The following is a 57,138-nucleotide window of genomic DNA, read 5'->3' on the forward strand; positions in this document are numbered from 1 at the left end:
AATTTTATGTCCACAAGCCATTTTTCAGACCTTTTTGAGGTGGTAATGTGGAAGCAGGACAAAAGTAATTAAAAAGAAATAAATGAATACCTGAAAGTGGGCAGAAATTACTCTTGACATGTTTAAAAGCCCGTCTTCTTTATTATTTCATTATCTTCCATGGCTGAAGTTTTTCAGTGAAAGCAAATTGGGCCTAAACATTGTCCTGGTCCACATCTAGCTTTGAGTGTCAGACAGCGTTGTACATGACACTTAAGAAGTCAGTTTGCACACGTTCGTGTTCTTTGGCTTGTGGCTCCAGAAGCAAGTGAAGACTTCTGCATGCAAACCCACCCTCTTATACAAGCCACCCAACAATGTCAGTGGTCATGTCACTTGTAGGATTTGCAGCATTGAACATCCAGTCATTTCCAGTTTTGGGGATAAATAACTACATTTGGGGAAGAAATGAGGTTAATGGTAGGCTCATAAAAGGGCAAAATAGGCAGAATTACTCATCATTCACTCTCTCATCAATAGGATTAAATCCATGTACAGTGGCAGACAGTCTTGTCTAGGACTGAATGTGTAAAATAAGGTATAGTGCTAACTTTGTTCTCCACAGAGAAATGCAAGGAGATATTGTGGGTCCCTTTACATATCTGATGGAGGAGCTGCTGGAATGTTAAATACTGTAAACCCTAATCTTACATTCAGCCTAAACAAACCTGTTGAATCAGAGAAACACCAAAGATCTCCCATGACCTGCTTTTTAGCAAACTGAACCCTGGACAGGCACACAGAGCTTATTTTTTGGAAGGGCCATTATCTATAGTGCAAAGCATTATAATGGAGCTTTGCCTTGGCCTGGCAAGCCAGCTCTTTCTGCCAGCCACAGCCTATTATTTCCACTAAGGCAGTCTCACAAAAGGCTGTGCCCACTCGGCTACTTTTACACATCTATTCATAAAAGAGTCATTCGATACATGTGTTAGCAAGGATGGAAGCTGAACTGGCATAGGCCACATTGTTGCACAGAATGTATCGTCTCCCCTCTTTCTCACTCTCTCTCTCTTACACACAGACACACACACGTAACTGAAAGTATTTTGAGCAGTGCTTCTCATCAAGTACTTGTTGCCCACTTTGAGAGACAACTCTTTTGAGAGCTCAGAATTGGACTTGGAAAGGAAAGACGCTGTCTCAATCTTGAGACATCTTGTTCCAAATCAAGAAGTCAGCAAAAAAGCACAGAAGGCAACACCGCTGCACACACCTTGCAGAAGGCATTCTGGGGAACAAACACCACAAGAGCAGACAGTGTGGTAACCATACAGAGCCTCAGGAGTAAATATCAATTCCATGGGACGGAATACTACAACCAAGGCTGCCCTGAGTTGCACTAATTTAAAGGACAGTTTAGGCTTGTATTATCATTAGGTAGAATAAACAGCAGCATTGGGTGGCAGATGTTTGGGGAGCAGGAAGGGGCCAGCCTCCAGCTGATCCTCTTTATTTGACAACAAAGTGGTCTTTGTGCCTGCCATATGCCTCCTAAGCTAGCCCACTGGCCTCAGGCAGGGTTGAGGATGCTGTCCATCACTGGTGGTGAAATGTTGTCATTCCAATCAGCTTATATAGGGCGAAAGGGTACCATCTTGTTTTTTTCTGCTGGCAACCAATTGACTGGAATCCTACAAGCAGCTCCCATATAAATTGGCCAGTTTTTCCTCCATGCAGAACACCCTGTGATAAGAAGCTGTAGCTCAAATGGTAGAGCACATGCTTGCCTGCAGAAGTCCCATGTTCAATCCCTGGTATTTCCAGGCAGGTCTGGAAAAAGTCTTATCAAAACCTAGGATTATCATTTTCAGTGTGTCAACAGCACTGGTTAGAGATGGGCCAAGGATCCCATTCAGTAGAGGTAGTTTGCTATATCCTGACTATCCTAGAAATACAGATTTCCGTGAAGAGGTTTTATGGACAAACTGGCCGGAAGCTACCACTGTACAGAAACTTTGCTGGCATTTCCTACAATTGCTGCAGCAGCTTTTTTTTAAAACAGTGGCTGTGATCACAGAATTCCCAGCTGAGCTCATCTAGCACTCATTCACACCATGTGTTTCTCTATACAGATACATAACTAGGGGTTTTGGATGGAAAGTCAAAGAGAAAACCTGGGCATAGGGAAATTGTACGTGCAATGTACACAGACAGACAGACAGACAATGGGCTAGGAAGAGGTCCATTTCATCCCACATTGGTTTTAAAAGGTTCTATCTGAGACACATTTTCAAAGAAGCCTTGCATCAGACAACAGTGGATGCCGGTGAAGTGGATTCCTTCATTCCGGGATCATTTTCATGTTTTCTGTGCAAGTATTATCATTTTGAGTGCTGCAATAAAGCTTCAGTTGTTGTGTGATCTCAGGTAAACCTATCACTGGGCTTTCTTGACAAGATTTGTTCAGAAGGGTTTGCTTTACCTTCTTCTGGGGTTGAGAGAGTGACTTGCCCAAGGTCACCCAGGCAGCTTCCATGGCTGAGCAGGGATTTGGATGCTGGTCTCCGGCGTTGTAATCTAACATTCAAACCACTGCACCATACTGGCTCTGAATAAAGCATCAGACTGCTGTTTAGAAGATTCTTCACGTTCCTCGTTATGCATGGGAGAAAACCCTGATCGAACCATAAAATTAAAATAATTGGAATTATTATTATTATTATTAAACTTTATTTCTAAAGCGCTGTAATTATACACATGGAATGTGTATTCCATCCCATTCCAAAAGCAGCCTCCGCACTTTTACAATGGGTGTTCTGTTTTATAAGCTTTCAACTTTTCTGCACCTCCTTTGAACATTGGTTTCACAAGTTTGCTTTTACAAAGTATCCTGTTGTATTATAATGTGCTGCTGCCATCCACTGGCAGTAGTGCATTATAATTGTTATATTGTAAGCCTCAGGAAATATATTTACTTAACACGTACTTGAAATTGTATCCTTTGGGGCTTAAAATCATGACCCATTGTGCTGGCAAAAGAGTAAAATAAAAAATGTGAAATGCATAGTGTAACACTGTACTCATGCTAGTTTAATACTGCAGAATTTGTAATATCATGGCAGTGGTATGTTGTTGTGTGCCTTTAAGTCATTTCTGACTTATGGCAACCTTAAGGCGACCCTATCATAGACTTTTCTTGACAAGGTTCACCAGAGGGGGTTTGCCCTTGTCATCCTCTGAGGCTGAGAGAGTGTGACTTGTCCAAGGTCACCCAGCAGGTTTCATGGCTGAGTGGTGAATTTCTTGAAGCAAGTTATTAGAAATGTTGCTTTCACCATCAGTGACCTGGATTAGGTCCATCCTCTGTGGTTCACATGCTCCTTTAATGTTACCTTCTATTTAAGCTGTTTCTATTTGGTAAAAAGACTGAACCACAAACCTTACTGCTTTTATCTCAAGCCATATCCTTACACTGGGTCTTGCTCCTCCCATGCTCTTGTTAGGCAGATCTTAGTTTCAATCAATCCTTTCCTCCATCCTAAGTGCTGAGGCTACCCCACCCATGAAGGAATAGCAAGCTTCAATCAGGCTTCAACCAGAAGACTTACAAAAAGAACTTGGATCTGAATAAGGTGCACTATGGTTTGAAACATAAAATGGTGCTTTATACTGCAGGGGACAGATGAAATTGGACAAAGTAATCCAGAGGTTTCTGAAGGAAGTCTATTGTGCAGTCTTCCCTCAGTGTCCTGCAAACCCAAATGTCAAAGTAGGTCTGCTCCCAGCAATGGGCACAATGGAGGCGTACTTCCACTGAGTGCTATTATTGTTGCCTACAGTTCTGCTTATTAGCATAAGGTGGAGATCCTTTATTGAATCCCGAGTAATGCTGCTACCAAGGCTATGGTATAAAATTCCAGTTGGATCTGAAAGATCTGAAATATGAACGGGACTGAGACCCAGATTTAAAGATCTTTTCCTCTTTTGTAGGCATAGAAAATAAAGGTGTCCCCCCCCCCCCATATATTTGGTCTCAACTGACACTGTCTAAAACTTCACAGAATAACTTAGAGGCTGAACAGACTGCCCCCAAGGGGCAACCTGCAGCTGCCGCTTTCTACACGTTGTGGTCCTGATCTGGCCATAGCTGGTGGCATCATCTGGATGCAGCGCCAGAGGAGCACATGTGGTTGAGTGCACGTGATGGCAGAGTTAGGGCAGCGTTGGAGTGTGCATCGTGTGGATGCCATGCCCCTACTCTGCCCTGAGGCTGTTGTTTATTGGTCTGTTGAGGATGTCAGAACCCTTAAAAGAAACAGGTTGCAAGATTGGCCTTGGATTTAGAATCCTCATTCCAACTTTTTATCTGAAACTGGCATCTGGTTGCAACAGCAGCAGCTATGGCATGGGAAGCAAACTGAAATGAATCAAGACTGGCATCTGTCATGAAGGCCAAAGCTTTGGCCAATTTGTCTAATCCAGGTCTCTTTCCATGGAATCAGGGGTAATAAATCCTTCATCTAATAGCAGTTCTAGCCATTAAGGAGGTCACTGAAGCCACTCAAATCACAACTGCAGCTGCTTCATGGGATCTGGGCAAAAAGTCTTCCAATTTTTTATTCTCAGCATTTTGGGGGGTATAATCCTTATCCCTAGGGAAAGGAGTTCCCAAAAGTAACCTCACCACCAAAGCATCGATAAGAGGGATTTTAAACTGCTCTATAAGATCAGGTAATAGAGAATAAAAATATTTAGTATAATCTGATACAGATTTGGCAAAACCTGGGTGAGACCATTCTCCCTCCATTGCATCTGCAATAATCTCAGGAAACAGTGCAACAAAACCCTGTTATCTGACTTACTCTTTTGACACTCTCAAATTAAGGACCATTCTATTAATCTTACAAGGAGTCCACTCTTTTGTTAGTTCTTCTTGCCTAGAGAGGCTTGCTTGGGATTAACCACGCATGCATGCACATGAGAGATTTTGCATGTGGCATGTGCATGGAGGTTCATGGACAGTCCCAGACAAGGCACTGTTAATTCCCTGATGTTCCCTGCTTTGGCTCTGCTTTTCAACCCACTTTGGTTTCTGACAGTGCTGCAGTCCCTAAATAATCAGATAAGTGGGGGTTTCCTGTAGTCCTTTCTGGAGATAGCTTCTCCTCCTCCGGCAATAGCTCACACTTTTCTCTATCAGAGAAGATGGGGAAGATTGAAGCCACAGACCCCAAAGAGCAGAATACTACAAAAACATTTTTATCCTTCTTTCTAGACTGACTTGGGGGCGGGGGGAGGAAGAAGCCAGAGGCAACTCCCCTCCTCTAGGATCCCCTCGCCTTTCACACCCAAAGCAATGAAGATCTGGAAAGGAGTTAAGAGGAATGGTGTCGTGACTGTTTACATCCTCTAGAGGTCCCCTGTAGACCAGAATTTTGCACACTGAGCATGTGTCAGTGTTTTTCATGCCTAACACAGCATTCATGCTCAACTGGCCCTCCACAATCTTTGCCAGACACTTAAACCGGCACTGCCCCCCATCCTCCAACTTGAGCACCCACTGCCTGACAGGCAATAAGGGAGATCCAGTGGCATAAGTGTAACAGAAATGTCAGGAAACTTAAATTTCTAGGACTGACAGAGCAAGGATTGGCAAGAGGACCTAATAATTGAAAATCCATAAGTTTATTTCCAATTGTCGACAAAGGAAAACAATGAACTCAGTGGAATTCAAGTTCCAAAAGCTGAGAACCCCGAACAAGACAAAATGGCTCTTTTTATATTATTCAAGACAAAGAAGCTTCTTCAATACACCTGATTGGCTAATTACAATTTAAACATACAGAATTCTTACAATCAGAACAGAAATACATGCATACATTAAAACTGCATCATCACTCCTTACCCCCTCCTTTAGGAATTCAGTGGCTTTCCTCCTAACCTTGCTTCTGAATGTCAACTATGTGTCCTTATCTCAGTAGTTTATGTTATGTCTTTTTACTGGTGCCAGCTTCCATCCAGGTCAAGATGCACTCCTTATTCCTTTGCTCTAGTTTTCTAAACTGCAAGCCTTTATTTCAAAAACCATCTCTCTGGCTGACAAAGGTGACTCCATCTTTCTATAGCAGAACAAAACAAACCTGTCTAGCAGTTGCCAAAATATTAATATTCTTACCATCACCAGGCAATAACATCTTCCAGTCGGTCCAATTTCAGAAAGACAGTGTATAGCATTAGTTAAACACACATATTCTCATTGCTTTTAACCCTTTGACACTTTTGTTGGATCTGATTCTCTGGAGTTTACTCTTGACACCAAGCTAATCTTCTAATAGTGATGTATTGTGTATTTGTTTCATGATTCAATAGGAAAACTCCACTATAAAGAATATTGTATCTGCTGTCAGAATCACCTCTCATTGAGATACTATAATTTTTAGCCTGATGTTACAGACTCTTGCCAAGCAACTGTTACTATGCTTCTCTGGACTACTCTCATAACAGAATAGGAATGCCCAGGGTGCTGCATGTTTCAGATGTTCCTCCACTCCAGGGGCATCTTCCATCTCACGTTTCCTCAGGGAGATCACTATGGAATAGCTCTTGTTGTGTAATGCCATTTAATCAGAATAGATCTGGCCTTCACACTTTAAGACTATCTCCAGATGTATAAAAGTCTCCCTCCTTTCAAAGAGCGTCCTGAGAAAAAAACTTACCATGCTTGACTTGAATTTTATGCCAATTCCACAGTTAACAATAGGAATCCTGACGACAAACACAATTATGTCTTTGATCATGGAGCTTGATGAGCTTATTTCTTCTTTTCAATAGGGTTGCTTTATTAACTTTATTGTGAAAATCATATGTTATTGCTTATGTCAGGAACATATGTGCATGTATATGTAGGCTTATGTTTTGGGATGTGATTTGATTTGAGAATATGTATGATTGAACTTTATCACTTTTAACATTAATCACTTATAAAAACCTCAGACAACAAACAGAAACATAAATAAAGAACACAAACAAGGAATATAGACAAGAAAAAGAGGCAATGTCTCTGAAAAAAAAATATTTTGATGGAGCTTCAGCTCAAACTTGATTGAAGTCCAAGGTGGTGCCCATTTCAGCTTCCGGGGTGTGAAAATGGGACATGCACCTGTATGTGTATTCTTTTTATTATTTTTGTGTAATCACTTATAACAGACATATAGGAAATCATAAAAGAGAAAAGGGGTGATAGAGAGCATTTGAAATCTTTCTTTCAGAGGAGCTGGCGTAGAGCACCTGAAGCCCTGGAAAGGTGCAGCCTAGCTTTTCTTGATTGATGGCGAAGTAGAGCCCACTCAGCTTCCGGTTGTAAGTGGGGCTTAAACTTCGTTCCTCTTATCTGTGCCCCCCCTTTTCACAGGCAAAGGAAAAGCAAAAACTGAAAAATACTAATTGACAAGTTATTAGAATGTTATGAATACATTAAAGGTATACTTTAGCCACATTTCATTAACTTCCCTCTTATAGGCTTTGCTAAGATATTTCTCTTCTAGAATTTATGTCTCACTGCTAACTCTAACTAACAACAGATCCCCTGGATCATTCTTGGGTCTTTATGCTTTAGGTTTTTATCTATGCCTGCATCTTTGGACGTTTTGAATGCTTTTTTTAAATACATATGTAACCTTAATTTTACAGATTGCATTTACATGTACATACTGAATATGAAACTTTAACTCTGACCCAATGTACTCACAGCTTTATCTCATTTGAATCCACAACAGTTTGAAAACAGAACAGGGAACAGCAAAAAAACAAAACTATGATAGAGTGACTTCTTTGCTTTTTACTCAGGACTCAAAAAATCAGTTGATGCTCTTTTTTAGTCACTCCTCTCAGGCCAAAATGATATATTCTAGCTTGGAATTAGGATACAATTTCACACATGCTGGCTTGAATTTAACTTGATTAATTTTGATTACGTCTGGCAGTGGAAACCAGAATTTGAATTTGTAAAGTGTTTCCAAATTTTCTCTTGCTACAATATAATAGAATACCAATCTCTTTAATACTTTCATATCGTTCCTTATTCCATTCCAGAACCACATAATAATTCAACATAGGATCAACTGGCTCGCCATGTTATTTTTTTCAAAATAACAAAAATTATAAATTTCAATGAGTGTAAATCAAATTGACAATCACTAATTAACCAGAATATAACAATTATATTCTGGATCTCTGGGTTCCAAAATCATAAAAAGAAACTTCGGGTGCTTTCAAAAATACATTTAGATATTATAAAAATAAAAATAAAAATTCAAGCTAAAACAATATACAAAACCAAAAACATCATGGATGGGCCATTCTCAAAACTTTAAAAATATAAAAATAGTTCTCAGCATCTGTTATAACAAGAAATCATTTCAAAAACTTTAGGCCAGAAATTTAAAACAAAAAAATAAAAACAATTATTGCAGTCAATAAGCAAGAATCAAAACAAATCAAAATATTCAAGAGCAAAATTAAAAATTAAAACCAGGAACAAAAAATGATTTAAAACAAGCCAATTTAACATGACATTGGCAAGACTTTGCAGGCATCTTTGAGCTCAAAAGTACAAAAGCTATGGCCTCAAAAATTAGCAGTTGAAATAAGTACAAAACAAGCACACAATATTCAGAAAAAGCAAAAATTCAATAGGCCAAGGAATAGGCCAGGAAACTCATGGATCACAACTTAAAACTCAAAAAATAAAAAAATAAACCAATTCTAACCAAAACTTTGCATGACCTCAGGCATTCGAATGCTCATGATTGCAACTGCTGTTTCAGCATAGCACAGCTGTAGCCTTACAAAACCAAAACATCCTAACTTTTCCCCAGGCTTCAAAAGAATTCAGGCCTAACACACTAATCTTATCAACTTTAATTGGAAAAATAATTTAGCTGGATTGCCAATCAGAAGATTGTAGGTCAATAATTTAAAACCCAAAAAGCACAATGAAAAACAATTGCATTTAAAAAAACATATATAAATTCCCAAAGGCACAACTTAAACTTCATTTTAAAAACCCATGAGAGCATCTTGAGGCCAGAAAATAAAAACAAAATATTGAGCAAAAAGCTGCTTGCCTTTAAATTTAAAAATATCAAAAACAAACTTGCATTCTCTGGTCAGATAGAATCCAGTCTGGCTGGCTGCTATTGATGTAATATGAACTCTCTCTACAAACACACACACACTTCCCGCTCAAAGAAAAACAAACCATCTTAATGCAATCTCTTTTAACAAGCATCTTCATAGATCACCCTTAACAAGACATTTACTATTTTTTCATCTAAGTCTAAAGCACAACATCTATTCTATGAACTTAAGAAAAAAAAAATCCTTTGCCTTTAAAAATAAAACAAGCTTTGAACTTACAACACTGTGCTGCTCCATCTCCTTTAGCCACAGCCAGGAAAAACCTCTCACAAGCCTCGAAGATAATTCCCCAAACGTTTGGCCAAAACTCACCAAATACTTAACTTTCAAAATTACTATTAAAACCAATCACCAAAATCACACCAAAAGCTCTGAAAAGTACCCATGTTGGTGTGAAAGCCACCAGATTGGCAACACGAAACTCCATTCCAGGTTTTCTTTCCAACATAGCTTCTACTATTGCTTTAGCTTTAGCCAAAGGAAAAGTTTTAAAATGCAAACCGTGGGCTTTCCCTAACCCCCCTTTCTCTCTCTAACTCCAGCCAGAACTCAAACCACTTGTCCTTCTGCACCAAACTCATTTCTAAATCTTTCTCAGCCACTTAAACATACTCAAACCTTCTGCAACATTCTTGAGCCTTCAATTTCAATTCAAACCTTGTTTATACTTTCCTCTGTAAACATTTTCCAACCATTTTCCAACCCATTATCAACTCGCTCCATAAGCTTTCTCCTTTCACACACCATCATTTTCACATCCTCATACCTTCAAACACTTTCTTTTATCTTTCTCACAATTTTCTCCACTCTTAGATAACTTCCAACCACAGTCCAGTTCACAAAATCAGGCCACAGCTGAAGCTTACTGGCTAAGCTTAAAACTCACTATTTTATTATTACTATGCCATAACAACAACACCACTATAAAGCACTTCTTTCTGCCCATCTTCTTAAAACTTTCACTGACAAAAGAATTTGCAATGTCTCTGGGAAGGCACAGGCTTAATATTCAATTTAGATTTTCCTTTGGCTTTAAATGGGTATGCATTCAAATTTAGGGCAGAACTTTCCCAAAGGCACTGATCATTTAAAATCATAAAAACCTCAAGTTAAAACACCAATTTTCCAAAATTTATCTACAGTATACACAAAGGCAATTTCCAATTTTTATAATTTAAACAATTTCAATTTCCCCAAACAACAAGTTTCTACCTTGGGTTGCTCCTGGCCACTGTCTAACACACAAAGCTAATTCAAAATCCTCTTTTCTTGTCATGTGGGGGCCTTCTTCCTTGATTTGCACCTCTCTCTACAGAGTCTATCTCTATCTTTTCTATCTCTTCCACAATTTGGGCCAAATCAATCTGAATCTTAAACACAGCTTCTTTAATACTAGTTAATCTCTCATCCTTTTTAAACACCAATTCTCTGCAACTATTCAACCCAGGTGGGCTTTTTAAAACAGTCTTATACCAATAGAAAATATACAAATAATCATTGAGTAACCCTCTTTCTGGCTCCAATGTTTTAGAATACAACTGCAAGACAATGTCAATGTCTATACTACCCTCTCTCGGCCAATTTCGCAAAATCTGACTCCAAACATCTTTACACAAAAAGATTAATCGCTCCTTTTTCAAATGTTTCCCCATGCCTTTCCTAAAACATTCATCAAAATGACCAACCATGTAATCCAAAGGAGTTTTACCTCCCTCAGCCATCCTTAGACACAAAACAACAAAAGACCACAAGCACAATTTCAACAGGCGCAAACACTATAGTACACACTGGACAGATTGCAAAACCCACAAATCTCAGACACTACATACAGACAAATTCCACACGTTATATACCCACGTTTTACTCTTTACTGGAGCTCAACAGTCTTTACTGGAGCCTCCACCACAACCAGACAGAATGAAACAAAATATCACAACCATAATTTATACTCACAATAGACCAATGCTCTCCTCCAACTCTCCACCAGCACCTAACTTCTAGCTATTTAAAACAAAATACCACAGAAGGGAAAGGTTTGCCACCACACAAAAGGTAAAACAATTTATTGGCACTTGGAGATCAGTAGCCAATTCTCCACCAGCACAACTGAGCAAGTGCCTTATACTTCCACACTGATCCCACACTTTGGCAATAAATACTTACACCACAATCTACCTCCTTTCAGTTCCCAGTTCCTTGCTTATGTTCCCTAGGGGCCCGGTTCCTGAGTTTTGGCAAGAAGGCTTCTCTGGGCAGAACCTTTGCTACTGGCTCAGCTAACACAGGGAGGGGGTCCTTTCTCCCACTCGCATCCAAAGATTTGGACCGGTCAACGAGGCTCCCTTTTTAGTGCACTTTTCCCTATATTTTATACTTTACCTGTTCCTGAAGAGATGATTCTTTTTCTGTTTTTTCTTTTCCCTTTCCTTTTCCCCCCAGTGAATTTTCAAATTACTAAGTGGTCTCGCATAGGCTAAACTCTGTTCCTACCACTGAACCAATCCTTATGTTCAGCCCTTCCAATCAAGATGTTGGATGGCGCCAGGGCCTTCTCACAAGGGTCCGCTCAATGCCAAAAACACATAGAGCCTGCAGGAAGATAAGTTCTTCCACTCTTTGCCAATTCTTGCTTGCCTTTACTCCTGGCTGGCTCGCCAAATATGTAACAGAAATGTCAGGAAACTTAAATTTCTAGGACTGACAGAGCAAGGATTGGCAAGAGGACCTAATAATTGAAAATCCATAAGTTTATTTCCAATTGTCGACAAAGGAAAACAATGAACTCAGTGGAATTCAAGTTCCAAAAGCTGAGAACCCCGAACAAGACAAAATGGCTCTTTTTATATTATTCAAGACAAAGAAGCTTCTTCAATACACCTGATTGGCTAATTACAATTTAAACATACAGAATTCTTACAATCAGAACAGAAATACATGCATACATTAAAACTGCATCATCACTCCTTACCCCCTCCTTTAGGAATTCAGTGGCTTTCCTCCTAACCTTGCTTCTGAATGTCAACTATGTGTCCTTATCTCAGTAGTTTATGTTATGTCTTTTTACTGGTGCCAGCTTCCATCCAGGTCAAGATGCACTCCTTATTCCTTTGCTCTAGTTTTCTAAACTGCAAGCCTTTATTTCAAAAACCATCTCTCTGGCTGACAAAGGTGACTCCATCTTTCTATAGCTTTTTTTTATTTCAACAAGGAATATTTCCACCACAAAGAAAGGGGGAATACAATGGTGCCACCATCATTCACCTACACTTTTTTTTCTTTCTTTCACGTAAAAAAAGGGATGTAAGGAGGAACATGACAGAGGTGTAGAAAACCAAGCATATGGTGGAGAAAGTGGATAGAACCCAGGGTCACCCACTAAAGCTGAATGGTGTTAAGATTCAGAGCCTTGGTATGATTTGCTAGACAATTTGAATTGGATAGGGGTGACAATGGTCATACTTACATTATGAGTTTCCCAAATGCGTTTAATTTGCTACTGTGAGGAAAGAATCCTTAACTAAATACGTCTGATCAAGCGAGGCCTTTCTTATGATTTCTTAAGGCATATTATTCCTGTTTTTAGTATAAACACAGGCATTTTCTGGTATGGAAAATTTAGTTGACCTTTCAATGGGTGCATATCCTTTCAGCTGAGACCATCAGAAGTTTACATTTATATGATGTGGATTTAAATTAAACAGCCTTTTCTTCATCCACCAGACAGGACATTCTTCCCATCACATTTTGTTACAGAATTAACAGAACTAGTCCTACAAGTTAGATGTTTTACAATATTGTTATGGATGCAACTAATTCATCCCCAATTAAATGATTGCATCAGTAAAAAGGACATTCAGTTTAAAATGTTTGTTTCAAATATTTTAAAACTTTATTTAGCTTTCAGCTTCTGAAGAAAATATATCTGAATTACCTTTACACTCAGACATTCACAATATATTGCAATTTGTTCATTCCACATATCAGTAAGCCCGTGCCACCTGATTTGCAACCAGAAATGAGCATTTCCTAAAGCACACCTACAAACACTGCACAAGTTCTAATCTCTTTCTCCAGGCAGTTTTACTGCAATTTTCCCATTGGCTACTAGTAAGGCATTACACTTTATTATGTTTATATTTGCTTGTTATTAAGTACTTTATACTCTATCATATGATAAAATTGACTTACTGTACTCTTTATTTTAGGCAGCTAGTAACAAAAAGCCTTTCATTTTCTCTAAATCTTAGGCATACGTACAATCACATCAACTGGCTGTGCAACTTCTGTACAACTTCTTTATACTTCAGGTGCCTGATTCAGAGTATTAGTGCATATCATGATTTATCTTGAAACAATGTTATATACTAGAGGAGATACAGCTTACAGGAAACAAAGGGGACATTTAGTTATATCAAAAAAGATGCCACTTAAAGGAAAACTATTTTCTGCTAGCTGTGCATTACTTTTTTGTGATTTGTTTGGTCTCTTCTTTTTGTGCCACACACATCCAGACTTTTCACCAAATTAAGGCTCCTGAATTTTTAACATCTATTTCTCAACGGTATTTGATTTGGGCATCAGCACAAATTGGGTGGAACACCTGTATCACAGATTAATAATATAGTGAAGGTCAGAAGGATGACTGTGGCAAAAGGAACTAATACCATAAGAACATATAAACTGCTCTTGGAAGTCAGAGAGGAAAAAAAAAACCTCCATTCACTGGACTCATAACTTTGAACAAAAAAGAAAAAATAAAGGGACAAGATGACTCAGGAGTAAAAACTTCTTCAAACGCTGACAAAAGAGAATATAGGTACCAATTAAGAATGAATGCATTTCTCCAGCATTAATCTAACATGGCTATGTTGCTTCGTGTGAAACCTTTCATAGGGGCTTTAGCTATTTAGAATTAAGAACACACACTCCATGATGCCAGTGTCTAAAGGTGACAAAGACTGGTGGCAAAGGCAAAAACAAACAGTACAAGAATGTACAGATTTATACCCCAAATTAGTTTGGATTTACTACAGTCCATTGACCACCATTACATCCAAGCCTGTAAAGTGAGCTAACTGACTGCAAATCTGGCTCCAATGACATCAGAGAATCCTCCTATTCATGTTAGCAGGCCTGAGGCTGCACCAGCTTCTCAAAGTAGAATGAAGGGAAATATGTGCATCAGGCTCTGAATCTATTCTTAAAATACAGTAGATTATTCAAGTGCACTCCAAGTAACAAAAGTCAGAGTAAACATTCAACGTCTGGAATGCTCATAATATACAAGTACCAATATAGTACATTTACAAAGCCATTTGATAAATGAATTTTCCCAGAATAAGCATATAAAAAGTTTTAAGCTGGTTCACAATGACTTTCAATATTATGTTATTAAAATACATTGATGTCAAATCAAAAATATTTTACTATTTACATGTACACAATATAAACCTTAAATATAAGAATATGCCTATTATAGGAAGTTTTAAGAGGTTTAGGCAGATTGGCCCATTTTACAGTGCAGCAGAACCATTTCTGGTTTTCACACTATGAAACTGCAGGTATTCACCAGTCATATAGGTGGTACTTCAGTAGAGAATGTTTTATATTTCACATACCCAATAATGGCCTTTCATCAAAAAGTGCCCGGTTTGCTTCCACTATATTTTAATTTGTTAAATCCTACTCCAAGCAGCTCAGGGCATTCAACTTGTTCTTGTGCAATTTGGTTGCATTTCCATAGCAGGCTGTAATTCATCTCTTCAGTGATCACACTATCATGTTTGTATTCAGGATGGTTTGCAACAAACTCTCGCATCCATCGAGCAGCTGTCATTAATTCTCCTGGAAAGAGGGGAAGAAGGTGCAAATTGTACACATTCATGGATCATACTTGAATACAGTCCCTTCCATTTACTTTATACTTAAGAGCTTGCTTACTTGACAAACCCATTTTACAATTCAATATTAACACTAATTATTAGCCCCACACAGCCAACCAGTATATTCAGTGCAAAGTATGCAAATACAGAGCTCACTGGTTTAAGTATAAAAGCAAGTGTTTTCATACCTGATGCTCTCTTTTTTATTAGTTTCAGATAGTTTAAAATGCTGCACCTTGTATCCACATCCACTTCCATATTTTCAAGATAAGAATTTAAAATTGGGATTAATCCAGGAAATACTCCCTCCTGCAAGAGGTATATTATAGTTAAAACTAAAAATCTTTCAAGGTCACAACTTCCTTTTTCAAGCATTTCTCAAACTATCACAAAAACAAAGACCCCCTTTAAAGAATAGAGTAAAATGCAAGATGTAGTAGTATTCTCTCTCATCTACTATCCTGAAAATGAAGGAGATTAAACCAGAGTCAAAAGCCTACTTAGTTTAAGTCTGCCTCCTGACTCTTAATGTGTCCTCCCAATACATTAGTGAACAAAAGCTGGGGCAGGGGTGGCAATCAAGCAGCAATCCAGACAATGTTGAACTGCAGCTCCCAATGTTCCTACACAATTTCTGCCAAGGAAATGAAAAGCTTGCATCCTATCATTGTCTGCTACATCAAGGCTGGAAAAATTCCTATGGGATTGTGGGTGTAAACTATATTGACAGAAAACAGCTGGACCAAAAAACACAACACTAGAGAAACAAGTCTTGTAAACTGTTCATGGCTCTTATGAGAATACATTGTCCCCCTAACCAAAAATTATGAATCCTCACCTTGCCATTGATTATTGTATCTATACTCATTAAGGTATATTCTTCTCCATCTGTTTCTGTACCATTTTGAGCTGGGCCACATCCATCCACTACAGCATTGCCACCTTTCCAAAGGAAAACAGATATTGGGGGAGGGAGGAAGAACAGAAAATCCAGAGAAATCAATCACTTTCATATTTATTTCACACTTAAACATCTAATAAAATTAGACTGCAAACCAGCAATCTTTACATACCTTTACAAATATCTTTTCTGAAATAAAACAGGCCCTGCCGGACAGCATCCCGTTTCTGAGCTACTTTCATGTTCTCATCCACCTAATAAAGGGAAATGGGGGTAAAGTTACACTGGGTCCTCAGGGGATTGAGGAGAGAAACAAATGTGCACCCTAGGTTTGAGGGTTTGGGAACTGTTTCATAGGGGTAGCTTCCTAATCATTGTCATATACGGTGGTATACAGGTAACCAGAAAAACATTAGGATGAGCAAGCAGCCATTTCTCTGATCACAACCGGAGTTCTTCCAAAAGCAACTATCATGACAATGATCTCTGGCTCATATCATTCTCTCCACACCATTGTTTTACACATTTACACAATTTAAGCCAGTCTTTAACCTTCATACTTGCTTAAAGGGATGGAAATCAACTAAACCACCATCAAGTGTTTTCCACAGGCTAGCATTTATAAAGAATCAGTGTGCTCTTTTCAAATGATTCCTATTTCCCATATGAAAAGAAATCCCTCACACTATCCATTAAAGGGACTAGGTTGCAGGTGATGTGAAATGTCTGCTAGTCAGAGGAGACAATGTTGGGCTAGAAGGACCAACAGTCTGTCCTCATATAAGGTATCTTTCTCTGACCATAACAGTCTAGCAGTACAATATTTTATGGATACCTGGAGCCCTTTCAACATTACAGAATTATAGTGCTATGATTCCCTTTTAACTACCATGCTTTGATCTGATCGAATCCTGGAATTTGTAGTTTAAGGAGAGCTGCTTAGAATCCTCAGCCAGAGAGCTCTAGCACCTTGCCAAATTACTAGGATGCAGCCGCTGCAGTTCAAGCAGAGCCACAGTATTGCAATTGTATAGTGTGAAATGACCCTTGATTTCTTCATGAGATGAGTAATAGTAGAAAAACAAAGACTGGCTGAGAGCAGTCACACTACACAATAGTGCTATATTCCACTTTTTAACTGCCATGGCAACATTCGATGCTATCCCAGGATTGGCAATTTAGGGAGGATTCCATAGGATGTGGTCATGGCAGTTAAAAGTGGAATGTAGCACTATATTTGTGTACTGTGGATGGTCTCCAAGTCTGTCCAGGTTCAGATCATGTTTGCCAAGAAGAGATAATGCTCATCAGTGTTAACACCCCACAAGCCTATCCAGTATCATTCTTGAGCACAGAGAACTTATGAGAGAGAGAGTTTGGAAAACCACTGAATTATATTACTAGTGGAAGGCCAGCTATCAAAACTATTATTAAAGTAACTACAACTTCTGATTTTTTTTAAAGGTGCATCTATAATCCTAGGTACTGTACCTAGAGACGAGCAAGTTTGCAGAATAAGTTATAAAGATGATCTTTAGAGACTAAAGATGTTACAAGCCATATGAATTAATCCATTTACACATTAGGACTCCACCAACTGTTCCCTGTAGGAAAAAAAGCCTTTCCCTCTACTTAATTTGATAAAATGGGCAATGGTGCAGAAGAACCTATGCCGTAATAGATTTGTCAGTGTCTAAGATTGCATACATTCTTTATCGCTTTCATTCAGTGAACATTTTTCATGCTTGTTCTTAATACTGTTTCCCTGGCCTGATGTCACTATTATTCAACCAGAATTGGCTATGTAACAATTGGTGAGGATGAAACAATACTGACAAGGGAGGCAAAGGCAATGCTTTCTAGACTAGTGACACTAGTGACCACAGCTGATCAATCACCAAACAGCTATGTAGCTACTTTAGAGTGAGGGCAAAACATCCTCCGCCCCTGATACTGGGATTCCATCATTTGTTAAGTGTACCTGTCTCTTTGACTCAAGCCTAAGAGATAGGAATCATTTGGCCCTCCATATATTGTTAGAGTACAAGTCCTAACAGCCCTAGACAGGATAGCCAATGACGAGGGATACTTGGAACTGCAGTCCAAAAATATTTCCAGGGCTGCAGGGTTCCTAAGTCTGCTATAAGTGACATGGCATCTGGGATTCAGTTATGAACCCTATGGTAATGCATTTATTAGACTTTGATAACACAACACTCTGCATGTTGGCAATCCACCCCGTTTCCTGGATGCAACCAAACAAAAATATTCAAGGCTTTGCAAACAGATAACACATTGTCTTGTGAATGCACAAGGCAGACAGGCCTAATACACAGCAGGCAAAGATAATGCAAATAATTAGGAGGTTGTGGGGTGCTACATCAGGAACTACTGAAAAGGAAAAGAGAAGCATAACAATGCTATGCACTAGAAGCACTTCACAAATAACCAGAATCAAGAACAAAACATCTATTTGGAGACAGGAAAAGAAGCGCACATATTGAAGATTGGGCAGCAACCTCATGACAAAGAAAAACAACAACATGTAGCCTGGTATGGTGTCTCACATTTTTCTCAGCCACAATTCAAGTAAAAGTATAATTGCTGAGCATACAGAACACTAAGGACAAGCTTTTGATGATGAAAAGTATTTGGCATCCAACATTTAGCACTGCTGTGATCTTTGGAAAACTGGAGCTGGAACATAAGAGACAACCTCTCACTAAATGATTAGTGGGGAAATCACCCATTCTCTTGTTTGGTCCCCAAAACTGCTGGCTAGTAAGCATTGTTTTAAAATAATAATAATAATAATAAATCCTGCTTAACACAGCCCATATCACAAGACGCTCCTATAGACAAAGACAAGTTATTACTGTTCCTCTACTTTAATGTGTGAAGAAGATGCTCAGCCGATTCCAACTAATTGGGTAGAAGAAGGATGGCCCAGAAAAGAGACAGGTGTGATGCAGACCTCATTTTAAGAACATTAATTTAAAACTGTATTTTTCAATAAAGCAAACTATGTTCTGCGCAAACTTGACTAATCTAGTACAAACTCTTTGAGGACAAGTGATGGATGCAAGGAACATGATGTGAGCCATCTTGAATTCACAGGATAATGCAGCATGTGAATATGATTTTTAGTTACTCCAAATATAGTTTTACAAAAGAACAGAATAAAAATCCATTGAACACAACAAAACTTGATAGCAAGAAAGCAAGCTGCTCAACAGCCAGCACATCAATATCAGTCTCCATCCCTGCCATTACAAAGGCCTCCCTAAACGTCCTCTTTTTAAGCATTTTTCTGAAGGCTATCAGACAACCAGCCAGGACAATCTTCCCCAAACTAGGGCGCGTTACAGACCGCCCCTTTGGGGCGGCCTATAGGTGCGCCTTTCCCTGGTGTATCGGGTCCTCAGCGGCCAGAACGGCAGCCACTGAGGCCCCAATCCGCCACTTTCCGGGCCGCGGGGAAGTGGCAAAAGGCCGCTTCTCCGCAGCCTGGAAAGGGGTGTCCTTGGGGCTTCAAGCCCCAAGGACACCCCGCGGCGGCGGGGAGGAGGAGAAAGGGGCCACTTGGCCCCTTTCTCCCTTGCGTAGCTGGGCGCAGCCGTCTGAAGGCTGTGGCCAGCGACGCAAACCAGGAAGGAGCTCCGTTTCGGAGCTCCTTCCTGCTCCGTGGAAAGGGCACGTTAAGCGCCCTCGCACGGAGCTATGGCGTCACATCCGTGCCGCCTCGTTTGGAGGCGGCGCGTTCGTGACGCCATCATGGCGGCGGCCGTGTGGAACAGCCACCGCCATTTTGTGCGCACGGAGCGCGTACTAGGGTTAGGGGGGTGCGGAAGCACCGCCCCTCCCTAACCCTAGTACGCGCTCCGCGCGTACTTTAATGGCGGTCTGTAACCCGCCTAAATAACTAAAAGGGAAAGGCCACCTAAAAGAAGGTGATGCCTATCCCACCTCACATGAGAGTATCACTGGTCTTATTTTTGGTCTTTTTGGACTCTGTCCTTGGCTCCTCCCTTTAACTCAGTACCATCTCCTTGGCTGCTTAAGTACCATTGTCCAGAGATTCTGCTGCAATGGGAATTGCGCACCTCTCCCTATGTTGCTGAACTCTCAGCATTCCTCACCACAGACTATGGTGGTTGAGACTGCTGGGAACTGCAGTCCAAAAACATCTACAGCATACCCATTTTTCGCTAGTGTCTCCCCCTCTTCCTATGAGATACCTCTCTAATATTTTTCTGCCTTTTTTCCTCAGGCCACATTTTCTGCCCCTCCCGTCTGTTACATCTGTCACCCTCAGTTTTCCTTGGCAGGTGGTTCTCCTACCTCATGGAACTTTCAGTTCTCAACTCATCACATTTTGGGTTTTAATTCTAGCCAGCAAAACTAATTTTCCCTACCATCAAAGAGAATGAGCTACATTATTTTGAGTCTTTTTAACAAATGTACATCCTATGTCAGCCCAACCTTAAATGCAATCTGGCTCAGGCTTTGAATGATGCTTATAGATGACATTTTAAGGATCTCTTCATTACCTGGGCAAAACATTTTTTTAAAGGAAACTCAAGTGCTCACCTATGATAGATCCAGGACATGGAGCTTTAAGGGAAAAATATCACAATAATCCCGATAACTAATTGGCAACAGTGCACTAATGAGCAGTTTTTAAAATGTCTTGCAAAAATGTAGGAATATAAAACAAATCCTTTTTCACTGTAAGGTCACTTTTCCCATGCTTATACATTTTGAACAAACACAGAATGGTTTGGCAGAATCTTCAAAGAATGGACAAGTACCTTAGCTTATTAAAAACCACCTTTAAATCCAGATGATTTCTTCCAGAATAGGAAGGCAAGGTTTAAATCCAGCTCAATATTAACAAGTTAACTGCATCACTTTTCAAACTGATGTATTTAGGACCAGGATTTTAGATTAATTAGCCTTGACCTAAGTACATGCATGCCAGCATTTCTATCTTCTCTAAAGATAGAAATTACACATTATTTTTGACAACAGTGCTGCAGTCACAAGTGATAACTCTGAGTCAAATTCTCTCCACATTCATAATGTTAGTCACATGAGCTCACGTTATCACACTGCACAATTGTGACATCCTCTCCCCCCCCCCACTCCTATCAACAGCACCAGCTGCAAGGGGAATGTCAATCCTGAATATGGTATCTAACATGGGCACAGGGAAAAGAGGATAAAGAATTTAACAGAGGGAAGCTTAGCGCAGAAGCCTGCATTAAGTGTAACGTGCACTTCAGCATCAAGCAAACTCACTATGGAGTTTACTCCACATTATGAACAGAATGGTTCTCAATGCCACACATTCTTTCTAAGGTTCCAAGTGGGAAAGGACAATTAAGTTACATATAAATCAGCTTTTATAGGAACTGGTTGTTTAATTTTCATTCGCATGTATAAAGAAAAATCTAGTTAGAAAGAGTCACATGAAGCTATACTGTTTAATTTTAAAAGCCATTCGCAATCACAGAAACATGAGCAAAACTGTGAGAAAAGGGGACAGTATGTACTTCGTAGTTCAATTTTCCCCTTACAGACTAATAGATTTTTAAAAATGTAAAGCTTTTCTTATTCCTGAAAGCTGCAATCTAACACACTAGACAGAGGAATATGTCACTCTTACCTTTGACAAAGGAATGAGAAAATCCAGTTTGTATGAGAGAATAACACGGGTTAGCAGCACCACAAAAACAACGTATGCCGAATTCTCAAAGTCTGTTAATTGGACCTTGGAAATGAGAAACATAAAAAATATGATGGAAAGTTAATATTTGGAAGACATGCACAAACAACTGTGCAACAAGTTCACAAAATGAACTACATTGTAATGTGACATACAGCCTGTTCAGAGATACATTGCTCTGAATTACAGATTGGGAGTAGATTATGGACCCATGGCCTCTTTCAGAAAGTACTGAATAAATTGAAAAGGACCCATGTTTATTTGGTTACAGTTTCCCTGATCCTGAAAGACTGAATCCACTAAAAAAAAATGGGTCTGCCTTGCAAGTTGAGGGAATTTTTTCATTCAGGCAAAAGAGAATCTTCATCCAGTAGTGAAGGGGGCAAAGGTGAAGAACATATATTACAGAACAGACTGCTATCAATTTTGTGGTGAAATAATACCAGTACAGATTAAAAATCTGATGAGACATCAATACTGCTAAGTAAGGGACAAAACAGAACAGCACAATACGCTGGCTTGGGGGAGGCATGGGGGCATGGTGCTGCCCCAAATCTGGCATCACACCACCCGACTGCCCAGACAGCAGGCAGTGTTGCATCACTCCGGTGGCATAGCGTTTATACGCTGCACTATGCAGGAACACTGAAAAGCTGGTGCTGTGGTGGAAAAGCTGCCCAAAGCATTTAGGGCATTTTGCCACTTCTTTTTCGGATGGGAAAACACTGGATCGGGCATGTGGTTGCTGTGTCCCCAATATGGTGATCAAAGGGGTGGCGTCAAGCCGCCCCTTTAGGGCCATCTGTACTGGACCTAAGTAGGGAAAGTACCATACGCTTTATATCCGGGTGGACAGTCCTGGGTCTCAAGTCTCAAGTACCCTCCAAGGCTGTGCTGGAAGCTCTCAACTGCTCCATACTCCCTGGACTGCCCTTGTTCTGAATTCTGAAATAGGTGCCTTCAGAGTTACGATTCATCTTCTAAATAAAATGTACAGGTTCTCTGATCTGTTCCCCAAGGAAAATTTTGGACATAAAATTGGCCCTTGGACTTGTTTCATTTGCTCACCCCTGTTTTATAGATTCTAACAAAGGATATTAAATAAGATTTATCTAAGAATATCTCTTCTTCAAGCACTCATCTAAATAGTATTTCTTTGGTAAACTGGAAACTGACTTCTGTAGCAAACATAGGTATTCTTGCAGAAACATATGGTGCTATATAATCCTTCTGAGAATTCCACTACTACTATAGAGTACAGTATGGCCAAAATAAGATTTACAGAAATATGCATATTTATATTTTACATGTTAAGAAATTAGAATCTATACAAGATTATATTGTTGTAACATAATTAAGCAATTATATAAAAGTGCCAGTTCTTTGTGACTTGAAGATATCCTTGGCTAAAACTGAAACAAAATATAACCTACCAGGCTCTGAAATCAATAGAATAACTACTAATGATATGACTGAAGCTAAAATGCTTTAAAAAGATAAAGAGTGAGCATGAATGAACAAGGAGTAATGGAGACTTCTGCTGTATATAGACACTTTCATTTTCATGTTCAAATCATTTATTGAACATGCTGGTTCCTTACCTCCATTGGTCTAAACTCAACTCTCCATCCAATATCTGAATTTGGAGGAGGAGGTTTAAATCTCATTGTTTGCCAGTTTGTTGACTGAATATTCTGTAAGAAATAGAATATTTATTATGAGTATTATATCAAAATGCTCAGTTAACAATTAAGATCATCTTCCAAGACTTTGAAATAACCAGAATATTGAAGAGTTACAATAGAAGCAATCAGCTACTGAACTATCCGGTCTTACATGTGATAATAAAACACTCAAGAACCATAAAACTCATGTTAATAATACTGGAAATAGAATACATAATATCCCAAATACAAAGCATAAGATCCATTAAAATGTGGTAACAAACAAAATGAAAGGCATATCTGTTGTCTGGATTAAAAAATTAAAAACACATCAAATTTGTGAATTGTTTGTTTGTAGTTGTCACACTACAACCTTTTCCCCCACTCAGTGCCTGGGCAAAACAATAAAAAAGGTCCATATAAAGTGCAGCTACATAATACTAATACCCAGGTGCTGATATAAGATCCTCTCAATAGTAACTTTAAGCATATTACAACACAAATGCCACATAATTTTCTAAAAAAATTGCTAGGCATCATTTATAGTATTGTTAGCTTTATGTGATAAAGCAGTTTATTTATCAAACAGAGCATTAATAATTTTACACTTATATCTAATAATTTCATTTGTATTCCATTTTTCCTCCACGGTCTAGTGAACATGTAGTAAATATTCCTTGCCCCATTCCTGGCATTCAATACCTCTTTCCCCAGGTCACCTACCAATGTTCTTGGTTGAGTAGAAATCTGAATCTAGGCCTTCCAGTTCCAGTTCAACATTTAATTACAGAACCTATCTCTTATTTTACTCAAAAAAGAAGGGATCTCATACTTGGTCAATGTACACATCTTTTAAAGTTTCCCACCACCAATGGGAAAGCTAGGCACCAATGTTACACTACAATGCTCTAAGAAAAGAGCTAGGCTTTTCTGCATATTGGTTTCACATTTTCAACTTGTTACATAATTATATCAGATCTCCCCGAATCATCACTGGCTTTTAACCTGACTATAGATTTAATAAACAACTTCTTCTGCCCAGCGCACTTTTGCTAGTATGTAATACTCGAAAAAGGTGTCTGCTTTTAAAGGTCTCTCCCTTTAAAATAAACCATGATAGAACTTATAATACTGGTATTTATAATTTGAGGAACACTAATAGGCCACCACATAAATCTACAGCGCTATGTAAATAAATAAATAAATAAATAAATAAATAAATAAATAAATAATGCAACTACATAATTATCTGGTGTATCTGAACATAGTTGTATTCTTGACTTATTTTTTTATATATCCTACAGCGGTACCACAATATATTAAGCAGAAATATATAACATTTAATATAAGAAAATTAGTATAAGACACAACCTCAAAGTGGTCAGATTCATTTGCATCATCCAGATGTATTTTCTCTTCAAACAGAGTCAGTGGATCACGAATAAATAGATGAGCAATATGTTGTGCCAGAAGATGATCAATACCTAAAAAAGTAAGGCATTGGGACATTTTCCAACATTAAAAGGAAAACAAGCCTATCGAGCACAAAGATTAAGTGAACACTTATTTGTCTACAGTTATTTCATGAAGCATGATTTAAGAATGTGATCACAGCAAATACACGAAATAGAACTTTTAGAGTAAAAAGGGATATACGCTTCCTGGCTCAGATCAGAACTATTTGTTCTGTACATAAGAATATCCTATTGCTTAGCAAAGGATTCACTTTTTAGATGAGACAGTCTCTTCAGAAAATTAGTTTGCACACATAGTATTGCAGAGTCATTAATTTCAAAAGCTTAGATACTGCAAAGTTAATCATAAGAAGCCCTGTCCAATGACCATACCCTGTTAAGATGGAAATAGTCAATAGCACACATCTCCACTGTCACACTGGTACAAATACTTACCTTCTTTCACTAGGCGGTCATAGATTTCTTTATCTACTGTCAAATCTATGTCATTGTACTTTTCACCGCATTCAGAGAGATAACTGTCTATGGAATCGTATCTGGATTTATTGATTCTGTAACGGTTGTTCTTCAATGGCTATGTAATTTAAGAAGAAAAATATCTAGTGCTTATAAACATTACTTGACAGTACAGGGTACAAACTCTAAGTAATTATACCTTTTTAACAGAAACTAGAAATGTGCTTTCAGTGATTTATGTCCACATTAAGGTAGAATTATTGTATTTTAAATACAAGATAGAAGCCATGGTCTATGAATTATATTGAGCCAATACGTGTTTAATGACATTAAGCAGTCATAACAGGTACTTAATTTTATAAAATATAAGCCTGTAATTCAGCTGCATATTTTTCATATTAGAAGAACAGCATGTTTAACTAATTCGTATGAGCACATGTTGGGTACTTTTTTTTCTAACAGTAATTTTAGGAAGGCTATACAGAAATAAATCTTGCCATTAAAATTTATTATGTAATCTGTAACTATATTTGCAATTTGGCAATTTGAAGTATCCCTTCTTTTTTCTTTTCTTTCTTACTTTTTTTTAGCAACCACAGGTGGGGGGCTCCTTTAGCCTTCCTAAAATGATCAAAATCATATTGCATCCTTCATGAATTACCTGAAAAAACAATTTTTCTTCAAAGACATAGCTGTGTCAGTTTGGAAAATCAGTATGCAAGGGATCAAGTACCATCTTTGAAAGTAACAAAAAGAAAACAAGCTGGTAACATGAGCTTTTGTAGACTTGAGTCTACTTTCTCAGATGCATCTGAGCACTGCTAAACATTATGGTGGCAGTAGCATCTTGTGAGGTTCTTTTTCCTTAGAAGGACCTTGAAAACCATCCAGGATTGAGGACATGATGGAAGGAGCTAAATTCTAGACAAAAACCTTTTAGATCGCACTTGGGACCATAGTAGAGGTTAATTTGTCAGTAGAATAATGTCTCTAAACACACAGCCAACAGAACACTGGAGTAGTTTACAAATAAGAATCTGAAGCCTTAGAATGGGCAAGTCATAACTCTATTTGTGACAAGATTTGAAAGTGACTGTTAACCAATGAGCAATTCTGCCCAAGAAGAATGGGTAAAAATCATAGGATCCAGATGCACAAAGCTGGCAGACTTGCCCAAGAAGACTTGAGGTTGTAATGCCTACCAAAGGTATTTCTGCCAAGTACTAACACAGGGAAATGAACACTTATGAAACTAAAAAGTACTTGTTTCTTTTTGTTTATAGTGCCACAATAAAAATCTTTTGCAGCTTCGCAGTTTGGTATCTTGCACGCACCAAGTGGTAATACTACCAATAGAATCTATCTCAATTCTAGGTTGGAACATAGCAAAATCCAGGAAAAATCAAAAGTTGAACACTTCTACAACACGCTGTAACTTAAAGTATGAAAGTCAAGCCAATACAATTTTAAGTATTTTTAACAAATTTGATTTTAAACACTTATAACTGAGGATACACACTGTTGAAACATTTTATATAAACTACATGACTGTTCTGGCTCATACCTCTAATCCTCTCTCTTCTCTCGTTCTGTCATCAACTGATGCAGATATTACTCCCCAACGGCAATCAATGTCTGTCACATAGCCTCGATAGAATGGAGCTGCAGCACTTAATGCCATCTAAAATATTAGAAAATACATAACACATAAAGTGTAAAAATACACAACCATATAAACCTATCTTATATTCTGAAATCCAAGATGCATTTTTAACTCCAACTGCATAAAAATAATACAAAGTATTGTCTGACTATATCAGAAATACGTTTTTGCTAACTCACATCATTATGAACTCCAATCAGCATCTTCTAACCAACCCCACCTCTTTCTAATCGGCCATGTATTCTGTCCTTAAGGGTGCTCCTTCTACATCTCCACAATTCAAAAAGAAATTGTAAAGGAAATTCTAAGTAGAGCATATACTGTACTAAGAACTGTGCTCAAAGGATAAGAATGTTTTCTTTGAATAGTGTATTTCCATAGATTTTTTTTAAAAGAAAGCCTGTTCTTTAAAAGAAAGGGCTGTTTTTACTTGCTGCAAATTCATTTTTAATTGAATCCAACATTGCCTTTCCACTAGCGTGAAGCTTCTTCAGTTAGTAGAAAGAGAGCTGGTGGAAAGAGGTGTGGGGGGGGGAGCAGTCTCAACCTTGAAGTGACAATAGTGCAATACGTTACACAGACTAACTTCCAAATCATTCACTGTAGCTGCAGTACATATTCTAACCCTGTGCTGTTCTTTATCATCTTTGCAAGTCATATGACTCAAACTGGCCTTATTCAGGACTGCCAAAGCTGTACATTTTGGGAATAGAGAGGGGCTTTGAAATAAACACTTTATCCACTCTCCTGCAGAAATTCTCTCTCTTGTTCTAGCATAAGTATTCACAACAAAGTGCCACAATGCTTTTGTTCTATACAATACTGGAAGCAAGCCATTAACATTTATTTTCAAAGTCCTGTGCTTAAATTATTTATAAATAAGTTATCTTCACTTATGACGTGTACTCAAGCTCTACCTGCTTTACGCTGATGTCTTCTGTAGTCTGGTGTGTCTATAAATAATATATGTGCTGGGATAAAATTTTACCACTCACCACAATGGGACAGATTGTGGCTAACTGATCATAAAGACATCTTGCTTCAGAAATGCTGCAAGCCTGGAATGTTACCTGTAGAACAATACAAATCATAATTAAGTAAGAGCAGGTGATCACTATCAAAAATACTACAACCAACTTCAAGAGAATTCAGAGATAGTTGTGTTAATCGGGAATATCGATATGCAAAAGAATTTGTATCACCTTTAAGGCTGTGTGAAAGAAACTGTAGCATAAACTTTCATAGACTAGGAGGCTATGCAGACCGCCCCTAAGGGGCAGCCTGCAGCCGCCTCCAGCTGGGCTGGATTTGGGCTGCAGCAACTGTATGCTGCAGCCCCAATCTAGCCTTTCCATGGCACAAAAAGAAGCCATAAAATGCGGCTCCTTTTTGCGCCCTGGAAAGGGCATAATAGCCACAGCGTGACAGCTTTAAGGTGTTCCTTTGGAGCGCTGTGATGCTGTGTGGAGCAGCACACAGCATCACACCACACTAGGGCGAAGTCAGCGCGTGTGTCATATGGATGCCCATGCCCTGACTCCGCCCCCAGGCTGGCCTTAATGGCCGGTGTGCACAGCCCCTTGGTCTACTTCCTCAGATGCACAGAGTGAACATCATGCATGTGAGGAGATAGACCTAATCTAGTGAAAGTTTATGCTACAACACCTTTCGCACAGTCTCAAAAGTACTACAAGATCCCTTTGCATACCAAGTTCACTAGATTTGACAAGTTATTATAACCAACCACAAGTCACAAAATAATATCCTCAATATGGTGTAGCAGTTCTATCTTTAATTGCCACTTAAGATGCTTTAAGCATTCTTCCCTCTTGCAGAGTTATTTACCTCCCCAAATTTCTTCTGCACAATTCACTGCTCACTTCGTCCCTTATTCTTATTATCTATGCGTCAGTGGACTAGTGCTCATATTGTGTTATATACTATATTTGTATTATTATTTTTAAAGAAGTTTAACAAAAAATCACCACCACCATTTTGAGTTATGTCTGAACTGAGCCACTTCACGGATAGAAAAAAAAAGATGAAGGCTAGCTTTGAGATGGAAAATTGATACCTTTCAGTAAGCAACAACAAAAGGGCACTGAGGGAAATAATGGAATATTTGCATTAGTTTAAGCTTGCTGCTCTCAAGGTATTTCGGATGTAATAACAGGCTGCCACCAACATTTTATTTTCTGTTTCTGTAACTTCCTCTAAGTATCCCTGATTAACTTTTATCAGTTTATCATTCAAATATAAGCCCAAGTTTTAAAATTCACAATTACATGACATTAAATACAAGGTTTTATGAAATGGTTTAAAACCACATACATACTGAATACATTTCAGTAAAATAAAAACTTCAGTATGAGCTACTTTGTTTTTGAAATAAGTTTTGAAACTGCACAAAATTATACCAAGATGAAAAACTTTAATACAGGTAATCAATAAACAAGGACAAATGACCAAAAAAATTGTTTTATAGCTACATTAAAAATTAGGTAAACACTGAAATTTCTGTGAGTGTTTCTTTTCAAATTGACTTAACAGAAACTACAATAGGAAAATTGTTTCAAAATTAGAATAAGAAGTTAGAAACTAGACTACATGGGCCTGTTGTATTGGCAGGCTTCTGATGTACGATTTTCACTGCCTGTTGTTCACAAAGCGTATAGTACTCAATGGTGATGGTGACATAAACGTAAACACCCTAAAGCGTGCCACTGAATAATAAGAGGCACAACCATCTGCGTTGTTTTTTGCACCTACAGGGAGTCTCAACCAAACCCCAGCCAAAATGGAGAGCCCATTGTACAAGGATTCTTTTAAAATGATTACAGAATCAGCTATTTCACAGTTCTCTTTCTGTTTTGCAACTCTCTCGATTCCTGATTGGTTGTTTCTTCTTCCACTTTTGACATACTCTTCTCAGATTTTGAAAAAAGCATTTTCAAGGCATTCTATTTTTCTCACACAGCTCTAGTCAGTGGCTAGAGGAAAAAGCCTTCACTGATTGTCTACCATTCCCTTTGCAAGCACAACAGCTATGTGCTGTCTTGTGTATTTGGGAGTGAAGTGTTGTAGGCAGTTTTCAGTTACTTTACACTTTATTTTAAAACCTGCATGTGAGGGAAGTTAGTATTAGCAAAAATGTTCTGTACTAGTACATAGTTAGTAAATTAACCGCCATTAGGTAAATGTTTTGTGCTGCAGTAAATGGTTGCTCTTAACAAGACCCAAACTGAGCTAGATTGATTTGCAGTGCCACATCGAATCTATCTTTTTGGATCCAGACTGTTTCCAATAACCTTAATTTTACCCATTCCTTTCATCCAGCCGCAATATAAAAATACAAATTCACAGCTGAGTTTGTGCCATATTTTAGGGGTAGAGTCTTAGACCACTGATATGTCAGAAAAAGTTGGTTGTCTGTATGTTATTGTTTTTAATGTAAAATAAACTTCTCTATTTGTTCCCAAAAAGAAATGATGTTATTTTTCTGCAGAAGTAGAGAAGAAGGGTCTCTATGCTAAACTGCATATTGGGCTGAATAGCTTTGCAGTGACCTGAAGTCAATTTTTTGCCCTTGGGACTTCTTGGAGGTGAGACAGAACACCAAAAATATAAAAACACAAGGAGAAGCCCCTGGAGTGGGACAATGATTGACTCTGAAAAAGTGTTTGTTTTCAAGTGTTAAACAGTCAATGGCAGAAACTTATTTAAGTAGTGAATGGTCCCTCCTGGAGATGTCCAGGTGAAGCTATTCACTTTCCCCCTATTCCAGAAAAAGCATGGATCAAGCAAGTCAGAGGAGATTGGGGGATACAAAAACAGCCTGCACTTTGCCCGTCCCTATGAATTCAACCTATAATCCCACACATTTATCAGAGGTGAACCCCCATATTGAGGCATTTCTGAATAAATATGCATGAAATAGCATTGTTAAAAACACACAATACACCAGCAGTTACTGTTCTATAACCGCCCGGATTCCCAGTGATTGGGCGGCATATAAATAAATCCTATCATCATCATCATCATCATCATCATCATCATCATCATCTTGAAAAAGATGTTCAAGAATCTAAAAGCAGTAAGAATTTAGATGCAAAGGTTTGGAAAAGTAAAAAGGCCTTGGCACCAACGTAACATCAACAGAATGCCTAGGGAAAGTATTCCACAAATGAAGCACCAGTTCCTGATAGCATTCTAGCCCACTTCTGCCTGCAAGAAAACCCACAAAAAAGCCTCTGGGGAAGATGAATGTGTACACATGTGCATATGGAGAACATCAATCCTTCAGAAATCCTAGACCCAAGCCTAATTTTTATTTCTCTAGTTCAGAAAGATTCAATAGAGCTCAAAGTCAATTTGTTCCAAATACAGTTGTAGTTTAGCAGTTTCAAAACAGAAAACAGGTTTAGAAAGTAAGATAGAACAATGTAGAATTAAGAAAATACTGTACTAAAATATACAAGGAGCTGAAATTGCAGTTAATATTGAACAAAGGACATGATCCAGTTTTACTTCCAACTAGAGAAGAGAGACTGAAATCAATGGGAAATAAGTGGTGACTAATAAGTTCCATTCAATTCCATAAGTTTTGTTGCTATTGTTGTTGTTTGCCTTCAGGCTGCTTTCACCTTATTGCAACCCTAAGGTGACCCTATCATTGGGGTTTTCTGAGGGCTGAGAGTATGTGTGACTTGCCCAAGTTCAGCCAGTAGGTCTTCATGGGAATTCAAACCCTGGTCTCTAGACTTGCTCTGTTCAAAGACACTCAAACTACTATGCCAGCCTGGCTCACATAGGCCCCATTCACACTATGAACTAACCTGGTGTGGGACACGGTTTAGTTCATAGGTGTTCATATTCCCCTTGACTGCACTCGGTGCAGTTTGCAGAGGGAGGCACCAAAAAAACCCCACTTGACCTGGTGCTTTTGGCACTGGGTCACCTAGCGAGTCTTTTTTGCAGTGCTGCAAGGATCGAGATCTTTGGCAGAACTGTCGGTCTGGATCTCCACCACTTGCGCCCTCCCTCCCCATCCTCCTCTTCCCACCACTGCTGCGCTGCCACACCCTTCTTCCCTCCTCCTTCTTCCTCCTCTTCCCACTTTTCTTGGCAAATTTCTTTAGAGGGGGTTTGCTATGGCTTTTCTGAGGCTAAGAGTGTGGCTCCTGCCGCACCGTCCTCCCTCCTCCTCACCCCCCCTGCTGCCGCACCGCTGACTCTCCCTCCTTCCTCCTCCTCCTCTCCTCCCTCCTACCCCGAGTGTGAATGGGAATTAGTACAAAATGTCACTGAGATATGCGATCGTGGTTAACTGGGCCAAGGAGACCAGGTACAAAAACATAGTGTGAATGGGGCCATAGATTTACTGCAGCTGAAATCGGATTTAACCAATTTAACGATGAATTTGACACAAGAGTTCTACCAAAAAGCAAAAATATTCAATTTAACAACTGTGTAACTGTCACTGATCTTACCTGAAGACAACAATTGCCCATTCCAAACCCCATGGCATCCATATATACATGATCAGGCTTGGCTGCTCTTGCTGCTTCACCATCATCATTAGGGAATGTTTCTACAAATGGTGATGGAGTATTCTTGTCCTTAAAGACTACATAAGACATATGACAAGAAGTTAAGTCTTTTGCTAACTTTTTGTTCTTCTTGATTGAAAAGTTGTTGTTTTCACTCACTTGGTACGTTTATCACAACTTTCTCTCCTCTTCTGTGCCGTATGTTTCTTGTTAAAGTACTAAAATAAAAAATAATCCTTCTGAATGCTTTCTCAAATCAAATATTCACATATAATTCGTACTGTATTAGTGGTTAATAACTTTTTTAAAAAAACATCAAGACAAAGCATGTTTAAAATGATTTTTGCATTCAGGAATTTCACTGGGCACTCATCATTTTACTCAGCTACACTGCAAAGCTAAAATCATGTTTCCATTTGTTTTTGTTTTTTATTCAAAGACTTCTCTGAAGCAAAAATGTCATTCTGATACAACTACAGTCTCTAAAATGCCATAGTGCTTACTTATATTTGCCCATACTGCAGCCTAACAGTCCGCTGCTGCAACAGCCAACAAAATGAAGCAAGACTACTGTGGGGAAAAAGGCACAATGCTTCCAAAACAGGCTTGGCTTATACTTGTTGTGTGCCTTCAAGTAATACTGAGCCCAAATATAGATGGCATTATTATTATTATTATTATTATTATTATTATTAAAGCTTTATTTATATAGCGCTGTAAATTTACACAGCACTGTACATAAAATCTTTTAATTAGACGGTTCCCTGCCTTCAGACTTACACTCTAAGAAGACACAACACAAAAGGAGAATGGAATGGTGGGGGGAAAGAGGATCAGGTCCAGCATTCTTCTCTCCCTCTGAGGCCTGGACCAAGGCAGATGGACAGATGGAGGGCTCTGTATCTTAAGGATAGGCCTGATGGCATTGGCCCACCCTCTCTCAAATATAATTTACTTGTCTAGTATAGCAACCAGTTGCCTTCAAGTGCACTATAAACCTATACTTTAAAATGAGAGGTTGATACTTATCGCAAATATCTTTCTAGGAAAGCTGAAGGAACAATCCATTACACTGGGTTACTCCCTTGTGCCAGCTGTTCAAGTCAAGAGACCAATGTTCTAAAACGTTGTTACTGTTGCTCCTTTTTCTATCCCTTTCAGTTTTGTTAGCTTTGCATGGTGCGAGTTAGAATCACTCAGATGAAAATTTATATTTAGAAACTGACGGGCTCTTTTTGTTTTTTCAAACCAAATGGAGCCACAGCTGGGGATGGACTGCTCCTTCAGCCTTCCTAGAATGATCATTCACAGTAAGTATCAACCTCTCATGGTCAGGAAGGCTAAAAACACAATCCACAACCACTGGGATGTACCCAAGCTAAGTTCTTTAAGGGTGAGCTGCTTCAGTGCTGCACTACCACCTGTAGAACAGTTCACCCAAAGGCTCCTTGACCTGACTTAAATTTATCTACAGCACTTTATAATAAATCCTCATCCAAATCAGCATTCTTCCTTTTTCCTTTTAACAAAGGGGGGATACAGATGGGCGGCTCCATGCCGCCCGTCTTTGTCCCTTCTTGGTGCAGCACTGACACGCTCCCTAAAAGGAAGCTGCCTAGAGCTTTATGCTTATTTCTGATTAAGTTATTGAATAGCATTAGCGAGATAGAGAGAGAGAAATAATCCTGACCAACTGACAAGACAGGAGAAGAAAAATGGAAGGGGAGAGAAAAAGGAACAATGGCAACAGTGGTTTAGAGCATTAACATTTTTTAAATTTGTTGATGTTTAATCTCTTTTTATGGGTTGATCACTGTTTTTATGATTGGGGGAGGGTTAGGGTTTGGGGTTTTTTTAATTGTAATTTTTAATTGTTTGATATTTTATTTATATTGTTGGAATCCACTTTGACTCCTTTGTGAAAAAGCGGAATACAAATTATTATTATTATTATTATCATCAGCCTCTGACTTGAACAGCTGGCACACAGAGTAACCCAGTGGTCATGGACTGCTCCTTTGGTCTTCCTGGGAATGGGAAGAATCCCCTAAGGGTAAAAGGTGGTATATGAATCTGAACTACTGAGAATAGGAATCTGAACTACTACTCCAAGGTTAATACAGACTTGAATTGCAGATAAAATTTCAATAGTGTCAATTTTTTAAAAAAAGCAATCAAGATTTCTACATGTATTAGTAAGCAAAGCAACACTTCTACAAAATTTACAGCTGAAGGAGTATACAGCTATAAACAGGATATACATTATATCTTCCTCCAATTTCAAAGTGAAATGTTATTTGATAAGCTTTGTATTACACTAAAAGGGAAACATTAACCATGACTGCACTATATTGCAGAGACAATTCTAAAATGTACTTACCTAAATCTGGGATGTTTGTTGATAGCTTCATCTGGGAAGAACAGAGACTTGGAGGCTCCTGTTTCAACAGGTGTTGGGTCATACTCTGGTATCGTAAATCCTGGACAACCTAGTCTATACATTCCAAGAAAGCTGTCATTATTTTTAAATATCTCACCTAAGAAATCAAACTTCATTTAATTATGCTAACATTTATTAGAAATACATCAGAAAAAACCCAAAAGAAAATAAACATTTCAAAGGAATCTAAACTGCAACATTGTGTTTGGCCCAATTTTCTTTCATGTACAGCAGTGGAAATATTTGGAGATACTCTGAACTAGCCTTCAATCAGTTTAGAAATGATATCCAAAGATTTTAGCTAGCCTTGGTCGTTCCAAAATCCTGACTGAGGTGCAAAGGAGTTGCTCAACACAGGGCATTATTCTCTAAGAAAAAAAGTGTACTTTTTTGTTCACTTTTTGACTATACATGCAAAGGGTGATTAAACTATTTCCTTTAAATGTAAAGATGTTTCCTCTCAGATGCTGTACAATACATGCATTTAGCATCTTTTACTATGAAGGCTGGAAAACACGAATAAAAAACCTTATGAAGAGCATTGTTACATCAAAGAACAAGTCTCTGGTACAAGGTTCAGACAATGTCAATTAGTTACACCCAGATCAACTGCTTAAGCTGCATTCTGAAGCAGTCAGCAGGTTCCTGTGTATGTAATTCACTGCTTAGTAGAGTGATGTCCTTATTCTAGGTAAAGTTGGGTGATCCCTTCCAATCTGGTTTTAGGTATAGTGACTGGAGAAATTATGCCAACTGAGAATGGAAGTAGGGAATGCAATACTATTATGTATCCCAGACCTTTTCGTAAGTTTCACCAACACTGACTGTAGTGAATGCTTTTGGATCACCATTTTATGAACTCTTCAAGACTCTTTACCTCTAGAGAGCTTAAGAGGTACTCTGGGGTGCTTAGGAGGAGCTATGACAGTTCCAGTCCTTCCTGGAGGAACCACCTCAGATGGGAGTGCTGCAAGACTTCTGTACAATCCTGGTGGCTGACCTATGGGTTCCATTTTATCTTCACAGATGTTACAAAGTAGCAGAGGGCTACAATATTATGTCTTGCCACATCATATAATTTCACTGCTGCATTTCCTCCCGCTCTTGAAAGACGGAAGAGGAAAAATGTTGCCATGGGAGAATGCACATCAGCAGAGCTTGTTTGCTCTCCTCTCCCTCTTGTCACCAGTCAGTAGCCAAAGTATATCATGCGTACTTACCCTCCTCCTCTTTTCCAACAGTTCTTGCTGTAAAATACTGTTGTCACCACAACCTCAGTTCAGATATTCTACTGCAGAACTGGGCGTTAATGACAGCATATTACAAGGGAGGGAAATGGAAGACAGGGGACAACACTTTTCTTCTCTGTCTTGTAATGAGGGAGGGAGGGAAGTAACAATTTCAGCCTAATTAAATATAGATTTGTTTGGGAAAGACAACATGTGACTTGGCTGCTGGAGGATACTGTCAAAGAAGGAGGGCAAGGAGGTGGTGGCTAAATGGGGAAATTGGTATGCTGTGGAGGATATGGCCCACTATGGGTCAGAAAGAGATGAAACTGACCCTCTGACCTGAACTAAATGGATAAGGCACTAGCTGGGAAGTACCATAAGCTAACCTCTTCTCAGCTCAGAGCAAAAAGCCAACCATCTACCAACTCGTATTTGTTCCAGTCATAAAGCCCTCATTGAGTTTACTGAAATGACCTTGCTTTTCTTATGCAACTTGGAAACAGTCTAACCTTGGAAATGATGTGACAGTGCAAACAGCTTCATTTTGTTTCAGTACAGAAGCAGCTTCTTGACGTCGTTTCCTCATGTTGTCTTGGACAGTATTAAACTCAGACATTGTTCCTCCATAGGGCTGCCCAGGTGTTCCTTCAATCATGTAGCTTCCATATTCTGGTCTCCAGAGTGTTGGATGACTGTGAGGCGAATAAAGCTATATTTGAAATATTTTGAGCAACTGCAAAAGCAGCATACGATTGTTACTCTAAGTAACAATTCAACTTAAAATCACACAAGGCAGCTGAAAACTCATCCAGTGGCTTTTGCTCAAAATAGGTTACATTCAATTTAGAATTTATAAGGAATCCCCCAATTTATAACAAACACTATCCAACAATATCCGAAAAACAGTATTCTGACATGTAGAACAGAATCCTAGTTGAAAAATACTGGTGTCAATTAAAAATAAAACCATACATGTATTTTTTATCACAAAGACTTGGCAGAATGCATATAAACTACATATTCTCCAATCCTCACTTACAGCATTAAAAATTTCAGGAATACAATACAACCTGGTATCTGGGTGTGTGTGTCTGTTCTCCTGGTTATCATGGTAAGTGAAACTGCAGTTAACAGTGAATGCTATATTTTTGTTTTTACCAGACATGGGCAAGCAAAACTTCAGGGATCAGTCCTGCAGATACGAGGGTCATACTGTACATAACAAATGCAAATGAGTTCCTCGCTATTCCACAGACTGTTACTCCTGCAAGTTGATTACACATATGAAAGTGTCCATTGCCCTGTTCTGACACCCCTTCCATCCATGAAAATGAATCTCCTTTGAGTATAAGCACGTCAGATGAACTGCAAGAAATTAGGGTGCATTTCTAAAAGTAGCTGCTACTTACTTGGGGTTTACCCTTTCACCCTTTTCTTGCAGAGTATGAAGAACTTCCTCTCCAGTTAAGGACAGCTGTGCTCTCTTTTTTTGATGGTCAAAGTTTACCAACATATATTCCACCTAAGATGTGTAAAACAAAAATATCACATTTAGCACATTCAACTGGTAAATATCAGTTAAACAATGTTAGCCATCATTTGTAAATTCAGCTGGCTTATAGCAGCATTTTGTAACACTGCTATAGATAGTAACATTTACCATTTGTCTTTCACATTATGAACCTGCAAAATCTGCCTAAGGCCCCATACAGACAGGCCAAAATAAAGCTGCTTTGGGCCACTTTGAGGTATGCAATTTATATGATGCATGCGTCCCAAGAGTACGGAAGCCATGTCAAAGCCACGATCCAGTCCTAAGGACTGGAGCGCAGCTTTGATGCAGCTTCTGAACTCTTAGGACGCATGCATCATTTAAACAGCATACCTCCAAAGTGGCCTGAAGCAGCTTTATTTTAGCCTGTCTGTATGGGGCCTTGGTCAGCATTACTCACAGGAGTACTTAGCAGCTGTCCCTGAGGTTTACCATCACCTTGAGTGTTTTTAACAAATGATGAAAATCCACTGGCATTTCCCTTCCAACGGAATCAGTGCATCTTGTTTCAACACTATGCCATTAAAATTAGATTACCTATTCAAAATGCTCAAGCCAAGAAAACAGAAAGATTTAGATAACCTTTTCTTTCTAATACAGTCAAATGACCATAAAGCCAGAAGAAAGTTCCACTGCATTCCCCTAATTAAAAACAGAAAAATATATTACGCGAATTTTGCAAAGTGTGCTGGGTAGCCATACCAAGTAGTGCAAATCTAGCTGTCTGCATCTCTCTCTCTCTCTCTCTCTGTATTTGTTAGCCATTCTCCACTTCTAACACAACAAACGTACTCTATTCTGTGCCACATAGTTTGACATAGAGGGTATGAAACACATATCATACACTGGGAAGCAAGGTTTAGATTTATTATGGAGAACTAAACCCATAGATTACAGTCATTTGTTCCAGCTTAAAAATGTGACACATTACAGAACAAAATGTACTTTTTAAAAACAACAACATACCACAGAGAACAGTATAAAAGCAGGCGACTCTAAAAGTTAGGTTTACTATGTTTAAACCTGTCAGCATAAAAGAGGTTTCTGAAATGTACTGTTTAAAGAGAAGCATCCTGTATAGTTTAATATCATGCTTCCAAACACAAGATGCAATTTACTAACTGTGTGGTCCTAATCATGTTTATTTTGAACCAAATTCTACTGAGTTCAATAGGACATTTAATAACTATACATGTGCCAGAGAAAGCAGTCATAACTTCTTACCTGACGAACTTTTTAATACAGATAAAAGTGGTACATATTGGTAATGTTCTGACAAATGGGGATGCCAACAGTTATGTATCTAAAGCAAGTATAGGATGAAACAGACTGCCCTTTTGCATTGCAAATTTTTTAACCAGAACTAACAATATGCACATGTAAAATGAAACAACCAGATCAGATAAGACTTGCCTAAGTAAACAAAAACAGTTTGAACTTAAGTCATCTTCCAAAATGCATCCAGGCATGATTTTTTCCATCAGCCTCCATGTTTTTTATGCTTTCCATTTTGGTGGCTAAACTGACAGACTGGGACATGCTGGAGACAGCTGATAAGGCATGCTTATCTTGATTCCTGTTTCCTCTCTGTTTTGCTTTTCACACACACTCAGTAAGGGATCCTGGAGGCAGCTGTTCACCTTACCTGCTGTAGCCAGGTGTACACAGTTAAAGTAGAGTTAGCTAAAGCAGAATCCCACTTTTTCTCAGTTAAAGCTTTATGTAATGTTTACTGCAGACATGCTTCTGCAACCCAGCACTCGAAGTCTGTGTTCCTCCAGCCCTGCTTCACCTTCCTTCCAATATCAATGCTGCCAAAAAACTTCTAGCTAGGCAGAGGACAAGAAAAAAAGGGAGGGCTGGGGGACCATCAAAAGACTTTGTAAAAAAGAGCTTCACTGTCAGAGTTTTTAATTAAGTGAGGTACGCCTGCATATATATATTGTATTTTATGATTCCTAAAGCAACAAAGTGGCTTTTCAACCCATAAAGAATACTAATTTTTTAAAATTCTTCTCACATTTTTCCTGGGGGGACGGGGACATATTTTCCTTTAAAGTTTCTGTAAATTTCATATTTTTGTGCCGTTGAGAATGTAACAACCTCCAGACAATACACTCTGGAGTCTGTGAAGGAAGTGCCAATACAGTCAGCCCTCCTTATCCACTGATTTTTTATCCACAGACTCAAGCATCCACAGCTTGAAAATATTCCCATTCTCTCCAAATAGCAAATTTTGATTTTCCATTTTATATTAGAGACACAATTTTCCTTTTCCATTATGTTTAATGGGACTTGAGTATCCATGGATTTTGTTATCCACAGAGACAGGGGGGTCCTCATCCCAAATCCCAGCGGATAACAAGGGCCCACTGTACTTTAAAGCATAATAATAATAATAATAATAATAATAATGTTAAAAATCAAATTTATAATAGTATGCTCAAAATACTAAAGACATGAATGACTGCATGAAGACAGCACTCCAGGAAGGAAAGAACACTGTGGAAAAATTATTAATCAGTGCAGAAGAAAGAAAAGAGGCTCATAATTTGTATTAAAGAAATTTGTTGTTGCTGCTGTGTGCCTTCAAGTTATTTCTGACCAATGGTAATCCTATCATGGGGGTTTCTTGGCAAGTTTTTTCAGAGGGGGTTTGTCATTGCCATCATCTGAGGCTGAGAGAGTCTGATTTACCTAAGATCACCCAGTGGGTTTCCACTGAACCCAACCTGGATTCAAAACTGGTCTCCAGTCAGAGCCCAATGCTCAAATCACTATGTAATGTTAAAACTGAAGTACACTGAATTCAGACTGAAGTAAAGATACACTCAGTGGGGTGCACTGAGGTGATATTTAGGGTTTTTTTAAAAAAAATAAGTAAGATGCAAAAGTACATGTGTGTATGGAAAGAATACTAAATCTGTTTTGTAAAATTTCAAAATATTAATTAAAAACTGAAGTAAATTGAATTCAGACTGAAGTAAAAGATACAAAAAAATCATTTCTTCTAAACTGGAATTAAAATTTAATGTACACCAAAATGTTTTCTAAAATAGGTTTTTTAAAAATATAGTATTATTTAAAGTTAAAGTAACCTACCAAGAAAGTACATATAATATAGAAAAAGCAAAACAGTAAGGTTTAAGTAGCATTCTAAAAAAGGCTGTCTATATGCATTACACAGCTTTATGATATATAAAAGACTAAGAAACAACTATTGCTAGATATCGTAATAGGCATTTTAATTACATAATGATTAAAATCAATACAGGTATTAAGTAGGGTTTACATGCTTAACTCTCTCTGGCATTGACTCCTGATTCTTTTTTTGAAGGAGGCCTTTAACAATGAACCATCTAGGCTGCAAACCTGGGAACAAACACAACAAAATACAGTTGCATGTGTTTCTGAATTAACAAAACTGAGACCATAGATGACAAATCTTTGTAGCATCTTCAAATGTATCCTTGAGAACTTTTATTTACAATTAGAGTATGCTGGGTGTAGTGTGAATGCACACACACACACACACACACACACACACACACACACACCAACCAAACAGGCATGCCTAATATACAGCCGTCTCTCCTAGTTCGCAAACTTCCCATTTGCGGTCTTGAATTTCTGCGAACAGCAAGCCAGGAGGGACAAAATGGTGTGCGCGCCTGTGAGGCCGCGAGCAGGAGCATGCCGCCATTATATCCAATGGGGCTTGGATAGCTGCAGTTTTTCTGATTCGTGGGGGGGGTGTGTGTTTCAGAACAGATCCCCTGTGAATCGGGAGGGACAACTGTATACATACTTACTGTAACAGGAAAAAACAAGAGCTACAAAAGTGTCTGAATCATAGCTAATTTGTATGGTTTTAACCAAACTATGACCTGTTGACTCTTGTTGATCTTGTTCACAAAAATGAAAATTCTTCTATGTCCCAGAGCAACAATAAACTTTCATTTTAACAACAGCTAACAGTTCTTGCTCCATAATGAAACAAGTGTACATGAAGCTGATCAAGTCTACTATAATCCATGAAAGATCATCTTATTAATAAGCCTTTAAGATCCTTGGTATTTTCATGTTTTACCTACTTGAAATATCAATCATCTCTTAGGAACTTTGCTTAGCGTGATGCAAGACCAGCCTCAAGTAACAGCCAATTCAACACCTATACTACACTCTTAGGCATTCATCTTGGAGAAGGGTTATAAGACTGTCAGAGAAATGTTCTGCAGGCTGGTGGAATCCCTGACACCTACAGAAAGGGATGGGAAGGCTCCTCCTGCCTGAAATACTGGAGAGTTGCTCTCATTTAGCCATGTATGAACTACATGGATTGACTTGGTGTAATCTTCTTGAAAGCCTCCAAGTATTAAGCAAGTCAAGGGAATTCTTAGGAAAATTGCCTAAGCTTTACAAAGGGCAAAGGTACCCCCCAAAATACCAACCCTGCCTTTTGCCTGGGGAATGAAACTAGTTGTCAGCCCCTCATTTCGCTTATGGCTGTGTGATCTCTGGTTAAATTACACAGATTTCACTCTTTTTAAAGCAATTAACAAGAAGGTTTTGGATGATATTCCACATAACAGTGTTTATAGACAATCATCTTAAATGTTTGTGAGGTACTATGGCCCTGGGCACCACAAGTCTGGAGATGCCTCATGAAAGCAGCCTTTTACAATGTGCACGCAATTATCATAAGTACGTCTGTTGCTAGGATCTAGGGCAAATTTTTCAAAGCAGTCATTCATTTAGACTATCAGGCAAACATCTGAGGCCAGCAAGCTTAAGCCTAAAACCTATCAGTAAAACCCATCAGTAGAAGAGTCCAATACCTGATGGGCTTTTTACAAATGTATTTTGCTGCTGAAAATGGAGAATCTGAAACTGCTTACCAAGTCATAAGAAAATAAGATGTGTAATCTCAGGCAGGGAGAGCCAGTATGGCATAGTGGGTTATTGAGTGTTGGTCTACGACTCTGGAGGGTCATAGGGTTTGATTGCCAGTTTAACTATGAAGCCCTCTGAGTGACTTTGCGCAGGTCATAGCCTTGGGGAAAGCAATGCCAAAGTTCCTCTGAATACATCTTGCCAAGAACCCCCCATTATAATTTTAGCGTCTTAGGGTCTCTGTAAGTTGGAAACAACTTGAAGGCACACAACAACTCCTCTCAGGTTCAGGTAGGACAGAAGACAAACAGTATGAAGTGTTTCAACTGTGAACCTTTAAGGACTTTCATAGGCCCAACTATCCAAAGTCTTTGATCACTGTTATTTTGCAACCAAGAACAAAGAAGACTCAAGTGCTTGTGTCCAAAAGCAACACTGAAGGGCTCAGATTTTAAATGCACTAGGCTCCATGCAACACCCTTTCCTGCACCTGAAAGGTCTCTTCCTCCCACATTCCCTCACAAGTGATAACCTCATAACTCTGACAGCTTAAATCGTACTACTCTATGGTCATCATTAGCATATATTATGCATTACTTGTTTTTGTCTACTGTACCTCACGTCAGGGAGCCTGGTGTATTGAGAGGTGATGTGTAAATCCTTGAAATATATAAAGGGATGCATTTCAAACATTCTTCATTCAAGTACAAGTCCATCTCCACTTTAGAACAATTTACTTTCACAAAACAATCCTACCGACATGGAACAATATAGGAAACACAAGAACCGTCATACGGTAGTTCGGTCATGTCACCATATTTTAACATAAATATGCAACACCTTCTGGCAATGTTTCCAGCTTGGTTAACAAGAACTAATTCTGCTGCATGCTCAGGGCAGCCATCTCAGAAACTGTTTAAGATTACCTGAACACTCTACCCTTGTGGTGGCAAACCTATGTCATGCGTGAAGCCATTTTTCACGGCACACGGAGGGTGGGAAAGAGGAGGAGCAGGTGTGCGTCTTTTCCTTCTCCTCCCCCTGCACCCTGCCAGGCCTTCAGTTGCCTCTCTGGAAAAAGTCCTGCCCTGGAAGTCCTGCCCCACTAGGGCAGAAGTCCCATCTTCCTCCGGAGGTCCCACCCTGGCACCAGGTAACATCTGGTAACGGAAAGCCTTTTAGTTTGGGCACTTGGTCCTTGAAAGGTTCACCTTCACTGCTCTACCCTGATCACAAATAGCTAGAAGGGAAGTCATTGGGTAATTGGGCCTGCATTTAAAAGTGCCTAAAGGTATAATTTACATAAGACACATTCAACCACACAAAGTTTGACCAAGTATGTATGTGTGCCAGGGGCTCAAGTGTAGAACTTATCTTCTATATGCAGGGGTCATCCGATACTCAGATTGTACACTAAACACAAGATTGTTGACAGCATTTTTAGCCAAACGTTTTTTTGTTTTTTGCAATTAAGCTTTGGCTATTGTGTTAACAAATTACTTTGGGGTCCAAAACTATCATTTGGCACAGGATCTGTCATCTGATTAACGTTTTGGTCAAAGAAACCAAGAAGGTACAGCGATTCCCAACCTTTGGTCCTCCAGATAATCTGGACTTCAGCTCCCATAATTCCCAACTGTTGGCTAACTTGGCTGGGGCTCCTGGGAACTGAAGTCCAAAACAAACAGACGGCCAAAGGCTGGGGAAAACTGAGCTATAATAACCCAGGCAATTGTGTGTATCCCCAGCCAAGTACCTGCAGACTTAAAGAACAAAGTAAGACGATACTTTCTGATGAGAAGAGGAAGGGCAGGAGAAAGTTTTCATAGTATATTGAAAGTCTGGGACACAGTCAGAAACCAAAAATGTTGCCCTGAAAGCGCTGGGATGCAAAACCTCTTGTTTTTGCCCTGGAGTTCTTTAAAAAAACCCAGTTGATTACATCTGCTTTAGAAATAACTAATTAGAAATGTATGAAAGTAGCAATATCAAAGCTCCCTGTTTTGTTTTGTTTTAGGATGTGGGGTTTTGTTTGTTTTTGTAATCATGAATTGGGTTAGCACCACAAGGAAAGAAACAATTCAGTATGATGACCTACAACTGTGGTTCTCAACTTTCCTAATGCTGCGATCATTTAATACAGTTCCTCATGTTGTGGTGACCCCGAACCATAAAATTATTTACATCACACATATAAAAATAATTTCAACCACTGGGTTCAGTCCTGAGTTGAGCTGTGAGGCTTTCTGGGGGGTGGGATCCCCCTCCTAAACCCAGAGCTTTCCGCCTGTCAGGCCCTGTGGGATATGGAGCCAATGCTAGCCAGGCAGCCTCCCTCACGCGGCTCTTGTGGAAACGCATCCTGGAAGTCTGCACCCAACCCAGAGCTCCCCATCAGCGCAAAGGAGAACAAGGCAGGCCTCAAAACGCAGGTCCTTCAATGCAGGACTCTGGAGGGGAATTGGAATTGGAATTTCACTTGTTCAGGAGTTGAAAAATTGTGGTGCTGAAACGTACTGAGAGTAAAGGTTGCTATTTCAGCTCCTTGGCTTTGGGCCCCAATTGGTTCCTGGTTTAATCTATGATTCAAGACAAAAGGAGATGCAATACAGGGCAGTCGGAGGCAGCGGAGGAGAAGCGTACAGATGGTATTCTGACTGAAGGATTCCCCTCCAGGGATAGAAATGAACATCAGGTGGGAGATTAAAGAGGATCAGATGGATGTAGAGGGGTGTAAACGTTTAATTCAAGGGTAAGCAATGGAACGGAATGGAATTTCAAAGTACTATGAAAGCTTGGTTCACTTTGGAATTGGGGTCCCCAAGTAATCTGTAGTTGTTGGGTTTTTTTTGTTTTGTTGAGAGTATTATAAAACGTTTGCTTTGCTTTGGACTGGGGCTCCTGGTCCTTTGGATGCAGAGTACACTCTTCCCTCCACATCTGAGGCGATGGCTTTTGTGGATGTGATTATTTACACATGTGATCTGTATGTTCTCTCTAGGAATATCTGGGTCCTCCAGTGCAACTCTATGGCCAACTTTAACTCAAGGTTGCCCTGAAGGAGCTAGAGATTGCTAGAGAGAGTACTCTTCTACTAGCACTTGTAGCTCCTCCAGGGCAGTCCTGTGGCCAGTGTCTGTCGGTCCCTAGAGAGCTCTCCTTCTCTCAGGTAAGAACAAGGGGTGTTTGTATGCTAGCGAACGCGGAGGCGCTCGGGCCGGAGGAGGGTTCCTGGGGGCGGGGGACTTCTCTCTCTCTCACCTCGTCGCCCCACTTGAGGACGTCCTTGTGGCGCTCTCCGACGGCGCGGTAGATGTAGAGGAACTGGAGGATGCCGTGCCTGCGCACGTGCTCCGCGTGCCGCTGCGTCTTCTCCCAGCTCAGCGGGGAGCCCTGCGACAGCAGACCCATGGCCCGGGAACACACCGGCAGGACCAGCACGCGGCAGCAGGAGAGGGCGAAGGCGGCCGTCCCTGGCGGCGGAGGGAGGAGGGAAAAGGGACACCGGCGCTTCTCCTTCTCCTTCTCCTTCCCTTCCAGCGGCCGCAGCCTCTCTCTGTCTCGCGCGCCGCTGACAGCGGAAGTGGCCGGCAAGCAACGGCGGCGCCTGGAGACAGCCCCCCTCTGCGCATGCGCGCCTTCTGTCCCCTCTCTCCTCTCTCTCCCTCTCTCTCTGTATTGAGTCTGTGTGGGTTTGTACTGTATATGCCGGTGACACACGGCCGCGGCGTAGCACGTGACGTGAGGACAGTGGGAGGAGCGTCCTGTGTGCGCGCGCGCGCCACACGTGCGTCACTGTATAGGTTTTGCCCGTCGGGCGCATGCGCACTCTCGCTAGCTCCTTTCCTTGCCGGGTGCGCGCGAGCCTAAACTTAGGGAGGGACGGAAGGGAAGAGAAGGATGGGACCCAAGGACTATGGGAGGAGGAGCGTCGTGCGCGTGCTTGTGTATATACAGTGTATATGCTGCTTATAGAGATAGATTGAGCTTCTGGGACGCATGCATACTCTCCCTCGTTCCTTTCCTTAGCGGGTGCGCGCACCACAGGAGGCACGGAAGAGGAGGGTGGGTTTAGTAGCCCAGGCGTCAGACTGTGACTCAGCATTTTTTCCGCTTCTTCTTCTTCTTCTTCTTCTTTTCCCTCTGTTCCCTCTCCTTCGGTCTCTTTTGAACTGAGGGGAAAGAGGGTCGCCTGCAAAGCGCATGCGCACGCACAAAAAAGGGAGGGGGCGGAGGAGGAGGAGGAGAAAGCCGTTAAAATAAACGGCTCTTTGTTCTTCTCTCAGAGTCAGAATTGTATAAGCAGCCAAGTGTGTGCGCTAGTATCAGTAGCACAATAATAATACAATATCTCAATATACACTAGAATGATAATAATAATATATTATATGTATATGATATAATAATAACATATAAATAATAATGAATTGATATACCTTATAATATATTAATATACATTATAGTTTATTATAATGTATAATATAATAACATATAAATAATAATGTATTAATATACATTATAATATATTATATATTTTAATATATAATATAATAATATATTAATATACACTATACTATATTATAATGTATAATATAATTTATATTATATATAATATCAAATATACAAATAATAAATTAATATACATTATAATATAATAATATATTAATATACTATATTTTATATAATATAATATATAAATAATAATATATTAATATATTAGCTTTTATATTGTGTATAATATATATAATATAATAATGTATAAATAATATTTATATATTATTTTTATAGTAGTATATATAATGCCAATACTATATTACTATATTAATAATATTAATATTGATATATTAATAGTAGGCGATTACTATTATCAATGTTATGTTGATACTGTATATCATCATAGTATAATCATATATCACATATTTATTTTACCTGTGTTTTGTTTATTGCATTTACAGCCATCTCTTCAAAAACAAAGCCTCTCAGGGTGGCTTACAGATGGCTAATTTAGTAATTTAACAGTTCCTTTTCCTTCAGGTTTACAATCCGAAAAGATGCTGCAGAAAAGGGAAAGGGAATGGCAGTGGAGAATAGGACACAGATATAGCATCATTTAATAATAATAATAATAATATTTTTTTTTTCATCCACCAGATTCAAACCCTTTCAGGGCTGCTCGAGGAAAAATTAAACCATGTTGTTGTTGTTGTTGTTTCAAATAGCACCAAATCTAGGAAACATATTCAGGGGGTTGCCTTGCTGGCCAAGTAGCAAAATTCAACATAGTAATAATTTTTAAAAACCAGCTATATATGTTTCTGAGGGAACTGAAAAGCAGAAAGTACATCATGGAAGCTTTAGAAGTGCCGTTGGCTTCTTCGTCAAGAAACGTGTTTTTAAAACATCACAAAAGACAGTGACAATGTTAAGAGTCAAATTGTGTTATTAAAAGTAGCACAAGCACATCAAAGCCCACTAATCACTAATAGCAATGCTTATTATGTGCCTTCAAGTCGTTTCTGATTTAAGGCAACCTAAGGTGAGCTTTTAATGTTGTTTTTTTGGCAAGTTTCTTCAAAGCAGGTTTGCCATTTCCTTCCCCTGAAGCTGAGAGAGTGTGACTTGCCCAAAGTCACCCAGTGAGTATCCATGGCCGAGCGGGGATTTGAACCCTGTTCTCCTGTAGTCCAACACTCCAACACTTTATATTTTAAGCATTATTATTTTTCACTCAGATTTCTCTACATGAATGAAATAACAATAGCGCAATGATAAAAGACGATTAAAAACAAGCAGCAATAATAAATGGATTAGTTGGGGAAATCAGGGAAAACCAGAAAGGCACAAAGTCACAGAGCAAACCATAGCCATCCTTTTACTAGGAATAAATTTGAAGTTACAGTGGAGCAGTGTTATGTTTTTCCCAGGAAATGCAGATGAATCCCTATGAGAGTTTGGCAAGCAACCATAGCAACTAGTACAGTGGTCCCCAAACGGTGCCTCTTAAGAGATTTTGGACTTCAGCTCCCAGAAGCCTCAGCCATGTTGGTCAATAGTCTGGGATTCTGGGAGCTGAAGTCCAAAATCCCTTAAAGAGTACAGTTTGGGGACCATGGCATAGCAAGACATTTTGTTTTTCTGGGTAGATGGGGAAGCAGCTTTAGGGCAGTTCGGAGTAGGTCAGCATCATAGGCCCAAAACACATTGCAGAAATAATCTAGTTTGAGACTGCTTTAACTGCCCTGGTTCAATGCTAGGGAATTCTTGGAACTGTAGTTTTCTCAGACATTTAGCCTTCTCTGTCAGAGAGTTGTGGTTCCACAATAAACTACAATTCCCATGATTCCCTAGCACTGAGCCAGGGCAGTTAAAGCGGTCTCAAACTGGATTATTTCTGCAGTCTGGTTTGGTCCATAGTAGGGGCTTGTCTTTGTCTTCTTCAAGTCCCATCTTCCTCCAGTGGCCATAGCTTTGGTTCATCAGTGGAAGAATATTCTGAGTACAGCAAGATGGATATGTGAAAAAGAACGAGAACTCAAATCAAACAACAACCACATGACAGTGTCAGAAGCAAACACACAAAATGAAAAAGTCAGGCCTGCAGGGATCTGGCCTCACCTGGTTATTTGCATGTTCCAAGAGCGCTTTGAAGGGTGGAGTAAAAAACACATCAGTGTACTTTGTACTTTTGTATGAAAAGGAAAAAAATGTTTTTCTAATCTAGGCACATCAAGGTTTCACAATTAGGGGTTGATAGCAGGCTGGCTAAGAGAGAGAGAGAGAGAGAACAAAAGAAATCCATGTACCCACCATCTGGTGGCAAAAGATGTTAATTTAACTTCACGTGTAAAACATGCACGGCCATAAAGTATATAACCATGTGGCAGGCAGAACAATCCTGAAAGGCCTTTCTGCTCTGTAGTCCTGTCAATGGCAGGGTGACCATCTGGCCACCTACTCCAAGACATGTTCTACATTTCAACCTTCTGTCCAAGAAGGATTTCAAGATGTCCTCCATTTTGGGCAGGACGAAGCAGCATGAATCTTATATTTATATTCGTGTTTTTAGCTTTAATTTTGTAATCTCCATTTTTCATGAATGTCTGACATTTTGCAGTGCCTTGTCCTCTTTTGCGGTTAGGACATTTGGTCACCCTATGATTACTATTGTATGAAGTAAAAGGCATTCATAGCTAGCATCCATAGTTTTTTGTTGGTTTTTCAGGCTATGTGGCCATGTTCTGGAAGAGTTTATTCCTAACGTTTCGCCAGCATCTTTAGCTGGCATCTTTAGAGAATGCTGGCATGGAAGTGAGTGGTGTATATATACTATGTGACCCTTGGTTGAAAAGAAGTGTTTTACATCTTAATCTGTAACACGAGTCAGGTTTTCCCCCCAGCATACAATGGATCACTAATTAAACATATACCCTGAGGCCTTGCCATTCCCCAACAGACCAACACACAGATTAACATGTAAATCACTTCCTCTCATCTAAGAGTCACACATCATATATGCCCCACTCACTTCCATGCCAGCATTCTCTGAAGATGCCAGCCACAGCTGCTGGTGAAAAGTCAGGAATAAACTCTTCCAGAGTATGGCCACATAGCCCCAAAAACCCACAAAAAACCACTGATGTGTGAGATGAGAAGATGGTTGAGGCACTCCCTGAAACAGCCACTGCAACGCCTACTGTCCTGCTGCCTCTCTCCTTTCCACTGTCCACATAATAAAGTATAAAACAAATCGGAAAATCAAAGCATGTGATTAAAACACCATTCCCCTGGACATCATAAGCACATAGAGGAGTCTTGTTGTTTCACGATAAACATACCAGGGGATGGGGCCAGGGGGGCCAGACATTCTTCTTTTCCAGGACATGTCCTACATGTCAATCTTCTGTCCAGAAGGAATTCCAAAATGGCATTCATTTTGAGCATGACTAAGAAGCATGAATTTCTATTTGCATTTTTAGCTTTTATTGTGTAATGTCCTACATTTTTCTTGAATGCCCTACAATTTACAGTGCCTTGTCCTCCTTTGTGGTTATGACATCTGGTTACCCTGAGTAGGGAGGTGTGTTTAGTATTTCTCTCCCAATATAGTCTTTTATTTTATTTATTTCATTTTTATGCCATCTTTCTCGCAAAAAAGGAACTCAAAGCGCTAACAAAATAAAGTGTGCCTGCATCATATGCGGGCGCACCTTATGCGGCTTCCAGCATATGTTGGAAGCTGTGCTGGAAGGAGCAGCACTGCACGCCAGAAAAGGCAATGGTGCACACACCAGCACGCGTATCCACTTTTTTCCCCTTACATGGGGGATCAGTTCCAGACACACACACACACACCCCAGGGAAGGGACAACTAAAACATTTTTTAAAACTTTACAGTAATTAAAAAAACAGTTAAAATCATCTAATTAACACAATATAAAATTAACATTAAAAACGTACAAAAAATTAACATATCTAAAACACACACCCCATATAAAACCATCTTGTCATGATTATTACGTTGTTATGACTGTAAAGATATGACTACAAAATGCATATACCGTGCAGGGCTGGTGTTCATTTCAGCAGCCAGGGAACAATGAGCAAAGAAAGATCCACAAGTGATGCCTCATCCAGAAATGCATGCACATATATATATTGAAATTTTATTTGGTGAATTTGGATGCTGTCTGAAGTATAAATCTTCTAGGTCTAGGATGTAATATAATTCAGAACAAAAAGACATTATTGCTTCTGGATATAGACACATTTACAGACAGGGTGGATTCTCTGTTTGATTAGACTGGCTAGAAGCACCATATCAAAATTTCTGTCTGCCAACACCCTACTGCTGGAGACAACAACCATACCTTTTCCCCTTGTGTTTGGTGCACATCTCAGTCTTTGTGAGTCCACACAGGCATGGACTGTGCTGTTTGTTAATAATAATAAATAATAATAAATAAAATATTTATTTATAGCCCGCCTTTCCGTAGATCAAGGCGGGTTACAACAATATCAGTTACAGGATAAAAACACAATAAACAGCAAATATACATTAAAATCACAGTACAATTCACAATATCACAATATAACAATATCCAGCTAGCATAGGATGTTCAACAACAAAGATAATAATGGTGGGGGGGGAGGAAGGAGGCTACAAAGGGAAGGAATTAGGGGAAAGCTTTTTGGAACAGGAAGGTTTTTAGTTCCTTCCTGAACCGGTCAAGGGAGGTGGCCGAGCGGAGCTCACTGGGAAGCGCATTCCAGAGCAGAAGAGCCGAGATGGAATAGGCTCTATGTGATGTTGTGGCGTATTTTGAATCTGGGACTCTCAGCAAATGCTTCCCAGCCAATCTGAGTGTGCGGGGCAGATTATATGGGGAGAGGCGGTTCTCCAAGTACCCTGGGCCCAAGCCATTTAGGGCTTTATAGGTAATAACCAACACCTTGTATTGCGCTCGGAAGCAAATGGGCAGCCAATGGAGATCTTTTAATACTGGTGTTATATGGGTGGCCCTGGAAGATCCAGTGACCACTCTAGCTGCCATATTTTGAACCAGCTGTAGCTTCCGGGAATGGTACAAGGGTTGCCCCTTGTAGAGCGCATTACAGAAATCCAAACGAGAGGTTACCAGAGCATGTACCACCGTTTCAAGGTCTCTCTGGCCCAGGAAGGGTATCAGCTGGCGTATCAACTGAAGTTGAAAACAGGTGCTCCTGACCGTCGCATCCACCTGAGATGTGAGGTGGAGCGATGAGTCCAGGAGCACCCCCCAGACTGCGAACAGAGTCCTTCAAGGGGAGCGTGACCCCGTTCAGGACAGGTGGACAAACCTCCAATCCCGGACCGGGGGAACCTATCACAAGCACTTCCTTTTTCTGTGGATTCAAGCTGAGTCTGTTTTCCCTCATCCAGCCCATTACCGAGTCTAGACAGGCATCAAGAGGAGAGATGCCATCCCTGGTCATTGCATCAGTCGGAGACACAGAGAAGACTATTTGGGTGTCATCAGCGTACTGATAACACCGTGCCCCGTGTCTGCGGATAATCTCTCCCAGCGGTTTCATGTAAATGTTAAATAGCATGGGGGACAGAATGGCTCCCTGAGGGACCCCAGATGTAAGCGCCCTCTTGTCGGAGCGCTCGTCCCCCAGCTGCACCATCTGGAATCTGCCCGAGAGGTAGGAGTGGAACCACTGGAGCGCAGTGCCCCCGATACCTAACTCCCTCAGGCGTTCCAGAAGGATACCATGGTCAATGGTATCGAAAGCCGCTGAGATGTCCAAGAGCACTAACAGGGACACGCTACCCCTGTCCATGCCCAGACGGAGATCATCGACCAGGGCAACCATGGCAGTCTCAACTCCATAGCCCACCCGGAACCCGGTTTGAAATGCGTCCAGATAATCAGTATCATCCAAGATCGATTGAAGCTGGATTGCAACTTAAACACCAAGACAGTGCTTTTAAATGTGTAGACACTCTATGTCTAAAATTAATCATAGTTTTGCCAAATTTTTGTTCAAAACTCTTCCATGGAGCAGAGCAAAATATAACCAACTGTCCAAAATATATGATCCTGAGCACACAGCTAAATGTCCCACAGCTTACTTGTATGAATATTCAAAAATAAGCCCCAGATTATGAAAGAGTTTATTGCCAAGAAACAGTCAGAATAGCAACTTCACAGTACAATTGTATGCATATTTATTCAAGTAACAGTTCAATGGGTTTGATTCTCTCATAGGTGGGGTAAGGGGTATGTAGTAGTAGTAGTAGTAAACTTCATAGAAGAGGCAGCTTTATGGCATACAAAAACACTACCCAGTGGTTCTCATGTTCATTTAATTGTTATCTATGCCTCCTCGGTTAAGAGCACAGTGATGAAGCAAGTCACCATTTGACCCTTTGCACACAACACACTGAGCTCATTGTGTTTAGGTTATGCAACGTCCCATGGCAGAAATGGCCATGTCATGCTGACAGAAGAAATATGATTATGCAGCTATGGAGTGCAGCAACTATGATTTGACAAGGGCCAGCTCTTAGCAGGTTGCTCATACCAACTGCAATAGTTTCTTGAAACAGGAAAAAAAAATCCACCTAAACATTAAGAACTTCCTGATGATGACGGAGCAAGATTCTTTTCTGCTTTTCCAGAGGCTAGGACATGGACCAATGGGTTCAAACTACAAGAAAAGAGATTCCACCTAAGCATTAGGAAGAATTTCTTGACAGTAAGAGCTAGTTGTCAGTGGAATAGGCTGCCTTGGAGAGTGCAGGAGTCTCCTTCTTTGGAGGTTTTTAAACAGAGGCTGAATGGCCATCTGTCACAGGGGGTGCTTTGACTGTGTCTTCGCTTGAGGTCTCTTCAGCTCTGATTCAGGCGTGGGACAGACTGCCCCAAAAGAGCAGCTTGCCGGCGGCCTTTTTTCTTCTGGAGGGATGCCACAGCCACCAGACCACAGAGCGTCCATCCGGAGTAAAAAGAACCCAGAAAAACTGGGTTCTTTTTGTGCCGCCAGGGGGACATAATGAGTGTGCGAATGGTGCACACATTATGTAAGTGACGTGCAGTGATGTGTGGAAGCTGTGCATCGCTTACGTCAAAATGACAGCACCTGTGTACATAGGATGCCGCCATTAGTATGCCGCCGCGCCATGCTAGGGTTAGGGACCGTGCGGTTGGTGCGTGGTCCCTAACCCTAAAATTGGCACAGAGCATTCGGCAAGTCTGTTCTGGGCCTCAATGACATTAACCAGTTGACTTCTGAAAAAACTCATCTCCCTCAGTTGCAACTTCCACTGGAAATCCTGTGATAAGTAAGGATTGCACTGTAGAAGGTACTGGCTTACTGTTAGGGGTCACTATTATTGTTAGAAAGAATGAAGAAATATACCTCAGTGGATTTTAGGATACTGTACTATTAAAGAACGGACAACTATTAGAGGTATGTGTTCCCTTGACCTATGGTGGCCCCGTGAATTTCATAGGTTTTCTAAGACAAGGAGTACTTAGAGGTGGTTTTACCAACTGCTTCCTCTGAAATATAGCCTCTAGAGCACCTGATGTTCATTGGCGATCTCCCATCTAAGTATTAGCCAGAGCTGACCCTGCTTGGCTTCAAAGATCAGACAGGATCTGGTGCCTTTAGGATATTTAGGTCACATCAGTTATTTATACTATACAGTGGGCCCTTATACGTTAGGTTTGGGATTTAGTTCCAGGACCCCACCATGGATTCCAAAATCTGTGGATGCTCAAGTCCCATTAAATGCAATGGTATAGTGAAATTGTGTCCTTTGTATAAAACGGCAAAAACAAGGTTTGCTTTTGAGAATGGATACTGGATAAGGAGGGCCAACTGTATGTTCATCACAAAGGGTTGTATACTTTGAACTTTCTTCTTTGGATATCAAGTGTTTTGGACCAACTTTTTTCATTTAATCAGATTTCCTTCACTGAGATTGCGTTTAAGTAGCAGGTTCTTGAAAGTACAGTTCTTTCAATGACAGCTATGAATATGTACTTGTTGGACTACAATCTTATAATCCTCAGGCCACCAAGGTTATGTTGACTGGTGGGTTATAGGAGATACGATTCAAAATATAAGGCATTTCCAACTTGTGTTGACTCTGAGGCAAACCAACCCTGGAGGTTTCTTGTCAAGATTTGTTCAGAGGAGATTTGCCATTACTTTCTCCTGAGGCTGACAGCATATGATTTGCCCAAGGTCACCGAATGGGTTTCATGGCCAAGTTTGGAATCAAACTCTGGTCTCCAAAGTGGTAGTCCAATGCTCAAACCACTACACCATACTGGCTCTCCCATGCCCACACCTGTGATGGTGGTGGGACTAAGAAAGCCCTCCCCTCAGGATCCTAAAATTCTGGCAGGTTTGTATAGGGAGATAGGGTCTTTCAAACAGGCTGAACCTAAGCCCTATATCCTGATATCCAGGTAACAGCAGGTTGTTGTTGTTGCTGTGCCTCCCAAGTCGTTTCCGACTTACAGTATCCCAAGGTGACCCTGTCATGGGGTTTTCTTGGCAAGATTTGTTCAAAGGAGGTTTGCCATTGCCTTCCTCTGAGGCTGAGAGACTGTGACTTGCCCAAGGTCACCCAGTGGACTTCATACTAGCAGTCAAAATAGTAACCAGCTTTTGCAATTTTTTTCCTCTTCATCTTATTCATCATGAAATTAGTTTTTTTTTGTGTGTGATAAATTGTCTGGAAGTCCTCATCTAATCACTAAGCACTAACATTCACAAAAGCATATTACATATACTGATGAGAAACTTGCTAATGCCTCTTGAAGCTACTTTAACAAGAAAAAATGCAAGATGTATTGGTTAAGTCTGAAATTTGTCTTTTTCATTTAGTATGAATAGAATTTTTTCCACACCACTCAATCAATCTTGTGTTGCTGTCAATAATTCTTATTTTTCTACTCAAGTAAGAACTTGTTCGACATGATGAGCCACTATGCTTAGCATCTTGTTTGAATGCATTCTTCCAATGTGGAATTTGATGAAGCCAAGATAGCTGCCAAATCAGAATGTAGCCAAAAGGTTTGAAGGACTACCAAAGAAAGAATAAAAGCAAAGGGTGAAAAAAAACTCCCAGATGAGATGAACACTACAAAATAGCTCAGTTGGCATGGGATCTTAATGTCATAATTAATTCATAGTTTTCACTCACAAATGGCAGGCTGAGACTGAAATCCTATGCCCACTGACAAGGGATTAAATTTAACTTGATGTTGAAGAAAAACTCTCAAGATCATGAATTCAGCTTTCAAGTCAAGACTTTGCACAGGATAGTTCAAGAATACAATGAAACGGTGGCCATTCCAGAAAACTGAACTGGAAGTTCTATACCAATCCTCAGCTTGATTTCCTTCCAAATTAGAAATTCAGCTGAAACAGCATTTTTAGTATAAAGTCAACCACTAGTTAAAGCATGATAGGAGATTAATTGACTAAGAATTAGTAGACTACAGCAGGAGTAAAGATGACATTTTCTTTTCATCGGTCTCCACTTTTCTTATGGTTTCCATTTTGGCAGCCAAACATAATGAACTACGGTTGTTTTTTATCAAGCTTGGGGAGCAGGAAAGGAAGGCTTATTCGGCTTCCCTTTTCTCTTATTTTACTTTTTTAAGAGTCTAGATTAAACTGAATTTTAATCTGATCTAATCAATTCTAATCAAATACTACTAATCAATTTCAAGTAAGTATTTCTTGTCATATTGTAATTATAATTTTCTACCCCCCAAAAAAAGTGGAGGAAAAAAGTGCTTATTCTTAATGTAATTTCCAATAGTTCTATGTTTTCTTCACTCCTTCACTTCTCAATGACCCCTGTATCTTTCAGTAACAACCGTCTTCCCATCCAAACACTGTCCAGACAACATTGACTTATTCAAACAAACAGGATAATGAGTTATGTTACCAAATCTTAAACAAAAATTTCTTCCACAATTCTTGTTAAAGAGGGTCAGTCAAAATAGGCGTACT

General features: G+C 39.6%; 1 protein-coding gene across 1 annotated transcript; it reads right to left on the reverse strand.

The window, feature by feature from the left end:
- Positions 1 to 13,037: 13,037 nt before the first annotated feature.
- On the reverse strand, positions 13,038 to 46,263 carry GCLC (glutamate-cysteine ligase catalytic subunit). Its single transcript, XM_089531121.1, has 16 exons — positions 45,877 to 46,263; positions 37,580 to 37,692; positions 36,680 to 36,862; positions 34,879 to 34,992; positions 32,658 to 32,716; positions 32,439 to 32,575; positions 27,945 to 28,019; positions 26,851 to 26,967; positions 25,266 to 25,404; positions 24,727 to 24,839; positions 23,293 to 23,385; positions 21,632 to 21,736; positions 16,136 to 16,217; positions 15,901 to 16,004; positions 15,251 to 15,371; positions 13,038 to 15,024 (listed from the first exon to the last, which is right to left on the reverse strand). Exons 1-16 carry the CDS (start codon positions 46,024 to 46,026, stop codon positions 14,816 to 14,818), a joined length of 1,914 nt encoding a protein of 637 aa, XP_089387247.1. The 5' UTR covers positions 46,027 to 46,263; the 3' UTR covers positions 13,038 to 14,815.
- Positions 46,264 to 57,138: the final 10,875 nt, after the last annotated feature.

This window comes from Sceloporus occidentalis, unplaced genomic scaffold, assembly GCF_023333645.1.
Source record: "Sceloporus occidentalis isolate IW3139 unplaced genomic scaffold, rSceOcc1.0.p SCAF_6, whole genome shotgun sequence".
NCBI lineage: Eukaryota > Metazoa > Chordata > Lepidosauria > Squamata > Phrynosomatidae > Sceloporus > Sceloporus occidentalis.

Excerpts from the sequence above, each read along its gene's own strand:
- GCLC (XM_089531121.1), bottom strand. The coding sequence starts at position 46,026 with ATGGGTCTGCTGTCGCAGGGCTCCCCGCTGAGCTGGGAGAAGACGCAG. Across the intron at positions 32,717-34,878 it reads AACAAACATCCCAGATTTAG|TACTTTAACAAGAAACATAC; the intron begins GTAAGTACATTT and ends TTTTTATTTTAG. Across the intron at positions 24,840-25,265 it reads TGACCGCCTAGTGAAAGAAG|GTATTGATCATCTTCTGGCA; the intron begins GTAAGTATTTGT and ends TTACTTTTTTAG.